The sequence below is a fragment of the Homo sapiens genome, chromosome 11 (assembly GCF_000001405.40).
Source record: "Homo sapiens chromosome 11, GRCh38.p14 Primary Assembly".
In the NCBI taxonomy this organism is placed as follows: Eukaryota; Metazoa; Chordata; class Mammalia; order Primates; family Hominidae; genus Homo; species Homo sapiens.
In genome coordinates, this window is record NC_000011.10 from 106,358,509 (window position 1) to 106,430,597 (window position 72,089).

At 38.0% G+C, this 72,089-nt stretch overlaps 1 long non-coding RNA gene across 1 annotated transcript, besides 2 other annotated features; it reads left to right on the forward strand.

Moving 5' to 3' along the window:
* Window positions 1-8,722: 8,722 nt before the first annotated feature.
* LOC105369474 (uncharacterized) lies at window positions 8,723-50,676 on the forward strand. Its single transcript, XR_947985.1, has 3 exons — window positions 8,723-8,756; window positions 10,682-10,748; window positions 50,635-50,676. It is a non-coding gene; the product is annotated as an uncharacterized LOC105369474 (long non-coding RNA).
* Window positions 10,234-10,528: a silencer, noted in NCBI's record as "tiled region #7280; K562 Repressive non-DNase unmatched - State 24:Quies". NCBI's record gives its function as "represses a minimal TATA promoter and a strong SV40 promoter by Sharpr-MPRA in K562 cells {active_cell/tissue: K562}" and the evidence as "EXISTENCE:reporter gene assay evidence [ECO:0000049][PMID:27701403]".
* Window positions 36,552-37,751: an enhancer, noted in NCBI's record as "P300/CBP strongly-dependent group 1 enhancer chr11:106265787-106266986 (GRCh37/hg19 assembly coordinates)". NCBI's record gives its function as "activates an origin of replication core promoter dependent on BRD2, BRD4, P300/CBP, MED14 and CDK7 cofactors, with strong dependence on P300/CBP, by STARR-seq in HCT116 cells {active_cell/tissue: HCT116}" and the evidence as "EXISTENCE:reporter gene assay evidence [ECO:0000049][PMID:35650434]".
* Window positions 50,677-72,089: the final 21,413 nt, after the last annotated feature.

Below are 72,089 nucleotides of genomic sequence, written 5' to 3' on the forward strand. Positions count from 1 at the left end.
TTGTGAGAGGAAAGATGCACTACATAAGCCAATGCTATGAGGATTGCAGAACTTCCAAAGCAAGGATGGTTGAGGAATTCCCTTTCTTACTTTACACGCTTTAATTATGGAAAACAAGATATAACAAAATTATACGCAGACTTTTTCCTTAGGAAGTTTTTTATACGATGTTTCCTACTTTGTTTAGTGAGGAGTTGTACAATTAGTAACAATCAAATTAATATAAGCAATATTAAAATCAGCTGTTCCCATGAGGGACTAGTGATAAGATATAATTTTGTTGTAATGCAAGCGGCAATGACAATTCATTATATGTAAATTACGGGATGTTTTAAGTTCTATAAAGCTCATGATATTTTATCTTATTTAAAAAAATAAATTTAGAAAATAAGAAATAGGGTTTCACCATGTTGCTCAGGCTGCTCTTGAACTCCTGGGTTCAAGTGATCCTCCCACCTCATCTTCACAAAGTGCTGCGATTACAGGCATGAGCCGCCATATCTGATCAAGTCCATGATATTTTAAATTCTAAAATGGAATTCCAAAATAACTTCTTTCACAACCTACCTATGTACCATGGTTTTACTTTCAGCACCTGAGGGTAGTTTTACATTTGCAGTATCAGATTAGGTAAGACAACAAATAAAAAATTACACCAGAAAGTCCTAAACTACTTTAAGGCAAGTTGAAATGTGGTGACTTTGTTTTTATTAAATTAACTTATAAATGTAAAAATATTTATTAAATTTTATAGAAATTACTGTAAAATGTAAAATTAAATCATGTCTTCACCAAAGAATTATGATGACCATCTTCTTTACCTAGTAGCCATACCCACTCTTTTTCTTTTTCTCTTTACACATCTAATATCGGCATTCTCAGTTGTAGCGGGTAGAGCTGAGTGCTGCCAAAATATGTTGATGTCTTAACCCCTGGTACCTGTGAATGTGACTATTAGGAAGTAGGAACATTACAAATGTAATAAAACTAAATTGAGGTCATACTGGTTTAGGGTGGTCCCTAATACAATGACTTATATCCTTATAATAAGAGAAAAATTTGAACACAGACAGGAACAGGCACTGAAAAAGTCTGTATGAAAACTGAAGCAGAGTTACGCTGCCACAGGTCAAAGGATGCAGAGGATTGCCAGCCACCATCAGAAACCAGATGAGGCAAGGATAGATTTTTTTCAAAGAAATTTTAATTGTCAAATAAAAACTGTGTATATTCAAGATGTACAACATGACAATTTGATAAATATGAAATGATTACACAATCAAACCATTAGTGTATATGTGTGTGTGTATGCATGTGTGTTGTAAGGACACTTAAGATCTACTCTCTTAGCAAGTTTCAAGTAAACAGTACAGTATTGTTTACTATAGTCCTTATGCTGTACACTAGATCCCCAGAACTTATTTATCTTATAGCTGAAAGTTGTACCCTTTACCCAGCATCTCTCCATTTCCCCCCAACTGCAGCCCCTGGCAACCACCACTCTACACTCTATTTCCATGAGTTCATTTTTTTAGAATTCAAATATAAGTGAGATAATATAGTATTTGCCTCTCTATATTTGGGTTATTTCATTTAGCATGATTAGAGAAGGATGGATTCACAAATTAGTAAGGGATAGATTCTTCCTTAGAGTCCTTGGAGGGAGCATGACCCTGCTGACCTCTTGATTTCAGACTTGTAGTCTCCAGTACTATGAGAGAATAAATTTCTGTTGTTTGAAGCGACAAGGTTTGTGGTAATTTATTATGGCAGCCCTAGCAAACTAATACACCAGAGACCTGCCTTCCACATCTTCTCCTTTTTCAAGGTGTCTTTGGCAATCTGTTCCCTTCTTTTGAATTCTTCTTCTATCACAATTGCATAAGTAACTTCCAAATCATGATCTATCTATCCAGCTCCAGCTCTGTATTTCTTACTCTATTCTCAACATCATCACCAAGGTTTCCTATGGGAGCATCACATCCAGTATATGAAGTCCATCATCTTCCTGCTAAACTTGAGTTACCCCTTTCTGGTTGTGGTCCCATCATCCTTTCAGTTACCCAGACTTAAAGTGAAAGGGCCATCCTTGGCTTCTCTGCCATCTTTTGCCCATCCTGTACACCACTGTCCCACGGACGAGGATGGTTTTCAGGTCCCTGTGGACCATAACACACATAACACTCTGTTTTTTAATACCATCTTTACTGGGCTAGCCCAACAGCCCTCTGATGGATTCATTTCTGTTAGTCTGTTGAACATATTATTCACCTTATGCAGTCTTTAAAAATTATGCTGTGCAAAGCTCTGATTGTGTTATTCCATTGCTTAAATGACTTAAACATTTCATCACTGTCTTCCAAATAAAATCAGACTGATGTGAATGTTCTCCCTCCTCAGAAGCCACTTCCTTTTAACCCATTTTCTTCTAAAACCCCTTAGGTACATTATTTATCTAAATCAATGTTGTTTTCTTTCCTTAAGTTTTTATACCTCAATGCTTTTTTTGTAGCTGTTGATCTTATATCTTTCTACCTGTATTGTTCTTTCCTTTATTATCCAAAAGTTAAACTCTGGCCTCTTAATAAAGTTTGAAGATCACCTCCTTTGGTTCTCTTTTTTTTTTTTTTTTTTTGAACCAGTTCCTGGGTTCACACCATTTTCCTGCCTCAGCCTCCCGAGTAGCTGGGTCTACAGGTGCCCACCACCACGCCCTGCTAATTTTTTGTATTTTTAGTAGAGACAGGGTTTCACTGTGTTAGCCAGGATGGTCTCAATCTCCTGACCTCGTGATCCGCCCTCCTCGGCCTCCCAGAGTGCTGGGATTACAGGTGTGAGCCACCGCGCCCAGCCTCCTCTGGTTCTTAATCAACATATTCCTATATGAAGTTTTGTGTACACTTTTTTTTTTTTTTTTTGGTAGTGACAGGTTCTATGTATGCTCTGTCACCTGGGCTGGAGCGCAGTGGCATGTTCATAGTTCTCTATGAACTATGAACTTGAACTCCTGGGCTTGAGCTATGATTTGAACTCCTGGGCTTGAGCAATCCTCCCACCAGCACCTGACCTATGTACTCTTGTGTACTCTTTCAGATTACAAGCTCACTGAGGGGAAAGACATGATTTATCTAACACTGCGCCTAACTTAGTGCCTTGGACAGAGCAGACACTCAATAAAAATCTTTGAATGAATCAGTGCCTATTAAAAATGAAAGCATAATCATTTAAAATCATTGTGGCTCTGATTATTTAACTCTGATTACGTCCTTTCCTCTCTACTGACTCTAAACATTTTTTAAAAATCTGTGTATTTTTGGCAGCACTACCCCCTCACATCCTCCAGATCATATTATCTCCTTGTCCCCAATTATCATGATAGAATAAATTAAGGAAGGCTCCTCAGTTAAAGGATGCTACTGCTTCTTTTAAGACAGCGTGCATGTATTGCGTTTATTAAGTATTCTTGGAAAATTTTGTGTTTATGTCAAATTGTTGGACAACATACAAGTCATGTAAGAGATTTGCTTCCAATGTGTTTTACCTGCTGAATGTGTTTACTTGTATGCAGAACATTCTTGGAGACTAAATTGTCAACTCTTCTACGGTGAAGGGGCTGGTGCTATTTGCATAGCTACAGAGGACAGGGAAAGTGTCTGGCATGTTCCAGGTTTGAAAGAGCCCTTTTGCAGCTGAGCCAGGCTTCCATCCCACTGTCCTTGAGGACATACCACTTGGGAGTAGCTGAGAACAGGGAATGCCAGGTGTTGGCTGGGAGCTACTCAGAGAAAGATGTCCTCACACCTGAATCTTTCCTAAGAACCTCTAGAACTGCTCTGCCTTCTTAAAATCATGTTGGTCATCTCAAAAGTGGTGAAAACTATCTATACACAACTCAGAAACTGAAAGGCCAGATCTCCTGTACTTAACACATTGCGTATAGCTTAATACCAAGAACTAGTGGGTTTTTAATGAAATGCATATTGATCTTATAGTTTATTTTATGTCATTTTTTTTGCTTATTTGACCTTTCTTACTACGAAGAGACACTTTTTTAATAAAGCTAATGCATATTCATTAAGAGAAATACCAAACTGAATAAAATGACTTTTTTTTTTTTTGAGACAGAATTTTGCTCTTGCTGCCCAGGCTGGAGTGCAATGGCGCCTTCTTGGATCACTGCAACCTCCACCTCCCCAGTTCAAGCAATTCTCCTGCCTCAACCTCCCAAGTAGCTGAGATTACAGGCACCCACCGCCATGCCCAGCTAATTTTTGTATTTTTTAAGTAGAGACAGGGTTTCACCATGTTGGCCAGGCTGGTCTTGAACTCCTGACCTCAGGTGATCCGCCCACCTTGGCCTCCCAAAGTGCTAGGATTACAGGCATGCGCCACTGCTCCTGGCCATAAAATGACATTCTTTATGATGCTTCTTCAAAGATGATGCTTCAAGTGTCGAATGACATTAGAAAGGTCAAAATTAAAAGAATAAAATTATTTTAAAGTGAATAATATTTATAGAGAAAAGGCTCACGTTTCCAGAGGCAAAGAAGGGGTGACTTAGGATGACTGTATGTTGCATTAATGTTCACAGAAAACTTTTTGTTGTATATCATGTTTATTTGAGTGTCTCAAAGAGGCTTGTAGTTCAGTGGAAGAAAACAAACACTGGACTTTGTGTCCTGAGAGATTCTCCTCCAGACCACATGATCAGCTTCCAGTGTGATGTTGTCAAAGCATGTCACCTGCATGGGTGGGCCTAGGTTTCATCACCTGTGCTTTGAAGCCAGTTGCAAATCTGAAAATCTGGATACAGATTGAAGGGCAATGGCAGCCCCTCTCTCCCTGAGTGCTCATGATATGCCACAACTTGCGCTAAGCACTTTACATGCATCAGTGCAATCTATTTTCCCAGCAGCCCTCAGCTTCAAGAGGTGCAGCAACCTGCTCCAGTCCATTCAGCTGGTAAGTGACAGAGGCGGAATTTGAATAAATCTGTCTTATTTACCACTACACTATGCTGCAAGGACAATGAGGGAGGCAGTGGAGTTAGGAGGTTTTTTAAAAAAGCCAGGACTCTTTTTCTCTCCTTTTCTCACTAAAATAAAGTATTTCAGAATATATGTTATCCTTGAAAAATTGTATTTCTCAAGGAGTTAACGAGAACTAATATGTGCATGAGACTCCGCAGCAGGAAAATATAGTTGAGTAGGATTCAGGACACCTCATAGCTACTCCTCAATCTTGCATTAGATACCTCGGGCAAATCACATAGCTCCTCCCTGCCTCAGTTTCTTCATTTGCAAAATTGAAATAATACTGTTCTGTTGAGCTAAATGAAACATGCCCACAAAATACAAAAAGTATAAAGTAATTAACAAGGTAAATTATTTCATATAAACTTCCTCAATTACCAACCCAACTTTTCTCCTCCTCACCAAGGGCGGCAAGGAGAAAATGAAGAATTTGCGTCAGTGGTCTTAGCCAGTGGTATGGATATCTGAGCACTTAACTCTAACTTTAGCTGTGCCTCTGATAGACTGATCTCAATGGCACAGGAATCTCTGGAGAGCTTTGAATTTGGATCATAATAATTTGCTGGAATTAGCTGTCTAGGGATAGGATAACCCAATCTTTTGACAGGGAATAATTTGACATTGCTGAATCAGGGCTGGAAATGCCAAAAATGCTGGGAGGTAGGGGATAGGATGTGATGATATTGCTACATTGCAAACATTCATGCAATTTCTCTATTTCTCTTCCTTCTTTGGAGATAATATGTCGTAAGATGATACGCAAAATCTCTTCAATGCAAATAATGGTGTTTTTCAAGTGGACTTGCATTTTATGTTATACATACATAATAGAATCATATTCTTCAACCATGAGAGCTGGAGATAAAGTTAATCTCAATCAAATGCTGCTCTGAATTAACCAGTGAAAAGTAAGACTCAGCTCTAATAGGGGAAAGAGGGATGTTGCAAAACACACCATTTGTACCATTTTCTTCCTTACATTTTATATTTGTTTCCAGGAGCTGCTGTAACAAATTACCACACACTAGATGGTTAAAACAAGAATGTATTCTTTCACAATTCTGGAGGCTAGAAATCCTAAATCAAGGTGTTGGGAGAGCCGTGCATTCTCCAAACCCTCTAGGGATGGATTCTTTCTCATATCTTCCACCTCCTGATGGCCTCACATGTTCCTTTGTTTGTGGCAGCATAACTTTAATCTTTGTCCTATGTTCACATAGCTGTCTTCTCTATGTCTGTATCTTCACATGGCATTTTACTCTATGTGTCTCTGCTCACATTTCCCTCTTCTTACAAGGACACTAGTCATACTGGATTATGGCCCACCCTAAGGACCTTAACTTGTCTTAACTTTGTCTGCAAAGATCCTATTTCCAAATGAGGTTATATTCACTTGTATTTACAGGTACTTGGGGTTAGAACTTCAGCATATTTATTTTGATCCAACCTATACATAGCTTTTTGGAAGTGTTTTGTTTGAGAAGGCATGGGAGAATTTAGGCAAGTTAATGAGGAAAGGAGAGATCATGGAATTTCAAGGTAAAACTCTATTTTTGCCAGATAGTCATATACATTTCTTATGTATCATTTAGCGCCACTCATCTTCTCATAATGCAACAGCAAGAGGGTCTTCAGGCTGGGCACGGTGGCTCCTGCTTGTAATCCCAGCACTTTGGGAGGCTGAGGCAGGCGGATCACCTGAGGTCAGTAGTTTGAGACCAGCTGGCCAACATGGCGAAACCCCATCTCTACTAAAATTACAAAAATTAGCCGGGCATGGTGGTGGGCCCCAGTAATCCCAGCTTCTCAGGAGGCTGAGTCAGGAGAATCGCTCGAACCTGGGAGGCAGATGTTGCAGTGAGCCGAGATCGCACCATTGCACTCCAGCCTGGGTGACACAGCGAGACTCTGTCTCAAAAAAAATAAGAATAAAAATAAAATCTTCTATTCTGCAAAACGTCCAAAGAGAAGATTTGTAGAAAATATTCAGAGGTAGACAGTTTTCTATGAACAAATCACCAGAGCAGTCTAGGAAGAGATTAAGAACAGGAAACTTGGAGTTAGGTAGATCTGGAGTTCAGCACTGCCATATGCTAACTGCCTGACTTTGGCCAACGTAACCACTTTTCCAAGCATCAGTTTACTCATCTGTGAAGGGGATGATAATATTATGTACCTCTTGGGGTTTTTATAAGGTTTACCTGAGATAAAGCATATAAAATCCTTACAATAGTGCAAAAGTACATATATTTAAGCACTAAATATATTGTGCATGATTATTTCTCTGGATCCTCTTCCAGGGTATGGATTTCACCTTCTTAACCTGACCCTATACATGTGTGTTTTGGAATTCATTAAAATAATGACTGAAGTTATAAACAATAATGTTTTGAGCATTTTAAAATATAAACATGGCTGTTAAAATTCATAGGATCCACTTTGGGAGGCTGAAGTGGGAGGATCACCTGAGGTCAGGAGTTTGAGACCAGCCTGGCCAACGTGGTGAAACCCCATCTCTACTAAAAATACAAAAATTAGCCTGGTGTAGTGGCAGGTGCCTGTAATCCCAGCTACTCGGGAGGCTGAGGCAGGAGAATCGCTTGAATCCGGGAGGCGGAGTTTGCCTTGAGACGAGATTGTGCCGCTGTGCTCCAGCCTGGGCAACAAGAGTGAGACTCCATCTCAAAAGAAAAAAAAAATCATCGGATCATAATTTTTATAGGATGTCTCAGTGTTAAAATAGCATATGCTATTAGTTACGTGTGAATTCAAAAAGCAAATAAGATAAACAACTTTTAAAGCTATTTTTTCTTGAATAATTCTTAAATCAACAGTAAAGCAAACAAAAGTAATTTGGCAACAAATATTTCTGTAGAGGTATTATGTCAATTTCTTCTTCTCTATAATTTTGAGAACCAGTGTTATGATTTTCTCAATTTTCACTTTCTTGGGCTGCATTATGTGAATGACAAATACCATTTCACTGTGATCTTTATTGTGTCAAATAAGAAAGACAAGCTTTACAAAATTCCTTTCAAGTAAATGATTTCCAGAGAGAAAAAAATGAGTGAATTCTAAAATTTTAAATTACTTTCCTGTATTGAAAAGGCTAATCTAGTCTAAAGCATAAAATATATTCATTCATAAGGTTTAAAAAACTTATTAGAAAAATATATTCTGACCATATTTTGGTCTAAAGAAAAATTAAATTTGTCAGAAGAGAAACATATAATTCTAGATACATAATTAATAAAGAGAAATTCTTTGTGTATCTATAAGGGACTACAGAGAGGAATTTAAGAAGACAGAACAGACTACCAACTCAAATTATCTAATTCTGTTTGAGCACATTAAGAAGTCATTGGTATTCTCTGCATTCTCTGAAGCCAAAATTGCTTCGAGCTAAAAAAAGAGTCATCTTTCCCATAGTGATGTGTTCTACCAAGTTTCTTCTTGTCGTTTGCTGTCTTTTCACTTGCAATACAGAGATGTTCATAATACAAAGAAAAAGAAAAATTATTTGCTTTTTGGAAAAATCCTTTACTCACTAGTACCCCTTGACATGTCAAATATATTGTATCTTGATTAAGTAAAATACACATTATTGTTTATTTTTTAATTTTTCAACTTTTATTACAGGTTCAGGGGGTGCATGTGCAGGTATATTACAAAGATACATTGTGTGATGCTGAGGTTTGGAGTATGAATGAATCTATCACCCAGGTAATGAGTACAGTACCCAATAGGTAGTTTTTCAGTCCTGCCCCATTACTTGCTCCCTTCTCTTTTGTTCCCCAGTATCTGTTGTTCTCTATGTCCATGTATACTTAATATGTAGCTCCCACTTCAGAGAGTACATGTGGTATTTGGTTTTCTGTTTGTGTGAGTTTGCTTAGAATAATGGCCTCCAGCTGCATCCATGTTGCTTCAAAGAACACGATTCTCTTCCTTTTTGTGACTGCATAGTAGTCCATGGTGTAAATGTATCCATATTTTCTTTATTGAATCCAGAGTTGATGGGCACCTGGGTTGATTCCATATCTGCTATTGTGAATGGTGCTGTGATGAGCATATGGGAGCATGTGTCCTTTTGTTAGAATGACTTATTTTCCTTAAAAATATAATTTCCTGTCATTTCTTTTGATATCTTGGTTTCGGATTATGGAGAGATTTTCCCCACTTAAACCCACTGTTTCTCCTTTGAGAAGAAAGAAAATTTTAAGTAAGGTCATATTACCTTTACAGAAACATACTATTAGGAACAAGTGCAGCCCAAAATGTTTTTGTGCATAGGGAGACATTTCACATGTCCCTCTGTGTTCAGAAGAGAGTAGGTTCTTTCCGTACTCCTAAATCTTCCTCTTTATGGCCGCTAGCCTGCATAATTCATGAAGGCAGGGAATGTATCTATCATGTTTACTAGCACAGTGCCTCACACAAAGTAGAATCTTATATTTTTTAAGACGGAGTCTCACTCAGCCGTCAGGCTGGAGTGCAGTGGCGTGATCTTGGCTCACTGCAACCTCCAACTCCCTGGTTCAAGCAATAGCCCTGCCTCAGCCTCCCGAGTAGCTGGGATTACAGGCATGCACCACCACACCCAGCTAATTTTTGTGTTTTTAGTAGAGACAGGATTTCATCATGTTGTCCAGGATGGTCTTGATCTTTTGACCTCGTGATCTGCCTGCCTTGGCCTCCCAAAGTGCTGGGATTACAGGCATGAGCCAACTCGCCCAGCCACAAAGTAGAATCTTTATACACACACACACACACACACGCACGCACATGCACACACACAGTAAATTACATCTGTTCTTTATTTAGGAAAAGAATGCATGAGCACAGTGAGACTGCCTTAAAAGTAATTTTTGCAGGAGATATTATGCTATAAAAACAGTTGTAATAACAGAGTATCACATTTCTTAATTACCTTCAGTTTACCTGACTTTGTAATCCATGTAGATATTGGTAGTCTGTGACTTGCACCAGGTGAATTATAGTGAGGATAGGAGCCAGTATGTGAAGGACTGTTCCTCATTTTGACGTGAAAGCCAAGGAAAAAGTCAGATCACATTCTTGCACATTAGACTCCCAGGGGCTGTAGTTGTCACACAGCTGAATAATAGAATATGAACTTCCTATTTCTTACCTGCTAATTAGTAAAATTAGATAAGGGACATCCATCCCCTCTGGAGGACCAATGTCCTGTGATAAATAGTGATTTCTTGAGCAACTCCATACTATGCTCTGCAGATAGAATGAAGAAATACATTTTGGAACACTGACAAAATTCTTTTGTGATGTACAGTTCCCTAATTTTCCATTTCACTAAGTACTTCCTTATTCAGTGAATGCCAACACAACACCGTTATAGCATAATACTCGCATAGCAAAGTTGTGACTCCCTGGTGTTTTGATTGGGAAGGCTTAAGTCAGAGTATCTGAGCCTCTTAGAGGATGATCACCAATTTTCACAGAGATATGAGTCACATTTTTCCTTTCCTGGCAAAGCTTCTTTCAGAGGTAGAACACAGTTAAAGAACACAAAGAAAGAACTGGGCTAAATGATTAGCAAATATAATCAATGTAATACACACACACACACAATCACAAATTTTTTTCCAGGTGGTGTTTTTTTTCTGTTTTAGACACCTCCAGAAATCAAGCATCCAATACAACAACAAGCAAATGCTCCAGGCAGTTACCAGATTAAAGGTAAAACCACTGCTATTTTCAATAGATAAAATTATATCAGAATATACTTTTATTAAATAGAAATTCTAACTTAAAATGAAGCAACGTATCTTAAGAATCATCCTACTGGAGAATACCATTTATTTATAGCTCCCTCTAGCTTTCCTACTTAAGGTCTTAAACTGGAAGCTTTTCACAGAGGGAAAAGTTTTTACCTGGGTGAGATGATACCAAATCTTGCTCAAAGACTGTACTGTTTTATGTCTCCATGTTCTCTGAGCCTGTCACTTTAACCATGATACTCAAATCTAATTGGAATTTGAAAACCTGCTGTGAGTTCCTTCGTGATTTTTTTTTCTCTTAAACAGTTATGAAAGAAAGGTGTTGGGATTCTGTCTTCAGATATGTAACATTTTATGGATTTTTTTTTCCAGGTAGCAGTCCTTTGAATTTTCTTTTTCATACAATGCAACTTGTCTTTTAGTATCCACTGGACAGTGGGGTTTGCCAGTTTCCACAGTAAATTATGATTCCTTGAAGCTTTGAATGCTGTTTTCCACATTGGAAAATGGGGGTATATAAAAAGGCTTGAGATTTTTAGAGCTCTTAGAGATATTTCTGTACCATGGACCATTTTGTGGAACCTCTGGAAAGGTTACTTGAGGGGTTAATATTGAGGATGATGACAACTTCTCCTCAACTCAACAGAAAAGCATTAGTAATACTAGAAGGACATTCTCTTGGCTCCAAGAATTTAATGTTCAAACTGGAAATTACTAGAAGTCATATAATTTAATAGAAGAAGATACTGAATCTCAGAGAAGTAAAATGACTTCTCAAAGCTCCACTAGTTAGAAAGTGCAGCCAAGACTGAAACCCAGGCATGCTGACCAATTAAATGTGTTTTTCAGATAATTGCCATAGATAGCAGGATATGGACTCATCCTTTCATCAAATTGATGAGATTATTTATTGTGCTTAATTTGTAATCTCTCCATGAGCTTTGATTGGTCAACTTTAAGGTAATTCTTTGATATTGATTAGTTAGCAGCTAGATTAAAATGTCCAGAAAAGTACCAGTGAGAACTAGGAGGTAAAAAACCCAGAAAAGTCAGAGGCCCTCTTGTCAAGGTCAGTTACAGATGAGGAGATGACAAGGTTCATAGGGCCTACACCTAGATGTTGAATGCTGCATTTTGAGTTTTTTTTTTCATTCTATTATATGTTAACAAATTTCTCTCCGATATGGCTGTACCAAGATTCACTCTCACAAACCAATCCTTATGTGATCATTACATGTCAGACATTGCACTAATTATTTTATGCACATTAGCTCATTTGTTTTCACAATCATCTTACACATTGAAGTGCTGGTATGGTTATCCTTGCTTTAAAGATAAAAAGTTGGAGGCACAGAGAGATCAAGTAACATGTCCGAGGTCCTCCAGCTAGAAAGTGGCAAAGCCAGGGTTTCAACTCAGTCTGATTCTCACATGCACACACTTCATTTACTTCTCAGTACCAGCTACTTCACATCCTCCCCAACATTATTATGACAAGAATTTAAAATTTTTGTGAATATGATGTTTGTTAAATTGTATGTCTTTAAATTTTGCACTATGCTGGTTAATAATGAGGCTGAGTTTTTTTGTTTTTTTTTTTTTTCTGTGTTTTGGCTTCTTATATTTTTGTACTTGTGAGAGTTTTTTTCTATGTATCCTAAATATTCATTTCTTCTTGGTAGTGGGCATTGTAAATAATTTCTACTCAAATGTGGCTTGTTTAATAAACTTGTTTATAGTGATTTTTGTTTTATATAAGTTTCATGTAGTTGAACTTGTCCATTTTTTTTTCCCTGAGTGTTTTGTGCTTTTTGGTCTTATTTAAGTGATTTTTCCCTGTTTCAAGGTTTTGAAGATATTCACTCACCTCTTTTTATGAAAAGTTTTAACCTTTTGGCTTTCACACTTAGGAATTTAATACATATGGGATTAAATTGTATTTATGTTGTGAGGTTAAGAATCCAGTTTTTAATTTATGTATAACCAATTATTACAGCAGGATTTATAAAATAAATGATCATTTCCATGCTGATTTGTAACGCTACTTATATACATATCAGTTCTCCTGCCTATCCTTAGATCAATGATACATTGTCCTCTTATACCTTTATATTAACTCTTGATATCTGTCGGAGTGAGTTCCAACCATGTAGCTCTTTAAAATTGTCTTGGTTATTCTTGCCCATTTGGTTTTCCATTTAAATCTCTGAAACTGTTTATAATTTCCAATAAAACCTGCTGATATTTTGATTGGAATTATATTGAACATGTAGAATAATTTGCAGAAGATTGACATTTTTATGTTACTGCAACTTCCAGATTCCTGTTTTATCTCTCCATTTATCTAGGTCTTTTAAAAAGTATTCCCAAAGAATAGTCTACATTTCTACATGAAAGTCTAATACACCTTTTATTAGTATTATTTTTGTTTGCCTCATATTTCTATTTATACTGTCATTCTATCTTTATAAAATTATATTTTATAATTACATATGATATGTAAGAATTTAGTTGAGTTTTATAAATTCATATTATTGCCTAGTATTTTTGCTAAGCTCTTAATACTCTAATAAGTCTTGGGCCTGGGAGTGGTGGCTCATGCCTGTAATTCTAGCACTATGGGAGGCTGAGGAGAGTGGATAACTTGAGGTCAGGAGTTCAAGACCAGCCTGGCCAACATGGAGAAACCCCATCTCTACTAAAATAAAATACAAAAATTAGCTGGGCTTGATGGTGCACACCTGTAATTCCAGCTACTTGGGAGGCTGAGGCAAGAGAATCACTTGAACCTGGGGGGGTGGAGGTTGCAGTGAGCCGAGATTGTGCCACTGCACTCCAGCCTATCTGACAGAGCGAGACCCTGACTCAAAAAAAAGATAAAACTATAATAAGTTTTTATAGAGTCTCATGAATTGTGAATAATAGCAATTTAATTTTTGCTTTTTAATTTTTTTTTTTGAGACAGGGTCTCACAGTGTTGCCCAGGCCGACCTCAAACTCAGCCTAGGCAACATAGTGAGGCCCTCCCCTTTTTTTTTTTTTGGTTCCTTGCTTATAATAAACTTTAACATGTACAGGATTTATTATCATTGCTTCACCTTGGACATAAAAATTAAGTCAATAGGAACTCGTATAATTTTATTTGCTGTAAGTAAATAATAATCTGCTGTGTTTCAGAAAATGTGTGTATGCATTCAGTATATTAATATATTGAGATATAAAAACTTAACAACATGTTATCAGATCAACAAAATTCCCTTTTAGTCCTAGTTTGTTGAGAATTTTTGTCAAGAATAGTATTGAATTTCCATAAATGCTTTTCTGAGTCTATTGAGATGATCATAGGTTCTCCAGAATTTAATACCAGAATTTTAGTTTCACTTGCTTGTATACTGTCAACATTAGTCTTAAAATAATTATATTGTATTTTTGAGGTTTGGATTTTTGAAAAAAACTGTTCCTTAGCTCATCATTCTAGTTTGTACCTCAAATTTTACTTATAGATTCAATATCCTGTTTCTCTAATTATATCTTTTGGAGGGTTACTCAGAAACAACTGTTAGTATCACTCTTTCTTAGCTTTGGTTGATTTTAAAATGTATTTATTTCTACTCATTTAAAAATATGTTATAGTTTTTCTGCTTTTAAATCAGATTGATAATTACTTTCTCTTTAACACTTTAAAAATATTCCATGATCTTTTGGCTTCTAATATTGCCATTTAGAAAGAAGAATACTATCTCAATTTATTACTCTTTTTTGGAAGTCTGGTTGTTTTTATAAATTTTATGTCAGTGGTGGTGTGCAATGTCAGTCGATGGGTCTAGATATAGATTAGTTCTGTTTTTTCTGGTTGTCATTTTTTGTGCTTCATGAATCTGAGTTCATCAACACCAGAAAACTTGCAATTATTTTTACAAGAAGTGCTGCTCCCAAATTTTCTCTGCTCCATCCTTCTGAAATTATCTTTATTCAAATACTAAGACTTTTATTTCTTGAACTCCTGACCTCAAGGAATCCAACTGCCTTAGCTTCCCAAAGTGCCGGGATTACAGGCATGATCCACTGCACCCGGCCCTAGGACTTTTATTTCTGTTAACTGTGTCAGTCTAAACCTCTGGCATATTTTCCTCCTCTTTGTGTTTCTGTTTTTCCTCTGTTTAGGTATTTTGTCATACATTTTCTATATCACCATTTAGTTATTTTTAAAATATGTCAATTCTTTTTCCATTAAGACCTTATTTTATATCTTCAATCAATAAGCATGCTTGTTTTATATCTGTATCCAGTGATTCCATTATCTGAAGTACATAAGAGTATCTATACCTGGTCTATGTGGGGTCAGTTGTCATTTGTTCATTTAATTTATAATTTATTTTATTTTCAACTAGTCCAAAGAGGCTTTATTCATGTGAATCCTGTAGGTCAGACTTGAGTCTTATTCTTCAGAGAAGGTTTACACTGGGTTCTGCTGGATTCTCTTATTATCAATTCTTTCATTCCATTGACTAAAATGTTTATACTGAGAACCTGTTATGTACAAGGCACTTTTCCAGTTGATTGAGATATATAAGCAAATATAAAAGACAAAATTCCTGCCCTCCTTGAGCTCACAATCTAGTGGGGTGGAGGGTATTAGGTAAGTTCTAGTGAGGGTGGATAATAAGTAAGTTTTTTTTTTTTTTATTTAGAAGGTGATAAGTCTTTTGGACAACAGCAAAAAGTGAATGAGGATTAGGAGATTAGAAGGAGTGGATAGGTTGCAATTTTAAATTGAGTGGTGAGAGAAGACTTCATTGAGAAGCTGACATTTTAGCAAAGGTTTTATTGGGCAAGGAAATTTTCAGTACACATATACAGAAAAGAAATTCAAGACAGAGAAGAGAATGAGAAGAGAGAGAAGAGAACAAATATGGCTGGTATTTTCGAGCAATAGGCAAGAAGACAGCATGGATGCTGTCTAAGTGAGGAAAAATAAAGATAAATTACTAAGTGAGGAAAGATAAAGTCAGAGAAGTAACAAGTTTCTTTTGATTAATTTATTGGTTTGGGGATTCCTAGATCCCATAGGTAATATAAATGCATATGTTAAAATTGGGTAAGAACAGGCCTACAATTTTAATTCTCAAGAGAGGCCTATATATGCTTTTTATGACCAACTGCACTGTTTAAACAGACAGGCTTCTCATACCTCAACTATTGGTGGTGGATGAATTTTCTTTTCCACCTTTTCATGAAGTTATAACGCTTCAAGGGTTGAGAAACTTTTCAGGCATATCAGTTCCAACTCCCCACATTGCTCAAAACCAAGGCCGATTTTTCTGTCCCTAAGTGGCCATTGAAACCTAAAAATCTTTGGTTTCTGAGGCTGAGAGACTCGATAACCCCAGTGTTATTTCACACTTCCCACTCTTTCAGTTTCTTCTTTGTTTCCGATCCCTGAGGACTTCTCTTACTTTCTTGACAACTGAAACGTGCATTTAAAATACTGCCTGTAATAGTTTATTTAACATTTTCCAGGTGCCTTTTAGGCAGTTCAGTTTTCACATTTTTGAAAACAGAAGTCCAAAACACTTTCTATATACAGGTGGGGAGACAGAGGTAAAGGATATATTTTTCCTGCCTGAAGGAACTCACATATTAGAAGTAGATATAGAAACACATGATTATGTTTAAGTATAATCACCACTCTGATAAAAGCTAGTAAAAACTGCCATGAAAACAGAATGTAGATAGGTATTCATTTGAGTGCGCTGAAATGGAGAAGGCATCACTAATGATGCAATAGATGATGTGAGCCTGGAAGAATTGATAGTAGGCTGCCATGTGGAGGGAGAAAGCTTTTGTGTTCAAAGGCTTAGAGGAGAGTAATGAGGCTTGTGGGGCCAAACGGTGGTGCCTTGGGAAAGATGGAGGTGTGGGAATATTATGTACTTAAGGAGGTAAAAAGATGATTAAGAGGATGAACTTAAAGGAAATTTTCTTATTTAAAATTTTATCTCAGCTGGGCATGGTGGCTCACACCTGTAATCCCAGCACTTTGGGAGGCCGAGGTGGGCAGATCACCTGAGGTTGGGGGTTCAAGACCAACCTGACCAACATGGAGAAACCCCATCTCTACTAAAAATACAAAATCAGCCGGGCATGGTGGCACATGCCTGTAATCCCAGCTACTGCAGAGGCTGAGGCAGGAGAATGGCTTGAACCCGAGAGGCGGAGGTTGCTGTGAGCTGAGATCGTGCCATTGCACTCTAGCCTGGGCAACAAGAGTGATACTTCATCTCAAAAAAATAAAAATAAAAATTTTTATCTCAAGCCCTCCGTGAGTGCCAGGTACAAAGTTAGGGTTTAAAGGAAGCCAGTGTTCTTTATAGAGTGAGGTTTGTACACATGGGCCAGTACCTATGAGATTTTCCCACAACAATCAATTTAAACTATTACTGAAAAAGACTTCCTGAGCTCCCCTACCAGAGTTTTAAGACTTGTTTTCTATAAAAGTCCTGTTGATAAACAAATTCTCTCTAGGATGACCATCTTAATTTGCCCAGGACTAAGGGAGGGCCCAGAACACAGAACTTTGAGTTTTAAAACTGGTGGATGTCCTGGACAAACAGGGAAGAGATGGGCACTTTAGATATCCCCCTAGAATTTAAACCTCTACAAGAGCAGAAGAATGTTTAAAATGTTACTTGGCTTGTGGTAGATGATTAGCAAATATTTAATGCAAGAATTATACATGAATGAATATTTTTGCCATACAAGAAGGTATCCAGCTACCTCAACACATCCAGTTGACATTTAATAGGCATATCCAATTTTACATATCCAAAGTTGACTGTGAGAGGCCCCATCAAACCTTCACCAAAGGGAAAAATAGACACGTTTTCAGCTCTGGTGTCTGGAACAGTACTTAGGCCATTGTTTCTAGTGGAACAGGGTCAATGTAATGGAAACGAAAGACAAATAGGACCTTCACACTCAGAGAAAGTTATGATGAGCAACACTGGAGCAAAATTCCCCGTAGACTAGGCACATTATTTAGAGAATAGGCTATCCCTCTTAAAGAATTTATGATGAAGGCTCCTGCTAGTTTCCTGGTGACCAAAATGAGGCATACATCCACATCTTCTGGTTTTTCTATTTTTTGGAAAATTTTATGGCTAATGAAAATAGAAACTATTGCAAAATGTATTGTCTTCCTCTGAAATGTAAAGATTTAAGGATTGTTGTGCACTTTTCTCTTTCCAGACAACTTGCATTTCTACAGCCTTATATTAAGTGCTTTGGGGATATGAGCATATCTGAGTAGAATAGAGTGAAGCAGAGATGGAGGGGATCTTGCCTATGCATAGTGTACATTTCCTGGGCTGTTTAGAAGAGGAGGTGTTATTTGAAGGGAGATGTTTCAAAACAGGGAGTTGGGCTTTTGAAATAAGGCATGGTAAACATGAGAGATACACATTTGATCCCACAGTGTATTTCAAAGACATTTTATAAAGGTGCAAAAGAGTCAAGAGAAACATGAAAAAGGGAAACAGGATTCATTCTGGCCTCCTGTTATGCTGCCTAATGCTGAAGAGACCTCTTTTCCCAGCTCTGCCATTGTTTTCATTTTGGAAGTATTGATATCGACACTAACAGCATTGCCAACTGGGACATTTTCCTGCCTCTTAAAAGAGGGGCCAATTCATTTGAATGGTATTCTTAACTTTGATTTCTATAAATAGGATTCTGGAATAGTCAAAACAAATATATATTTTTTAATATTAAGTGGGAAATGTAGCATGGTTATTCCAAACTCACCTAACCTGCATTCAGGGATCAATCCGAAAGTTCCTATTTCTGCATCATAATATTGTTTTTCAGATTGATGCTGAACATTAGGAAAGGAAGATTTATTGGCACAATTTTTTTTTAAATTTTTTTTGAGATGGAGTCTCGCTCTGTTGCCAGGCTGGAGTGCAGTGGCACGATCTTGGCTCACTGCAACCTCCACCTCCTGGGTTCAAGAGATTCTCCTGCCTCAGCCTCCCGAATAGCAGGGACTACAGGCACATGCCCCCACACCCAGCTAATTTTTGTACTTTTAGTAGAGACAGGTTTCACCATGTTGGCCAGGATGGTCTCAATCTCTTGACCTCGTGATCCATCTGCCCTGGCCTCCCAAAGTGCTGGGATTACAAGCATGAGCCACCGCACCTGGCCTTTTGGCACAATTTAAAACCTTCTCAAGTCATTTAAAGAGATCAAACAAATCATTTTCTCATTTTTTCCCAAAACTTCTATTTTTATCATAAAACAAGGGAGATATCCATTTTTTAAAAGAAGTTAGAAATATATAACACATAAAAATTATAAGTTCTATAGCATGCTACATTCCAGAAATAACCCTATACTTACCCAACAATAAAAAAGAGTTGTGTTGCAAAATCCCTTGTGAGATAGCAAAGGAAAAGAGATCTAGTCAGAACTAAAATGGAAATAGTGTTTAATCAAATGCAGATAGTGAAGGGATAAATTCAATCTATAAACTATAACAGGGTAGCATGACAGACTAGGTTTTAATCCTATCACACAGGAAAAAGGTACATGCTAGGCTGGAAATTACTGCAGTTACCTACACTGATGATTTACAGGATGGTTGAGAAAAAAGTAATGAAACCAATTTCTCTCTCACTTGCACTGGAGGTTTTTTCGGGTCTTTGAGTGTAGAGAATGGTAGAAGATTACAGCAGAGCAATCTAATACTAAAAAACTCCATATAGATATTTAAAAATCTAATAAAAATAATCAGAGCAGGGTAGGGAGAGGAGAAAGAAGCTAAACATTTGGGAAGTCCTGTTCATAAAACTCTTCTCTATAAGAATTTCTTAAAGCCATCTATATGTTCCGTGTAGCAACATCTGCCCCTCCACCCCTTCATTTAACAGAGTGTGCAGCATTCAGTTTGAAAAGATAACATGGTTGATGCTTCCTCGCCCCCAGCATTCATCATTATTCTCTCTGTAGGTCTGAGCTGGGAGGATCTTCTTTTTCTTATTTGGCCGATCTTATGTTTCCTAAAAAGACTTCAGTATATTGGATGAAAATCTCTGTCTTCTCTTTTCTAAGCTTTTTATATTTATCTATGTGAATATGTAATATTTTTGTAATATAATATATACGTATTGTATTTATGTTAGTTCTTTTTGAAAATAATTCTCTGCCAGGTAGAAATTAAGGAGTACTGCCTATGTAAAATGAGCCTGGGTTGGAAAGAAAACAGGTGGCTGCAGTCAGATAATCATCCTACCGTTTCTGTCTTTATCAACCCCACCCTCAGGTACCTATCTCTGGCTCCTAATTCTTTCATTGGTCCTCCTTCTGTTGCAGAACACTGAAACCTTACCTGCAGCTTCCTAGTGGTCTCTCTGGTCTGTTCCCCCTGTATATGACTGCTTTTCCTAGCATTGATTCCCCTTCTCATTTCTGATACCTATTCCTCTAAAGACCTTGGCTCTGTGCATCTGCCTTGTTACTGCTTTATCTCTCCTTTCCTGTCCTCCTCCTCCTCACCCTCACTCAATCACGGGAAACCCCTTCCAGTCTGGCATTCTCTTTTCAGTTACGGCAATTGTCTCCTCCCAGTGAGAGTCTTCTGCAGGCTTTGCCTTTTCTTTGATAAGAGGAGAAGTACAGAATCATAGAGACAACTGTTGTTTGATTGCATCATCCTGTAGATTATTTGTTCAAAGAGGGTCTTGCCTGCTGATTTATGTAAATTAATCCATAAAGGGAAAACACTGCTTAAACCAAGAGCCCCTGAGTCACTAGAAGGGGTGAAAAATCCATTTCTTTCTACCAATCCTAAATTTACCAACTTTCCCAATTAGTCTCATATCACACATATCAAAATTTGCTTACGAGAAATTGCCACCAAGTTTGAATATGATTGGGTAGTTAGAGGAGCATTGATAACCTGCCTGTAGTTCTTTATGTTATAAATTCCACTAAAGTCTAGTTATGATTGAATGTTGGACTCCAAGTGACTCCTGGCTTGCTTAAGTAACCAAAACCATAACTTACCAGCGCCCCATGCTGTCAGTTAAAGAAGGAAGGCTCTCTTTCAAGATGGTTGTCCCTGGGAAATTGGTAGCTCCTCTGCTCACCTCACTGGGGACTTTATGTCACCATTTGCTTAGGAAGCTGTTCAAGATCTCTCTAAGTGTTACACAGAGACCCCCCCTTCCCCCCACTCCCACTTTCTGCCTCACAGGTTTCTAACGTACAGTGGCCAAGTGAGATCAAAAGAGCAGATGAGGTGTGGTTATTTTGTGGCTTTTTTTTTTATTGTTTTGCTATTTTCTATGTAGAGGCAAAGACTAAAGAATTTTTACCTCTTACATTTTGATGGTGTATTTCTTTGGATCACACCTGTCTAACCCATCTTGAGAGACTTTATTAAGGTGTGATTTAGCAATAATAGGAATTGAGGAAATTTGAAACTTAAAATATAATAACTACCTGTCATGACTGGTTAAAAATATGACAGTGATGCCACAGTGCAGATACTTCCCAGTAATCAGAACATTTCTTTCTTAACTTCTGCAGTCTAATTTAAGTCAGCCTCCACAGCAGTTGCTTCACCCTATCTTCCTCATATCAGATCATTCCATCTGAAACTCTGAGACTCTAAAGCAGCCTTAGGCCTCCCAGGTCAAGGCGTGTTGCCATTATAAGATCACTCAAGCACCATCCATTACCACTCACTTGCTCACATGCAATTTTAAGGAAGCAGACTTGTAGCTAATTAGAAAAAATAGCTGTTCAATTCATTAAAAACTATCTTATGCTTAGAGAGAGGAAAATACACTTTAAAAATGTGACATGTGAAAATCTATTTTTCAAACAGAGAAATACTTTGTGAAAGTTGTTATGAATGTTTAAATACAGGACTAAATCACCTTTTTTTTCAGAGTAAAATTTTTTTTTTGACAGTTTCTGGTGGTCGGAATCCCCCGTTATGCTAATTTTATTTCAATTGCCCAGTCAAGGATGAGGAGGGAAAGAGCAGTGCTCTGACTCCAGCCAGGCTTCGGAACTCTGGGCTTGGAATTGAATTGGGTCAGAAATGGCAGCTCACTCTAGGGAGTGGTACTAAGGGAAGGACTAAATGGGGTATCCAGAGTAGAAGTGAGTAAAATCTAGAGCAAAATAGTTAAGTCAAACAAACAATCAGTCTAAAGGTTGATGGAGAAAGGCAAACCCTGGTCAAAAATGTGGTTGAAGACAGTGGGATAGAACAAGTGGGTTTTGGTGAGTAGATGTTGGGCAGAGAGGGGCTGGCTCCACTTTTAAGGGTATCTGTGGCCACTTGGGAGATGAGGGAGCTCTAAGTGTCTTGGGAGGATTAACCTTTCTTTTATTTTGACTGAAAGCTTGAGATATGTGTAAGAGTAGAGTATACAATAGGAGGTGAATTCCAGCTTCCAGTCATACCTGGAATGCTCGGTACCATCCCATAACTGCCCTTGACATGGAGAGTCAACGAAAGCTGGCCAAGAGACTCATAGCCAAGATCAGCATTGGGAAAAATGTACAGTGATGGAAGTTTTCTTAGAGTTATTCTTCCAGTCTCCTCTTTATTCCCAGACAGTGTGTCACTTGGTGGGGAGGAGGCATCCATAGGCAACTTCTCATCTTTTAAGCTAATGGGTCTCAAAATGTGGTCCCAGGAACTCTGGGGGATTCCTTAACCCTTTTCAGGAAGTTCACAAGGTGAAAACTACTTCCTAGTAATACTAAAATGCTTTTTGCCTTTTTTTCTTTTCATTTTCTCATGAGTGTACAGTGGAGTTTCCAGTATTAGATGGTAACAGACTGAATGCAGAAACAGACTGGAGAACCTAGCTGTTTTCTATTAAGCCATTTTTATTTGAAAATATGTAAATTAATGTCCTTCTTGTCATTATTGTGTCAGTCTTGTACAGTTAGTTATTTATAAAGATACATTATTTTTGTGAATATATTATGTGTTTATTCTTAGTTTTAAATAAATTTTTAAAAATTCAGTTTTAATTTCTGATGTAGTTTACCACGTAAGCAAAAGCTTTGGAGGTCCTCAATAATTTCTATGAGTATAAAGTGGTCCTGAGTCCAAAAAGCTCGGGAACATTGTTTTAGGTCTATGCCTTTCCACTGTCCCTGTTCTTGAAGCAGGCGAAGCTGGCATCTGATTCTGAGATATGATGCTGAGAGCTCCATGCAGGCTCCTCTTATAACCTCTCCCCATTAGTCTATCACTGGTGCCTGACTTATCACTACTTGCAATTTCTTTATTTGGATTAAGTGATAGACAATGCAGAGCACTCTAAAAGATAAGTTTATTAAACTTTATCAGCAGTTAGCATCCTTTCAATATTGAACACCCATATAATAACACATTATTTAGTAGTTCCCAAACTTTAGAGCACATGAGAATAGATAAGTTGTTTACTGGAGATTACTCAGGCATTACTTGTTTTCTGGAATCAATTTTTGGAGAGTTTGGCTCAGGAATCTGCCTTTTCACAGAGTCTTCAGGTTATTTCTAAGTAGGCAGTTGGAGGGCCAAAGTTTTTAATATAATGTTGTGTTTATCTTGCTCACTGCATCTACAGCACTCCATCTACAGCAAAGTATATGACATATAATAATGAGATTTAAATAAATATCTGCTGAATGAAGGAATTAGGTAGTACCACTTCAGGTGCCCAGATTGAAGAATCTTGACAACTGTCTGGTGAGTCAGACTTCAGGAGGAATGTGAGGATATGGAAATGCGGAATCCACGACAGCCTGAGGGCATTGTGAGCCTCAGGAAAGAAAGAGAAGGAGGATAGGGAACAGAGAAAGAAGAAATAGAACCAACATTAGTGGCTGTGCCCTAGTATAGCTCTGGCATTATGCTAATAGTTTACATATGTCACCTAATCTTAATTCTCATGACAACCTTGAAAGGGGAGTATTGTTACGTCCACTTGGCTGTCACAGATATTCTCTACCCACCCCACCTCACCCCATGTTTCTGGGCTATACCTGAAATACATAGAATGGATATTTGACTATAGCAAATAAAATTTTTTACTAATTCTTCTTCACCCATTCTCTTCATCTGTAAAACAAGGTGGAAGTTGAGAACCAAGTGGATAAATCTTGAAATGTCTCCCAAACATCCAATCTTCCATTTTCCCTGAACTTACGTGCTGGCTTTCTGATTGCTTTGCCTTTCTCTGGATTACCACCATGTCCACATTCTGGACCAGGGAAGGGCAAAAGAGTGAGGAAGTCCAAGGCAAGCAACTTTATTTTAAAAAGCGGTGCAGAAATTGCACTATTCACTTAGGAGATGTGCCATCTAGGTACATAGGATTGTCCTCTTTAATCTGTCAATGTAGTTAAATTAATTAATATACTTTCTAGTGTAGAATCAATCTTGCATTCCTATGATGAGCTCAAATTAATCATGACGCATCATTTTTTATATAGTTCTAAATTTAGCTTGCTAATATTTTGTTAGAACTCTTGCATTTATGTACATGAGTGAGTGGTCTATACTTTTCTGTTTCCATTTTGCCTGTAGCTAATTTTGGTATTAAGTTACACCCGTATCATAAAATGTGCAGTAGAATATTTCCCTTTTCTTATCTCAGAAAAGATTTGTGTAAGTGGGATTTTTTTTTCTTTAAAATTTGGTACAACTCAGTGGTAAATCCTTTTGGGTAGTTTTTAAATGACTTATTTTCTTTAATGTTATAACAATTTGTGTTTTTCTATTTAATATTGAGTCAGTTTTGGAAATTTGTATTTTTCTAAGAATATGTCCATTTTACGTGTTCTCAAATTAATGGCATAGAGACATAGTATTAACTTATTTTTTAAAATCTCTATTATACTCTTAAAATTTTTAGTATTGTTTATATATGCCATTTCTGTCTCTTTTCCCCTTTCTCTTTCATAATCTGTTTTGCCTAAGGTTTGTCAGTTTTATTAATGTTTTCAACACATAAGCTTTGCTTTTCTTGATCCTCTTTATTTTGCCATAGTTCCTCTTTTCCCATTAATTATTGCCCTTCTCATCTTTATTTTATTTTTTTCTATTTTTTGGTTGACATTTTTCTAACTTCTCAAGTTGTATGCTTATTTACTGACATTCACGTTTCCTCCTATTCTAATAAAAACATATAAAGGTTACAGATTTCCTTTAATGTTGATTTAGCTACAGTTCAAAAGTTTTGATATAAAGCTTTTTATTATCTTTCAGTTCTAAGTATTTTATAATTTCTTTTGTGATTTTTCTCTTGGCCTTTGAGTCATTCGGTTGTGTTTGGAATTTCCAAATTATGAAGTTTGAAAATATTTTTTCTTGTTATTAATGTATACCTCAGTTAGACTAAAAGTAGATTTTGGGGTGCATGACACTAGATTTTTGAAATCTTTGCAGATTGGTTTTGGCCCAAAGTTTCACTTTCTCATTTCTTGATTTTTTTTTAATGTTTCTGTTTCTTTTGGAAATGTTTATCTTGAGAAATAAGAGCATCACTTAAAACTCCTGAGAAACATTTAAGTGCCTGAGCTGTGCAAATAATCTCCCCCAGTATTAAATATTGTGTCTCCCTTCTTTCTTCTTCATGACTCCGCAGTAGCTAGCTAGCTGTGACACACTGAGATTTAAGCAATGCTCTTTTATCATCTTGTCACGACAATATGCTGAAGCACAGCCCCTCTAATACATCTTATCACCTGATTGATTTCCACTCACGTACTTTAGGGCAGCTATTCCTGTCTATGCTGCTCAATCTTTGGTCACCCCTATAAAATTTAAATCCTTCTGATATTGTTTCTTTCTCTCCCATCCTAATCTGATTCCCCTACCAATTCTTACCACGATGCCCTTTTGAATCTCAGGATTCTCTTTAAACCTAAATGGTAAACCTTTTCAGGATCCTCTTGCTAATCTTCTCATTCATTTGAAACTGAAAAAAGAGAAGCTGGGGTCTGGCAACTAGAAGACTGCTGCTTTTCTCTTTATAGGCTTCTCCCTCTCAACTCATTCTGTTGAATGCTCCCTTGTTGAAAGAGCTGTTTAAATTGACAGTCTTCACTTCTTTACCTCCCATTCCCTTTTTAACCCATTGTAGCAGAGCTTCACTTCTTATTGTTTCTGCAGAGACACAGGGAGTATTCCTGCCTGTGACCCAAAAAACACCATCCATCCACAAATGACCAAATTGTGCAACACAGAAATGTGGTCCTCTTGTATTTGTGCCCAGTTCCTGGTTTAGTCTTCAATCTTCGGCTCCATCTCTGAAGACTGAGATAAAATCTGTCTTTTGCCAACTCACGTAGGATTTATGTGCAGTTTATTCAAACATGCTTGGTTTCCAGAGATTTCTGTGAATCAAATCTATTCTCCACAAGGCATACAGCATAATCTTTCTTAAATGTAAATCTAATTATGTCTTCCCATTACTTAAAACTTTGCAAAGGCTCCCTAAGGCTCCTAAAGTAAATTTAAAAATTCGTTAAGAATGGTTTACAAGCCCCTGAACCATCTAGTCAAGGCTTTTGTACTTAGATTCATGCTGTTTCTCCATTTCTGCTATACTACCTACAGTTCAGTTCAGGGCTTTTCTTATTATTATTTGTGCTTCTCAAAAATAACTATAGAATATGCTGGGAATGTAACCTCCTGAGACAGGGAGGGCTGGCTAGAACTGTTCAGTCCAACCTTAGAAAGAAGATATCTCTCAATGCACTATCCCAGCTATTCACATGATCAGAGGCTATTAAACCCAAAGCAGACCCCTTTCTGGTGTGATACAAGTGATATCAGCTGTGATACAAGTGGGGCATATGTCATCAAGACTTCATTTGCTCTGGGCAGCTTTTCTGAGCCTTGGGGGTCTAGCATGCAATGGATTCTAGGCTTCTATTTTCCCTTGTCTATCTGTAAGTAATAAATTTGCTTTATGTAATTTGTGTTAGGTGTTCTATCTCATCAGAATCAGACAAGTTGGTAACCAGTGACCCTGCTTTGCAATATCTATATCCATTTTAGATTATTTGAGATAGAATTTCCAGGCTTTTACATCATTGGTTTCCATATTTGATATTCTAGAATATATCCTTGTGCTTCTTTATTTTATTTATTTATTTATTTATTTTTTGAGACGGAGTCTTGCTCTGTTGCCCAGGCTGGAATGCAGTGGCGCGATTTTGGCTCACTGCAAGCTCCGCCTCCCGGGTTCACACCATTCTCCTGCCTCAGCCTCCTGAGTAGATGGGACTACAGGTGCCTGCCACCATGCCCGGCTAATTTTTTTTTTTTGTATTTTTAGTGGAGACGGGTTTTCACCATGTTAGCCAGGATGGTCTCAATCTCCTGACCTCGTGATCCGCCCGCCTCGGCCTCCCAAAGTTCTGGGATTACAGGCGTGAGCCACCGCACCATGAGTTCTTTAAGCTGCTGTCTGAAGATTATTTCCTTTCATATTGGAATTGGAGTGTTTTAAACCTTTATTGCTTGGAGCCACGTGGAACTTCTTGTGTCACAGTAAGAGAAAAGCCCACATTTGGCCTTTCATTTTATCACAAAAAATCCAAAAAGAAGAGCATAAAAACTGGCTTACCCCATTGTTAGCTCCCTTCCTTTCCTTCTCATTCAAATAAGGGGGCCTGGGCCTTCCTCCCTCTGTCCATGCCTGTCACTTTGGTTCCTGTGAGACAAGTTCTTGTGAGACAATTCTGTTAAATTGTGTTTAGTCTAAAGCTGTCTCCATACACATTTTTAGTTTGATCTGAAGATTTCTCCTTACATAGTGAATTGTAACCTAACTGGATGTGTAAACAGACAACAACCTACTCTTGTACCAATCACTGAGTTTCAGCCAATCAGAGGTGGCAAACTGTTCAAACTGTGTTCAAACAAGGCAAACATTGAGCTATAACTAATCCGGTTGTTGCTGTATTTCACTTCTACTTTCTGTATGTTACCTTCCTTTTTCTGTTTGTAAATCCTTTCTGATCATGCTGACCACCTCCAGGGTTGCCCTGAACCAATTTTTGTCTGGGAGTGGGGGAGGCTGCCTGATTCATGATTCATTCTTTGCTCAATTAAATTCTGTTAAATTTAATTTGTCTGAATTTTAAACAAAAAGAAATCCTCTTATTCCTCTACCCTTTGATTCTATGTCCTTTCTTTGTAAGAAAGAGTTTAACAATCAATGGTCCATGGAACAGTTGTTGACCGGAAAAGAATGGCTTATGGGTATGCAGAGATGTGATTTGTCTTCATTCCCCATGGTGGGTAGGCATGGCCTGGGGTTTTCAGTCTGTTTACTCTGCTGCTTCCTACAGAAAGTATTACTTTGTATATGTTTTCTGAGAAACGTTGTGGAGCAATGCTTAGTGGACAGTACTTATATGGCAAGAGATTTAGGAGATCCTGATTGGTATTTCCACTTTAGCAACTCTGCAACATTACAGTAGGACACCAGATGTTCTATTTTTATGAAAATCCTAAATATCAGCAGGAAGAAATGCTAAAGGTGTCTTTAAGACTAAAGGCTAAGCCCTAGTACACTGGGTTTAGAATCACACATAAGGATCAAGAATGAGCAAGTGGTAAAATAAACACTGTCTTTAATTTACTGAGTAGACAGGGAACTTAACCCAAATTTAATTAAGTAAAGGTATTTGGGCTCTGTTTCAGGGCAATAGTTTAGACCACTAGAAGGGGTCTTATTTAGTCAGATACTTGGTGATAATGTTACAGCTTAATGGGTTCTTCTTGTCTGCTGCATAGAAAAGCCAATACGTGAGGCGGCAGTGTTTCAGTAGAGAGTTTAATTACTGCAAGACAGCAAGTGAAAGGACAGGAGATATTTCACAAATCCACCTCCCTGAGAACTTAGAGGCTAGGGTTTTTAAGGCTAATTTGTCAGACAGGGAACTAGGGAATGGGTGCTGCTGAGTGGTTGGGATTGAAATCTTAGGGGTGTTGAAAGACCGCTTTTCTTTTTTTTCTTTTTTATTTTTTTTATGATTATACTTTAAGTTCTAGGGTACATGTGCACAATGTGCAGGTTTGTTACATGTATATACATGTGCCATGTTGGTGTGCTGCACCCATTGACTCGTCATTTACATTAGGTATATTTCCTAATGCTATCCCTCTCCCCTCCCCCCACCCCATGACAGGCCCTGGTGTGTGATGTTCTCCGTCCTGTGTCCATGTGTTCTTATTGTTCAATTCCCACCTATGAGTGAGAACATGTGGTATTTGGTTTTCTGTCCTTGCGATAGTTTGCTCAGAATGATGGTTTCCAGCTTCATCCGTGTCCCTACAAAGGACATGAACTCATCCTTTTTTATGGCTGCGTAGTATTCAATGGTGTATATGTGCCACATTTTCTTGATCCAGTCTATCATTGATGGGCGTTTGGGTTGGTTCCAAGTCTTGATATTGTGAATAGTGCCACAATGAACATACATGTGCATGTGTCTTTATAGCAGCATGATTTATAATCCTTTGGGTATATACCCAGTAATGGGACAGCTGGGTCAAATGGTATTTCTAGTTCTAGATCCTTGAGGAATCACCACACTGTCTTCCACAATGGTTGAAATAGTTTACAGTCCCACCAACAGTGTAAAAGTGTTCCTATTTCTCCACATCCTCTCCAGCACCTGTTGTTTCCTGACCTTTTTAATGATCGCCATTCTAACTGGTGTGAGATGGTATCTCATTGTGGTTTTGATTTGCATTTCTCTGATGGCCAGTGATGATGAGCATTTTTTCATGTGTCTGTTGGCTGCATAAATGTCTTCTTTTGCTAAGTGTATGTTCATATCCTTTGCCCACTTTTTGATGGGGTTGTTTGTTTTTTTCTTGTAAATTTGTTTGAGTTCATTGTAGATTCTGGATATTAGCCCTTTGTCAGATGAGTAGGTTGTGAAAATTTTCTCCCATTTTGTAGGTTGCCTGTTCACTCTGATGGCAGTTTCTTTTGCTGTGCAGAAGCTCTTTAGTTTAATTAGATCCCATTTGTCAATTTTGGCTTTTGTTGCCATTGCTTTTGGTGTTTTAGACATGAAGTCCTTGCCCATGCCTGTGTCCTGAATGGTAACGCCTAGGTTTTCTTCTAGGGTTTTTATGGTTTTAGATCTAACATTTAAGTCTTTAATCCATCTTGAATTGATTTTTGTATAAGGTGTAAGGAAGGGATCCAGTTTCAGCTTTCTACATATGGCTAGCCAGTTTTCCCAGCACCATTTATTAAATAGGGAATCCTTTCCCCATTTCTTGTTTTTGTCAAGTTTGTCAAAGATCAGATAGTTGTAGATGTGGTGGTATTATTTCTGAGGACTCTGTTGTGTTCCATTGGTCTATATCTCTGTTTTGGTACCAGTACCATGCTGTTTTGGTTGCTGTCTCCTTGTAGTATAGTTTGAAGTCAGGTAGCATGATGCCTCCAGCTTTGTTCTTTTGGCTTAGGATTATCTTGGCAATGCGGGCTCTTTTTTGGTTCCATATGAACTTCAAAGTAGTTTTTTCCAATTCTGTGAAGAAAGTCACTGGTAGCTTGATGGGGATTGCACTGAATCTATAAATTACCTTGGGCAGTATGGCCATTTTCACAATATTGATTCTTCCTATCCATGAGCGTGGAATGTTCTTCCATTTGTTTGTGTCCTTTTTTATTTTGCTGAGCAGTGGTTTGTAGTTCTCCTAGAAGAGGTCCTTCACATCCCTTGTAAGTTGGATTCCTAGGTATTTTAGTCTCTTTGAAGCAATTGTGAATGGGAGTTCACTCATGATTTGGCTCTCTGTTTGGAAAGACCACTTGTCAAAGTGGTCTGCTGAATCTGTTTCTGGGTGAGGGGCCACAGGACTGGTTAAGTCAGTTCCCTCATATGAGTCATGGGTGTGGGTTGAGTCAGTCAGTCAATGGAATGCAAAAGTCTGAAAAATATCTCAAAGACAAATCTTAGGTTTTACAATAGTGATGTTATTTACAGGAGCAATCTGGGACATTACCAATCTTGTGACCTCTGGCTATGTGACACTTGAGCAGTAACAGATTATGAAAAACCAAGATACCAAGATAGGGAACAATGCCTGTTTATTATTTAACTATGTCTACATCTTAGCAGAATTAAGGTCCCTCCCATAATCCTCAAGTTCTGGCCTTTCATAAGTCTTGCAAAGGCAGTTTCTGTCCCCAGAGGGGCATCAGTTTTGGCTAGGAACTATTATCATCCTTGCTTAAAAAAAAACTATAAATTAAATTCTTCCCACAGTTAGCTTGGCCTACACCCAGAAATAAGGGCAGGTAGCTTGTGACGTTAGAAGCAAGATGGAGTCAGTTTATTTTAGATTTCTCACACTATAATAATTTTTGCAAAGGTGGTCTCAATAATAACATAAATATTCTGTACCTCAGTTCTGGGGAATTTTATCTTAAACCATGTGAAAAAATGCTGCAAGGAAACTTATAGAATCAGGAGAGTCAGATCGTCTTTGGGAAATCACATTAAAACCCTACAATGCTAGTGGGGAAGATATGCTGTTTCACTTTGGTGCAGGGTTTCTCAGCCTCAACACTTCTGACATTTTTGGTCAGATTATTGTTGACCTGCGCAGTGTAAGATGTTGAGCAACATCACTAGCCTGCCCACTGGATGCCAGTAGCATCCCCTCCTCTATTTGTAACATCCAAAAATGTCTCCTGTGAGGACAAAGTTACCCCCATTGAGAACCAGAGCTTTAGAGCAGTTGGTGGCAACGTTGGCATGCTTGGGGAAGTGCTGTCAGTGGTGGCAGGTGCAGTAGCCAGGGATGATTGAGATGACCATGTAGCTGAAGTGATACTGGCAATATCTACAGCATCAGGAGCAACTTACATGGCACTTAGGGAAATGTGTGACCCAAAAAAACAAAACAAAACAAAAACGCTGACGGGGCAAGGAGGGGATACCCAATAACTCTACTAGGTAAGGTTCTGGAATCAAAACCTATTGCCTTGATTGACAGCTCTTGGCCCCTTTCTAGCAGTACAGTTCAGGGGTGTGATGATCATATACTTCTAGCATCACTCATTTATTGACTATTGCATATGTAGGATACCAAATTATGCCACCCCCAAATATGCCTGTTTGGCATAAGGATTATTTTGAGGTATAGCATACCCAGGAGAAGTTCTGAAAACAGAATAGATGTTACCCTTTTGTAAGGGAAATTTACATTTATAAAGGAAATTTCCATATGTAAGGGTGTTTCCCTTTTTGTACCAAAAAGAGAAAGATGACTAAATCACAAGGAACTCTTATCAAGGAGAAGACTTAAATTTCCATAACAAGCCTTATTCTTGTTTACCCTACTTTTCCTGGTCACCTTCCCATAACTGGCCCCCCCCACCCCTTCTTTCTTTGTTTCAGTGGATGATAGTATTTAGCCAATATTCTAAGACATCTATTTGAAATTGAGTTATTTCTCTAACTCCCATATATATATGAAGTACACATGTTAATAAACTTCTGTTGTTTTTCTCTGGATAATCTCTTTTGTTACAAGGATCTGTTCCAGCTAATAACTTAGAAGGGTGGAGAGAAAATTATTTTTCCTCCCTTACAGATACCACTGTAGTACAGTCACTGTGTTAGTGATTGAGGCAGAAATCAACAAATAAGGTCATTGCACCTAATATAGACCTGCAAACAAATAATTATAATAGTACATTAGCAACCGACATCAAGATGACACGTGTAAGTTATGATAATGGAGCAGGTGTCATACCCCGATGTGCCTGAGGAAATCAGTGAAGGGTTTGCAAAAACATTAATGCTTAACCTGAAACTTGATGGAAAAAAAGCCAATAATTTAGCAAGTAGATTTACAAAACATGGAAAGGGCACTCAAAATAGAGGGAAAAATGTATAAATAGCACACAAAAGTGGCAGAACAACCTATCTTCTTAGGTCAAAATATAGTTAATACAGTTATAGTACAAGATGGTCGCTTTTGTGAGAGATATTGAATAAGGTACAGGGTTAGATGGGTAAGACGGTTACCTCTCCAACTATTGCTCAAGCTTTTAATGTTTCTGTCTTCATGGAAATCTGTGGTCTGCTGGTAAGAAATGTGCATATAGGCTCAATGCTCCTTGGCTAATAGAATACCAGATACTTGTTTTATGTGGCTGTGAAATGGGTGGGAAACAGAGGGAAAAGGCAGTAAAGCCAAGATTCTGCTGTGACTTCAGTCACTGGGAATGTCATTGTATTCTGAACTTGCCACCTGATTCATACACAATGACAACGGGAGAGTGAGGGGCAAAAGACCAAGACAAACCCATCTTCACAGAGAAAAAGCCATATGAACATACATGCCCTTACCACATGTCAGGGTTCCATTTTTCTCTGTAGTAGTTGCTTTCTAACCAGTGCTTTTTTTATTACCATGTGATTATTATTAATGATTTTATTACTGTTACTCTTTCTTTAATGAGGAACTGGCGCTCATGTCTTATAAAACTTCAGTGTACTTTGCCAACATTATTTTTTTTCCTAGACAGTCCTTCTCTCTTTTTTTACTCTGCATTGGTATGTTAATTCTTTCCCAATGAGTCAGTAAGGACGGAAATATTGAATTAGTTGAAAAGACATATTTACATAGCTCTGAAGAAAAGTACCAGTATCCTAGATTAGCACAAAGCTTTAAAAAATTTATAAAGCCACTGCTTTCATCTACCCTGAGAGGAAAATTACAATGGATTTTCTGACAATAGAGTAGGAAAATAGTCTGCATACAATAAAGTCCTACAGCCATCCAAATCACTGCCATAGCTATTCAACTATCCCATAAGGTCCTCATAACTCCTGTGGAAACAGGAACAGAAAAACAAGAGGAACCAACAAGGCAGGGATTGTTAGTGACCTACTGTGCTGGCTGAGAAGAGATTTGTGCATATTTGGTTCTGACTGTCTTTATCCTGCCCTTCATTATGTTCTCCTGCAACAGTTAGAAAGGAAAGTATTCCAATACTCTGATTCTGATATTGAATATAATTCAGGTTAGATTTTTGTCACAAAATTGTATTTTAAATATTTATAAACCTCAGCTTAATTTTCAAATCAGTTTCTCCACAAACTATTTACTTACAAAATGTACAAAGAATGAAGGCTTACGTGAATAAAAATTAGAAATGAAGAGAAAAATCCTCATCATGTTAAAAACTAATTCGGTTTACTAATGGTTAGCATGTTTCCATGTCAACCTTAGGTACTTTTAGGCAATTTTCACAATGAAATTTTCTATTACAATATCTATCTTAGAAGAATTTTTACAATAGAATTGATTCATTGTAATATTGTGCCTCCAAGTATATTTCTATATTTGTTCAGAAGAGTTTTGAAGGCTCTGTCACAGGGTTGATTTTTTTTCTTCTTACAGTGTACTTGCTAATATTGAATAAATGAGATTTATTTTATTACCTTCAAATGGTTTTTTTTTTTCCTTTTAGAGAGTGTTGAGGGCAATATGTTAAAATATGTTTAAAAAGATTTCAGGTTTTGACACAAATTATAAAATGTAAATTCAAACTGTAGAGGTGAATTCCCTTCTACCCTCTGAAAGTTCACTGAAATGAGCTGACAGTAGACAGGTTAATAGAAGAAAAGGCATACAAGTCTATTAATGTGCATGGGGGAAAAATCACAGGACAGTATTGTCCTCTAACACAATCAGATTCAGGGACTTATATACCCCTCTTCATAGGGAAGAGAGAAATGAAGGTGTAGCCATTTTAGAGGGGTAGTAAATGATTTTTAGGGGAAATGCCCAAAAGAGCAGGCAACAGTTTGTAAGTGATTCCTTCTGGAAACTGAATGAGCCCCAAGAACGGACAAAGAACTGAGACAAAGTTCCTCTAAGCTCTGGGGAGGTAGTGACAAATTTTGGGAAGGTAAGGGGTGGAACTTCACTGTGAACAGACGTTGTCTTATTATGTAGATAATATCTCCCAGATAATTCCTTGGAGATGCTCCTAGAAGTATAGATGAAGTCTGTGCATTGTGACAAGTTTTGATCTTTTCTCCAAAAGTAAACCTTTCCTGGTTATTTGATGTGATTCCTAGGAATGAGGTTGTATTAATTTGTTCTTGCACTGTTGTAAAGAAATACCAGAGACTGGGTAATTTAAAAAGAAAAGAAGTTTAATTGCCTCACAGTTCTGTAGGCTGAATAGGAAGCACAGTGGCTCCTGCTCAACTTCTGGGGAGGCCTCAGGAAACTTACAATTATGGTGGAAGGCAAAGGGGAAGCCAGCATTTCACATGGCTGGAGCAGACAGAACAGAGAGATTGGGTAGGTGCCACACACTTTTAAACAAGGTCTCATAAGAACTCACTATCACTTTGTCAGCACCAAAGGGGATGGTGTTAAACCATGAGAAACCGCCCCCATGCTCCAGTCACCTCCCACCAGGCTCCACCTTCAACACTGGAGATTGTAATTCAACATGAGATCTGGGTGAGGACACAAATCCAAACCATATCAGAGGTTTCAAGACAATTTCATTTCTTTTGGAAGAAGTTTCCTTCCTCAGTCAGATAAGAGAACTTCCAGAGAGAGCCCTTCCCTGTGCGTGGTTGGGGGTGAAAGGAAAGGTTAGAAAGCCTTTGGTTTTGAGGTCGCTTCTGTCTTGCAATTTTCTTTAACTTAAAAGTGTTCAGAGTTCCAAAGCACTGTACTTTGGGGTATTGTTCTTTGAGCCCCAACAAAAGTTTTTGCTGTCCCCTTCTTGCACTCCCTGAGATGTTCTTATTACATGTGAGTGCTAGGTTTCTGGGATTTTCTTGCCGTTATAATTCTTTTAAATTAGGCTTTCCCCTAGGAAATGGACACATTCTCCTCGTCTATGAGAAGCCAGAGGCGTGTGCGCTGCTTTAAATTCCCTCCCGAGGGCTCCACAGTGAGGCAGTTGCATAGGTTGCTATACTTATTGTGAATACTGCAGGCTGTGTCTGAAGCAGAATGGACATGATGGCACCACTGTGTTTTGAAGAGGGACCTGTTCACATTGGCCCACATCCTGCAACACCCTGCCCTGCTCGTGGCACTGACCCCCTTTCCCTACCTGGGCAGGCACTGACAAGGAGATGGTTCAGAATTCCTGTTGATGAATCCCCAGCACCTGGTGTAGAATTAAAAAAAACACTTTTCATATGTGTGGCTATTTACTCCATTTGAGAGCAGAAACATTTATCCTTCTGTAACAAGATAGTAAATAGAAAGTTTCAACTGGACCATCCTCATACAATAGCTATGGAATTTCAAAATGAGGTGCCAGGCTATGATGTAGATTTTCAAACAATTGTTTGAGAATTGGTTTACAACTCTAGGAACTTTCATATTCAAGAGGGAGATTAAAAGGTTGAGAGAACAGAGATTAAAAGAATACCTTGGAAGGTGATTTATCAGGTCAAAGAACTAAGGGGAGTAGAGGGAGCACTGCCACTTAGTTCATTCTTGGTGATGTGACAGGCATGCATCAGGGCCATTGGAAAAGCTTGATGAATGTTCCCTGTAGTTGGCAATACAGAGGGTTGGTGTCAGTTTCCTGCTTGCCCACAGCAGCTGAGTAAAGGTGCTGCACCTGCAAAGTAACTGAATTTTCCTGAGATTGTGGTTCAAAGTCACGTATATCCCAGAGAGCAGAGTTGGGAGCAGCAGCAGAAAGTTTAGTCCAGGGTCTGTTTAAAAGGCATTTTTTGCACTTTGGGAGGCCAAGGCAGGTGGATCACCTAAGGTCGGGAGTTTGAGACCAGCCTGACCAACATGGAGAGAAACCCTGTCTCTACTAAAAATACAAAAATTAGCCAGGTGTGGTGGCGGGTGCCTGTAATCCCAGCTACTCAGGAGGCTGAGGCAGGAGAATAGCTTGAACCCACGAGGCAGAGGTTGCAGTGAGCTGAGATCGTGCCATTGCACTCCAGCCTGGGCAACAAGAGTGAAACTCCATCTCAAAAGGGCATTTCTTATGCAATGTGGCTGCCAAGGCAAGGGGGTCTCAGAAGTAAAAGGAATGGATTTTCTTCCAAAGGTGTTGCTGAGTGGATAGAAGAGCAACCAGCTGAAGGAGAAGGAGAGACCCTAGCCAGATCAAAGGAATCAGAAAGCCCCAGCAGCTAAGACTCTTGGAATGTACTCTTGGACAGTCATGGCTAGAAATGAGAAAGAGAGAAGGAGTCCACCTTGCATTTGAAGGCAGATGTTTGTCTGTGGCTGGTGTGGGCTGAAGCGGCTTCCTTTTGAAAGAAGGTTGAAGTATCGCTTGTCTTGTATAGGATATAATAAATTCCTCTTCAAAGGTTTTAGCCTGTAAATTGTTAAGTACAATGAGTTCTGAGATCCTCTCCAAAGAACCAATGCATCAGTATGTTCAGATTCTCTGTTTTTTGTCCTTCATTTTAAAGTTTAACTTCCTCTGTTCTCTTTGTTTCTTTGCCCCTAGTTTCAGTAAACACCCCCCTCCTAGCCTCTATCACCTGATCTGTCCTGAGTCACCCCTGGTCACCTGCTGTGACGTGAGTCATCCTGAGTCACCTGTTCTGTAACCATCCTTCCCGCCAAACTATTCACACCACCACTCCGGCTCGTACCCCTGCTCTCTTTAAAATAGCCAATTGGAATTAGCTTAGACTGTGTGGTCCAACCCTAGCCAATAGGCGAACGACACAGCAGTAGGAGCTACCCACATCTGGGATAAAAACCCCTTACCCTCCCTTGTTCAGGTGTGCTCTCGCCATTGCTCCATCCATGAAATGCACTCTTCTATACAAGTAAATTGCCTTGCTGAGAAAATTTTTGCTGAAGTGCTATTTCTTTTGCGGCACCGAAAGTTTATTTCTAACACTTGGTATGAAGACTTAATTTCTGAATTAAAGGTATGTTCTGTGATTAAAGTGTGATAATGACTTTACTTACATAAGTGACATCATCATTGGATGGCACGGGTTTCCATCTGAAGTACAGGGGAAAGAACTACTACTCAGCAGGCTTAAAAGGAGAATGGAGGCAAAATAAATGTACTTGGGCAGTTTTACCCCAGCAATCCACTAGAATTTTTTATATTTTTCTAAAACATCTAGGATTCTCTTCCTTGTGTTTAATGTCTCAAGGAGGCGGGGACATGGCTTTCTAGGCTTTTTGAGACCCAGCACTAAGCAAAACAGAATCATAAGTATATAAAGCAAAGCCCATAAACCATCCTCAATAAGCAGTGCCTGCTTTCAAGTGCAGAAGGCCCAGGAAGGTCGTAAGGTAGATCCAGAATCAGTCGTTATTGGTCAGCAGGCCTTTGAGGAAGAACAATAGGGACTGTGAATCTCTGAAAAATGCTTTCCCCTGCAAGATGGCATTGCACTCAGACAAGTTGCTGGTCTCTTTCCTTCCCCTCCCCTCCTCTCCTCTTACATTACCTTCCTTTCCTCCTTTTTCTTTTTTCTTCCCTATTTATTGTCCAAATGGGCATAGCCATGGCTAGAAGTTGAAGGTAAGGTACAAAATGATGGTGAACTAATCACTTTAAAATTCACAGGGTGACTATAGTCAATAATAACTGTACATTTTAAAATAAAGAGTGTCATTGGATTTAAAAATAAAGAGTGTCATTTAAAATAACTTAAAGAGTGTGTGCAATTCAGTGGATAAATTCTTGATGAGATGGATAACCCATTCTTCATGATGTATTTTTTTCACATTGCATGCCTGTATTGAAACATCTTATGTACCTCCTAAATGTATACACCCACTATGTACTCACGGAAATTAAAGAAAACAACAAAACTTCTTTTCAAGAAGCTTAAAGACTTGTGCACTTTTTTGCCATGCATATGACAGAAGCTTCATTTTCAATTTTAATTATTAAAAATTCTTATATTTTGTGGCAGAAGATTCGTGGACCTTGTCTCCAACTAGAGGAGCTCTAGCGTACTGAAGGACACTGAGAGGTAATTTCTCCTAAAGGTGCAGCCACCCTGAGTTTGCATGGCAAAAGCTTCAGGTGCCCCCCACCCCACATCAGGATACTGGATGGAGCTGCTGTCATTGTGGGAGGCTGTATAAAGGGCGGTTAAAGTTTTAGGTATCAAGAGTTTTATTACATGTGTCAAATCCTGGCTCCACAGCATGCTTCTATAATTTATATAAACACTTTGTGCGTCAGTTTCCTAATCTGCCAAATGGACATGATCATAGAACCTCTAAATGATTGTTAAGAGGTTTAAATGAAAAATGTACTTAGAATGTTCTGACATATGGCACCCCAAAAATATTCTTTTATTAATTTGTGACATGTTCTCTTTCAACCAGGAGAGGTAAAAAGGAGGAACTGCCTGCTGAATTTTGACAACATTTAACCCTTAGGTTAAATGGGGATTTCTAAACTTGCCTGGGGGTCTTCCAAGGCACTGACACAAGGGGAATTCTGGTGCCCGTCTAAAGTATGATCTTCTTAAACTCAGCTTAGAAATAATTTGTTGCATTTTTCTTTTGCAAGAAGGCTAATCTGCTACTCCGGATATTACTTCCACGGGATGGTAATGAGGCTTTCTGGGAAGTAGTAGTTAATAGCTTTAGGTGTCTTTTGTTTCCTTTGTAACTGTTAGGGTGCAGACGCTGATTGATGGATGTCAGCAAGAGAGACTGCAGGTAAGAACAATTGGGGCCGCTGTAAGGTTTCAGAGTAAAAGAGAGATGAAGGTTTAGATCTAGCCACATCTGTTTGAATTCACTCAGAGAAGCCAGACTGGAGCTGCTCCAGGGCAGAGATTTACAATTCTGTCATCTCCTTGCAGTGCCCAGCAGGCTGGCCGCTCAATAAATATTTGCAATATAACATAAATGGTAAATTTGGAAAAGAAGACAAAATGAGGCGGAGGCGGGAGACAGAGTAGGAAGATTTCAGGTCGTGGGGAGAGAAAAAAGTAAAGGGAAGCCACATATGATGGGAAAGATATTCATGTGGAAGATATTGGGATGCTGACTACTACTGCTGAGGTCAGTAGGCAGGGTAGAACAACTCAGGGCTCTATGGAGGAAGAATGGGATGGGAAGTGATGGGAAGGAGAAGACAAAGAGCAGGAGGAAAACAATTCCATTTGAGGGTAAGAGCATTTCTCTGGAGCAGGAAAGAGCAATAAAGTCCACGCAAAGATCAGTGGAGCTGCCCTGAAAGTGGCAGCATGTGACAGGCACAGTGCTCACCCTGGACGGCTGCAGTGGAGCATGCAAAGGGAAGCACGAGAGGAGGAGAGTCAGAGAAACAAGAATGGGGAGAATGTTCATCGTCAGTCTTTATATGTTTATTTTGTAATATCAGTGAGAGTTAGTAGATTATTTTCCTTCTTTCTTCTTTTTCTTCCCCCCTTCCTTCCTTTCTTTCTCTCTCTTCTCCTTCCTTCCTTTCTTTTAGGAGGTTTGTAAGATTCATTTTAAATATACAGCATAGAAATATCACCTTGTCTAGTAACCTATGAGCTCATGAGGCCATGTGTGTGGAATGACTTTAATGAGGATACTGCAAAAGTAAAGAATGATTATTAAGCCAGGACCAAGGCTGGGAACCTCCTCATCTCTTGCCAACTCTCAGAAGGGGTGTCTTGGGTGAAGTCCATGTGACCAAAAGGAAAGTCAAATGTAAAGTGATTTTTTTAGTTCCCGCTGCATAAACTACTTTTTAGAGTGAAATTGTAAAACACAAAGCTGAACTCCAAAAAGGCCTCTGGCTGCAATATTAGCAGTGTGATGGTTTATGGAAATACTTTAGGGCGGCTGCATTCTGGCCCGCTGCCTGAATCCAAGCATCTCCCCCTGGGTCTCTGACTAAGCCTGACTAAACTAATTTACTCTGAGTGCGAGGCACACTATTCACATCAAAAGAATGTACTTAAGTAGATATAGTGCAACCTTCCCCTGTGGTTGGTTTTGCTTTGCTCTATACTGAAGCTTGGCTGCCATCTGGAAAGATGTCCTAACTTCACTGTTGAGCCAATAAAGCTGGAATAATGTGAAATGGCATAAGCTTTTAAGTCAGGCCACTGGAGAGTGAGAGGCTGCCATGGGAGGGGGAGGGTGTAGTAGTAGGTGAGTGGCAGTGGAAGGCTAGAAATGCATCCAGGCCAGGCCCTTAACTGAATTCCACAAATGGGATGGCTCCTGCGTAGAATAGTGTGATGGTTATGGCAATAAACTTTTGAGTTAGCAAGACACAGGTTGGAATCCCTGGCTTGGCCCTTTAGTAATTTGGCCAAGTTATTTAACTTCTCTGAACCAATTTCCTCATAAATAAAATGAGGAAAATAATACCGACCTCACTAGGTTTTCCTAAGGTTTAAATAAAATTCATATGTAAAGCATTTAGCTCAGAGTGGTTTTCAACTCTGACTGCACATTGGAATTCAGTAGTGCTGTGATTTGAACATGACCCCAAAGTTTATGCGTTGAAACTTAATCCCCAACGCAACAGTGTTAAGAGGTCGGACCTTTCTGAGGTGGTTAAGTCATGTGGGCTCCATCCTCATGAATGAATTAACACCATTATCTTGGGAATGGGTTAACTTCAGCCCCCTGCCCTGCTCTCTCTCATACACATGCTCTCTTGTCCTTCTGCCTTCCACCATGGGATGATGCAATAAGAAGACCCTCACCAGATTTAAGCCCCTTCATCTTGGACTTCCCAGCCTCTAGTATTATAAGAAATAAATTTCCGTTCTTTATAAACTACGCAGTCTCATATATTCTGTTACAGAAGCACGAAGCAGATGAAGGCAAGTAGGGAGGGTCTAAAACTATCCTCATGCCGCTGCAGTTCAGACAAATTCAATCAGAATCGCCAGGACTGGCGCCTGGTAATTGTATGCGAGGACCACTCACAGGTGATTCTGATGCACCACGAATGTTGAGACTATTGTGAACTACCTAGTTTGCACTCATGAAAGAACAGCTGCTACAGGAGAAAGGTTTCAATGACAAACTGCTGGAAAAATACTTACCATAGCACATAGCATATACTAAATACTTGGAAACAGGTAGCTATTTTTGCTTACCCTAATTTTATTAAGCCATAGTATAATAGTTAGTAGGTGAGCTTAACTATAGGCACTAGAGAACACATATGAAGTATGAGTTTTACTCTGAGGAGTGTTAAGTGTGATAAGAGAAAGCATATCAAACCTTAATGAAACTGGATTAAGGGAATATGTTTTTTTTTAAAGTGCGGTGTCAAATTGCTGTCAAAATAAGTCAACATTCATAATTTCTTACCAAGTTAACTCTTAGTGGAGAGGCAGGAGAGCAGAGTGGCTAGCAGTGTGATCTTTGAGGCTGACTGTCCATGTTCCAACTCTAACTCAGTCACTTACTAGGTGGGTGGACTATTTAACATCTCTGTGCCTCAATGTCCTCATTGATAAAAATGGAGATAATAATGGTACCTGCATCAAGAATGTTGTGAGGAGTAAATAAGTTAATATAAGTAAAGCACTCTCTGCAAAACCTGGCACTTAGTGATTAATACTAGCATCAGCTAGTAGTAGTAAAATACATTCAGTAACACTTAAAATCCTAATTTTACTATTTTAAGTGTATTTAAATTTTTTAAAGATCTGAGTGTCAAAAGTGATCAAATTCTAAAGTAATATGCATTTTTGTATGTCATAGAATCACTTGAAAGTTTTGTTAAAAATTAGAATTCCTAGTGACTCTGATGCACACAAAACTAGGAGAGTCGTCAGTTGGTGAATCCTAACCACAGGGTCACAGGGTCTGCTTCAGTGGGTGGCACTGAGCAGTACAGGACATGATTATTGTATCAGGAGAGCAGCTTCGAAGGAGGTCACGTGCCCTCAAATTTCCCCAAACATAAGAAAACCCTTTAGAAAACAACGTAGAACCTCCAAGATTATGTGAAATCCTCTATGTAAATTGAGAAACACAAGCTACAATTCCATTCAGCAGCAGTGCATGTATCATAAATATTTTAAGCAAGAAAAAACTACTACAAAAATTTGCCAAAAATTCACTGAAATCATGTTTCAATCCTACCAATTGTGAAGAGGCCTATCCTACGTAGTCTAAGTTATGTTATCCTTCTTTGCCAAAAATGAGTCATGCTGCAACTTTCTAATACAGAAATTACTCTTCCCTTTATAGATGACATGATCAATACTTATTAATCTCATAATAGTCAATACAGAAGTTTACTCTTATAACTTTCATTGAAATTTCTGATATATCATTTTGTCTTGTTTTAATGTTATGTCATCTTTGTCAAAACTATTTTATAATTTTACATTTGTAATCTCATATATAGTATTGCCAAATGTTTATCATTTTACAGATTTTCAATCTTGTACTCAATATTTTATTACCAGATGTTGATTTTTTTTTTTTAATTCTGAAGGTCACAGGCTTTTTATTGAATTGCTTGAAAAAGATAAGCACCAGCATTCACTCCTTATCTCTGTAGTTCTCTTTGCCCTTCCTTCTCCTGAACCCTGGAAGGTGGTGTTCTTTCTCTATTCCAATTTGATTTAAAACTTATTAATTTTGTTTTTGTTGAATCTTACGATTCCTGAAAAGGTAGCAACTTAACATGAATTTTTCTCTTAAAAATTATATGTTTGCTCTGAACTGTGGATTAAAAAATGGCTCCACTAGTAGTATATTGTTCAGTAAAACTACAGATACTCAAAATCACAATTAGCCATTTTTTTAAACAAATAGGTACTTTTTCACCTCCTTAAACTCTGAATAATACCCACTAGTTTTAGAGGGAAAATGTATTTAAATATAGATAAACAAGTCTGAGTTCAGTTTAGGAAAGACTGCTGTTTTTCACAGGCGCAAATGTAGGTGTTAAATGGTGCTATAGGTTCATAAATCCCAAAACCATCAGAATGGAGTAGTCATCAACTTCAGATAAACGATCATACAAATGATGGAGTATTAGGTCAGATTATCTTTCACCTGCATTTTTGCAGTTGGTAATATCAGTCAGAAATGGATTGAGGATTTCATATCAAAGCCCTTTACTTGAGGGGGCACTGCTGGAGTAGGCTAGTTATAGCAAATGTTATGCAATAACTTAACCAGAATAGGTCCGGTGAGGACCATCTCTAATGGGCTGTGTGTAGATGGTCTGCCCACTCTGGTAATTGGGTTTTCATGGCTGCAATACCTCTTCCAAACAATACCTGAAAAAATGCCTATCCCAACACTCTAAAGGAATATTCAGGAAAGAATGTTATGAGTATGACTAACTTCATTTTGTTCATTTGGCTGTATAGTAAATAGTAAATTATAAAATGTACAACTCAATAAATAAAGTGATACTACATATTCTGGATTATGTGGTGAAGATTTTGTTTTTTTCATTTGGTATAATAAAACAATTTGGAGAAGCTAAGGGAAATTTCTAAATGTGTTATATTTTTCTTTTAAAATCAGCTCTAAGTCATAATTTACATACAAAATATGCCCCCATTTTAAGAGTACAATGCAATAAGTTTTAAGAAATATATATACCGTAACCAACACCCAAATAGTTTCTAATTGCCTCTTTTCCGTCAACCCCCTCCCACTCTCAGCCCTACGCAACCACTGCTTTACTTTTTTCACCATAGATTTGCTTAATATTTTGTAAGCACTTGCTTAGACTTTTTACAAATAGGATTGCCTAGTATGCATTTATTTGTATTTGGCTTCCTTTGCTCAGCATAATGCTTTTGAGATTCATCCATATTGTAGTCTTTATCAGTATTTGATTCATTTTAATTGCTGACAGTTATTCAATTGTTTGAATATACCACATTTTGCTTGTCCATTTATGTGGTGTTGATGAACATTTGGATTTTTTTTACTAGGTTTTAGCTAATATGAATAAATGTTATTATAAGTCTTTATGTGGACACATTTAAAAATTTATAAGCATTTATTTTGGAATAATTTTAGATGTGCAGAAAAGTTGCAATGATGGTACAGATTGTTTCTGCACACTCTTAACCTACTTTCCCCTAATGTTAACATTTTCCATAGTCATGGTACATTTGTTAAAACTAAGAAATTATCCTTGGGACAGCACTATTAAGACTTTATTCAGATTTTACAGATTTTTCAACTAATGTCGTTTTTCTGTTCCAGGATCCAATGTAAGATACCACATTGCACTTAGTTGCCATGTCTTCTTTAATCTCCTTCAAGCTATGACAGTTTCTCCATCTTTTCTGTTTTTTATGACCTTGACAGTTTTGGAGAGTACTGGTCAGATATTGTGTAGGACGTCTCTCAATTAGGGGACATTGTTTGATGTTTTCTCATGATTAGACTGGGGTTTTGGGTTTTTGTGAAGAATGCCAGAGAGGTGGAGCACCTTCTCCTAGCATCATATTAGGGGTACATAATATCAGTATGATTTATCACTGGTGAGGTTAATCTTGATCACTTGATGTTATGGTTTAGATATGAGCTGTTTGACCTCACTGAATCTCACGCTGAAATGTGATCCCCAGTGTTGGAGGTGGTGCCTAGTAGGAGGTATTTGGGTCATGGGGGTGGATTCCTTACGAATGGCTTGGCGCTGTCCTCCAGGTAATGAGTTCGTTCCATTGGGTTGGTGCAAAAGGAATTGCTATTTTTGCCATTGAAAGTAATGGCAAAAATATCTAGTATTTAATTTTTTTTTTTTGAGTCAGAGCCTTGCTCTTGTCGCCCAGGCTGGAATGCAGTGGCGCGATCTCAGCTCACTGCAACCTCCACCTCCCGGGTTCAAGCGATTCTCCTGCCTCAGCCTCCCAAGTAGCTGGGATTACAGGTGCCCACCACCATGCCTGGCTAATTTTTGTATTTTTAGTAGAGATGGGGTTTCACCATGTTGGCCAGGCTGGTCTCGAACTCCTGACCTCATGATCCGCCGGCCTCGGCTTCCCAAATTGCTGGGATTACAGGCGTGAGCCACCACGCCCAGCCAATATCTAGTATTTAATATGTAGTATCTAATATTTAGCAATATCTCTATTAGTTCCCATGAGAGTTCCCCAGAGAACTAGTTGTGAAACAAGCCTGATGCCTCCTCCTCTCTCTTTGCTTCTTTTGCCATGCGATCTGCACATGCCAACTCCCCTCATTTCACCATGAGTGGTACCTTCCTGAGGCCCTCACAAGAAGCAGATGCTGCTGCCATGCATCATTTATAGCCTACAGAACCATGAGCCAAATTAATCTCTTTTCTTTTCTTTTGTTTCTGTTTTGTTTGAGACCGAGTCTCACTCGGTCACCCAGGCTGGAGTGCAGTGGCGTGATCTCATCTCACTGCAACCTCCACCTCCCAGGTTCAAGTGTCTGTCACCCAGGCTGGAGTGCAGTGGTGTGATCTCATCTCACTGCAACCTCCACCTCCCAAGTTCAAGTGATCCTTCTGCCTCAGCTTCCCGAGTAGCTGGGATTACAGGCATCCATCACCACACCTGGATAATTTTTGTATTTTTAGTAAAGGTGAGGTTTCACCATTTTGGCCAGCCTGGTCTCGAACTCCTGATCTCAGGTGATCCACTCGCCTCAGTCTCCCAAAGTACTGGGATTACAGGCGTGAGCCACCACGCCTGGCCAAATAAACTTCTTTGCTTTACAAATTACCCTGCCTCAGGTATTCCTTTATAGCAACACAAAAGACTAACACACTTAGCGTTCTGCCAGATTTCTCTACTGAACTGTTACTATGTTCTCCCTCGTGTGCTTCCGATAGGCTTCATTTGGCTAAAGGGCCTGGGAATTCCTTTCTGGGGAGTCTAGTGGAGAACCTGTTTTCTTGCCTTTTGCAGTTTCTAGAGGCTGTTTGCATTTCTTGGCTCATGGTCCCCATCCGTCTTCAATGGTGGTAGTCGCCAGCTGAGTCTTTATCACATTGCATCCCTCTGACACTGACTCTCCTGCCTCCCTTTTCCATGTATACAGACCCTTGTGTCTGTATACACAGACACATCTACTCAGAAAATCCAAGATAATTTTCTCATCTTAAATTCAGCTGATTCTCTATCTTAATTCCATTTCCAATGTTAATTCCCCTTTGCCATGTAATGTAACATACTCACCACTCTTGGGGAATAGGTTATGCACATCTATGGGAGGCCATCATTTTGCCTCCCACAAGGTTATAGTCCAGTATTCCAGTACATTATAATCCAATACATTATTTTGTTGCTCAAATTATTCCAGCTTTGCCTCTTTCAGGTTGGCTCCTGTATCTTCAAGACGTATCCTCATCTTTTTTTTTTCTTTGATTGATTCCTTATTTCTGGCATGACAAGATGTTCCAGGTTTATCTTATATTTTTCCTGTCCCAGTCATTTCTTGAAGGAGTCCGAGTTTCTTTTATTGGAGAATAATATTTAGAAACCACAATCTGGGTGCTGGGTGTGCTTATTACTACTGAGAGGTTACTACTTCTAAACCCTCTCATTGGACAGAGCTGAGAAATATATGTATGTATAGTAACCAACGTGTACACACATATCTATAATTATTTCTGCTTTTAGCTATTTGTGTATATACATTAAGATAAAATTGCATTCATGTTGATTTCTCCAACTCAAATCCAGTAAAACAGGGTTTGTTCAAGCCTTATCCCCTTGCTTATTGTAACCTCTTTCTCTGACACTGAGAAATCTGGCTCTCATGATGTAATTTATTTCTTTATTTTTTTAATCTTAATATATATGTAAGGTGGTTTCAGAATCACTAACCCAGACTTCTATGAGAAACCAATTTATCAACTTGCATAGTGTGGCTTCAGTGTCACGGACCCAGGCCTCCGTGAGAAAAAAATTTGTCAACTAGAATAGTGTTTATTATAGTACTTTTTGTCTTTAGCTATATAATTTCCAGTCAAAATATCATTTCCAAGGTTACTTAGGTCAGATCTTCTTCCGTACCCAACCCTTAGTGAGGTCATATCATGCCATTGTAATTCAGTTAGAGTTTTTTTTCATTATCTGCATTCCATCCCCTGCCTTCTTGGCTGATTTTAAAGAATTTTCATATAGTAATATTTAGTTTTTAAAATGTAAAATTCTATGGGTTGTGACAAATTTATTTATCAAGATATTTATCAGATATTTATCAAGCCAGGATCATATAGAAGAGTTCTATCACCATAAAAATTCCCTCACAATAGTTTATCACTCTTTCCTTTTTCCAACCCTTGACAACCACTGATTGATTTTTCCGTTTTTTATAGTTTTTCCTTTTTAATCATGTCATATAAATGAAGTAATACAACAGGTTGCCTTTGAATCTAGCTTCTTTCACTTATGAAAATACACTTAAGATCCATCTGTTTTGTTGCATGAATCAATAGCTCATTCCTTTTTATATTCCTGAGTAATAGTTCATTATATCTCTTAACCTTAGTTTGTCCATCTATTCACTTATTAAAGGATTTCTACATTGTTTCCAGTTTAAGGTGATTATGGCTAAAGCTACTATAAACATCTGAATACGTGTGTGTGTGTGTGTGTGTGTGTGTGTGTGTGTGTGTGTGTGTGTATTTAGGTTTTCAATTCATTTGGGTAAATATCTAGAAGCCTAATTGCTGGGTTGTATGTTAATTCTATGTTTAACTTTATAAAAACTGCCAAAGTGCCTGTACCATTTTGCATATAACAACAATGAATGAGCATTCGTGATGCCTCACATCCTTGTTAGCATTTGGTATTGTCAGTGTTTAAGGCATTCATTTAATAATTTTAATCGGTGTTTAGTGGTGGTATCTCGTTTTGGCTTTAATTTGCATTTTTCTAATGAGAACTGATGTTGAGCATCCTTTCCTGTGCTTCCTTTTCCATTGCCATATCATCTGTGGTGAAGTCTGTTTACGTCTTTTGCCCACTTTTTAGTTGTGTTGTCTGTTTTCTTACTGTCGAGTTGTAAGTTACAAATCTTTTGTCACATGTATGACTTGCAGATATTTCTCCCAGTTTGTGGCTTTTCATTTTCTTAATGGTGTCATTGGCAGAACAAATGTTCTATTAACCAGGTCTAATTGATGAATTTTGTCTTTGTTGATCATGCTTTTGGTGTCATATCTAAAAATTCATAGCCACACTGAACATCCCACAGATTTTCTGCTGTTTTCTTTTATAAGTTTTATAATTTAAGTTTTACATTTAGGTTTATGATCCATTTAAGTAATTATTATAAAATATGTGACAAGGTTTATTTAATTTTTTGCAGGTGGTTGTCCAGCCATTCCAACACTTTGTTGAAAGGACTATCATTTTTCCATTATATTGCCTTCAATCCTTTGTCAAAAATCAGTTGACTATATTTGTATGGTTCTATTTCTGTACTATCTTATTTTGTTCCCTTCATCTGTATATTTACTTTTTTTGCTAATATCACACTGTTTTGATTAAAGTATCTTTATCATAAGTCTTGAAATTGGATGGTGTAACTTCAATTTTGTTTTTTTTTTCAGCATTATTTTTGCTACTAGATTTTCTTTGCTATGCCATGTAAATTTTAGAATCAGCTTGTTGATATCTACAACTTCTTCCTGGAAATTTTATTGGAATTGTATTGAATCTATAGAAAATTTAGAGTTTATCTCAGGTTCTGGCCTTAGTTACTGAAGTAAGAGATAAGGAGTAGGTTTGAAGGGTAGAGAGGAAATGGGATCATTTAGTCAGGTTAAACTAATGGTCTCTGTGGTATATCTAAGAAGAAAGATGAACAGCAGAAAGTTGAATATGTGATGATGTTTTATTCTGGTCTTTCCTTTTCAACTCACAATAATGGCCACTCAGTCAATGAAAGGTATCTATTCCGAAGGCATATTTTGCTTTTGGAAATGTAATTATATAAGGTAGAGTAATATAGGGGCTTATGGATGCAAGGCAGTCGATTGCTCAGTAATACTTTTCTCTCTCTACTGCTAGTTGAGGCTACCTTTCCCCTTTATCTCGCACCTAGCTATCATGTTTCTCTGGGAATGATCCTCTCAGTCTTAACATGGCCTGATCAACCTTCTCTGAACCCAGATCATGGAAGACCCAGAAGTAAGACACCTCCTTACTTAAGCCCAGATCTCAGGCCATTCTTGGGCAGTTTCTCCCTCAGTCCTCACCCCCCTTATCCTGATTGAGATTAATCTCACCTTACCTTTCACTTTTCTAGGAAGACTTTATCCAAAAAAATGTGTCGCCAAAGACTGAACGTATTTATGTTCTCCTTAATGGAGTTAGGATGACTTTGCAAAGATGCACACGTAATCATGCCACCCTCCTGATTAAAAACCTTTTAATGGCCCCCATTTCCCACTAGATGAAGGCCAGATTTCTCAACATTATGTGCAAGACTATTTGTGAGAGTCCTCTTGCTTTCCCCTCCAGGGTCATCTGTCATTAATAACACTGTGATCTAGTAAAATAAATTTTCCCTCACTTCTCAAGATTGTAGTAAGTGCTATTCCTAAGGGCTCCCATAGTCTCTGTGCTTGCCCCATTGGAGCACATTTCTCAATTGTGATTTTCTGTTTATTTGTCTGTATCTCCTCTGCACTGCATGTTCCCTATGGGTAGAGGCAGTGCCTTGTTCTCCGATACATCCTCCAGGAGGAGTCGCAGTGCCTGGAAGGTAAGTACTTTTTGAGTTAAAAACAAAAGAATGATCCAATTAATGCACGAATAAAGGCATCACTGTATTTATTTTCAAAAGGTGCCTAATATTTATAGTGATTTTTTATTATTATCCATGTCTTTGGATTTTTCAGGATGTTGCCAGTTCAAAAGTGCAGAAGCCATACACACAGAGAAACTGTAAGTTAAAATGCATTTTGATAGAACGAGACAACATTTTCAGTGCTTTCATTATATTACCTGACACAAAAAGAGAGTAATAATAGATCACCTGGCCACTTACATAATGAACCTGAGTTCTTCTTGTCAGAATGACCTTGTAGGACTATATAGAGTGATATTGCAACCATAACAGCAATTGAAGAAAGATCCAAAGCCCAGAACTCATAATAAATAGATGAGTCATAAACTGGAAGCAGGCATGTGTGGCACCCATATTTAAAAGGAGCACAGAAATGAATTAAATAAGTAAAAATGAGATCTGGTAAATTGCCTGTCAGATAGCTGAGATCACTATAGCAAGCAAAATCTTAGAATCATTATGACAATGCTGAGTATATACAGGTTGAGACACAACACAAGTAATGCTAATTCCTTATATTTAATTAGAAATATTCTTATGTGAACTGAAAATTTATAGTTGCTTTAGGTTTCAAGGCCCAAAGGTATATAAGTACAGTTTTCTCAAAAGGCACAGTAGTCTCTACCCTTAAATGCATAATCAGATAGACAAACTCATATATGACACCTTTGAAAATACTTGACTATATAATTGCAAAATTCCTATCTGTCGTAGTGGAATGGAAAGAGTGAAGCTTTGAGGTCACTAAAGGATAGTTGTAAAACCTGGTTTTACTGCATGCTAGCTGTGTGATATTTCATGAGGGAATTTCACAACTACTCTTGGTTTTCTTATCTGCAAAATGGGAGAAAGTAGATCTACGTTAATGATCTTCTAAGACAATGCTTAGAAGCAAGTGCTAGACACATTTTCTGATCCAGAACAAGATGCCACAAAAGAATCACAGCTGTTGCAACCACTTCTAATTTTCTTTCTCTACTTGTTAGAAAGCAGAAATGTATTCTAACAGCAAAGTTTCCTCTGAACACATTTGCATGGATAATAAGAAAATGACATCAAGTAGGGAAATTGAGTTAATTATTGAGTTAAAAACTGAGTTGAAATTAAGTTTAAGGCCTAATTCCTGTTACAGCTTCATCTATTTTCCTTTCTTTCTATTGCCTAGTCTTTTATATATACTGAGTACATGAGCTAGCCCAGGTGTTCAAACTACCCAGGGCATTTTCATTATATAATGAGGACTAAAATAAATCCTTAGATGTTCAGCCTTATTTGAAAAAAGTGCTGTAGGTTCCTGATTCCTGCTATTAATAATTTTTTAGTTTAATGGTTTGAGTTCTCTGAAATGTAAAATGTGAAACCAGTTGAAGCTACTGTTAGTTATTAACATTTTGGTTCAAATCAGTTCCCAATTCTTTTTTGAGGGCTAATTTTAAGAGAAAAATACCTGAGGGCTCTGGTTGAGAAGTAAGGGCCATCCTCTTGGACAGAAACTGGCAGTACTGATGGCCAACAGCCCACTGTGATTACTGAGGATCGAGGCTGGTTCTACTAATGGTAGAATCTAGCACTGTGATGGATCCATCCACTTGTGGCTATATTTTTATCCCATTTCAGTAAGACACAGGCAAAAGTTGGCAAACACTTTTGGATTTGTAAACTATGTTAGTATGTCACAGAAAAAAGGATAAAGCTGCCAATTTTCACAGTTTTCTATCAGGTTTTCTCATGTTACTATAGGTTTTTTTTTTTTTTTAGAATGATTGGCAACAGACAGATATATTTCCCTATTTTGCTCTTGTCTGATCCATTTTTCAGGTAGATGTACATGTAAGTAATTACAATCTATATTTTATCATGTAACTTTGAGAGTATTGCATGTGTTAGGAGTTCAGATTTGAATCAAAGTCTCCAGCACCTGGGCTTTGCACTTGAGTGATGTGTTCCATTTTTTAATAGCACTTTATTGTCTACTTATGTTGTTTAGTTGTCAGAGGTGACATCCACATTTTCAAATCTCTAAATCTTCTTTTACCTGTGGTGAAATTAAGTGCAATCATGTGGCACATTATTAATGCCACTGGTTATCTTATTATATTAGATAAAAGGGATTGCATTTTCTATGTATTGTAAATCTCCTAACATTCAATCATATATACATTTTAGTAAGGTACCAGTGATATGTCACATATACGATATATCACTCAGTCTTGCTGGTTATAGGTATTGAGAGCAAGATTGTCAATCCTGGAGAAAATGGAGTGTGTTATACAGGAATTACCAATGCTATTGTTTTCTAATTGGCTCAATATCTGAGAAAGGATAAATATAAAGATGCCATGAACAATTTTTAAAAACGCATGCTAACACCTCAAATCAAGCTATACAAGTAATTAACCAGGGAATAATTGGTATGTTTGTAGTCCTTGATTTGCTGTTTTATTTTCAGTCGGTCAGTTTTCACATAAAACTTAGATATTAATATGTTTAATTCTGCAGAAAAATTAGTGATTAATATTTCCTATATTATATCACAGAAGAATGAGAAATTTGTCATTTTCAAGCCTGTACATAGTTTTCTATTCTTCTCCTTTTTCCCTCTCCCTGCAACACACACCCACATCACACCCATTGCTTCCCAACACATACCCCACAACCCCCACTCACCTCAAGAATGGAGTCTCAGATGCCTCTTCAGGATGTTTGGAGATTTGGGTGAACACAGATGTCTCCAGAATTGCATAGGACACACTGTTTTGGTTGACTTTTCAAATCAGTAGGGAGAGGGGGGCAATCTCACTTTTCTGACCTATAGATTCTTGATCCTTTTTGGGAAGAATAAATGACATCCCCAGGGCACAGATTGTGGGTACCTATTTCATGCTAACAGGAAATTCCTCAGTTACCTTATATTATTATTATTATTATTTTTGAGACAGTCTTGCTCTGTCACCCAGGCTGGAGTGCAGTGGCATAATCTTGGCTCACTGCAACCTCCGCCTCTCGGGTTCAAGCAGTTCTCCCACCTCAGCCCCCAAATAGCTGAGATTATAGGCACACGCCACAATGACTAGCAAATTTTTGTATTTTTAGTAGAGATGGGGACTCCTCATGTTGCCCAGGCTGGTCTTGAACTCCTGAGCTCAGGTAGTCTGCCTGCCTTGGCCTCCCGAAGTGCTGGTATTACAGGTGTGAGCCACCGCACCCGGCCAGGTCACCTTATATTCTAGGCATTGTGTTTTGCGGAAAAGAAATGAAGATTCAGAAATTTATTTATCCAAAGTTATCACTTATCCATTTTCAACCAACATTTATTCAGCACCTATATTTATCCAGGCAGATAATGACAGATCTGAGATTCAAACACAGCTAAACTCATTCCATAACATTTTCTATTAGCTGACCAAATGTAAAATGTACCTCTTTTGAAGTGCTTTTCTAAAATTATGTATTCATTTATTATGGAATATAGCATATGCTGTCTTATCATTGTTGAAACATTTGTATTTTGTCCTCTTGTAGGTAATACATTTTTTGAGGGAAAGTCCTTCTCTTACTCTTACTTATCTATATCTCTCTCCCTACTTGGAGGCTTCTAGAATGTCTTTTTTCTTTTTAAATAGAAAGAAACATAATTAACAACATGCCATGTGGTTCCAACATCTAAATACCTGTTTATATATTTCTTCTCTTAGTAACAGGATCATCACTGTTAGAGAAAACCAAAGAGGGTTTTCTCTATCTCCAAATCTCTTTTGAATTCATCCCTTTCCTAGCCAGTCCCTTCCTTCATCGTTTGTCATCTGGACTAGTACAATGGTCCAGAGGTGTCTCAATGCATGAAGCCTCTCTCTCCTGTTTAATCTTTCCTGGCAGAACCATCGTCATCAGCCTTTTCACAGACTGTCCCACCACCACAATTGTGGCTTCATCACTACTCCCACCCACCTGCCATGTATCTCAGTCACACCAAGTTGTTCCCTTTCCTTGAATGTGCCATGTTCTTTCTTGGCTCTGTATGTTGTCTCTCATTCTTTTGTTTTCCAGGTAAACTCTTTTCTGTTTATTTATTTATATATCCTGGAGAACCTTCTCTTTCTTCAAGTCTCAAGTCAAATGCCATTGCTTCATAGACACTCCCATAGATGCTCACCCTGATCCACATTCTCAGACAGTGTCTTCAATGCTTTCTTCTCTTTTCATATTTCTATGATGTCTTAACAAAGTACCACAGACTACATGGCTTAATCAACAGAAACTTATTTTCTCACAGTTCTGGAGGCTGAAAGTGCAAGATCAAGTTTCCAGTGGGGTTCAGTTTCTGGTGAGGGCTCCCCCTGACTTGCAGGTGGCTGCTTTGTCCTCACATGCACATGTCTTTTCAGTTTAGGGCCCCATCCTTGTAACCTCATTAACCTTAATTAGCTCCTAAAGACCTCATCTCCAAACCCAGTCATATGAATGGGTGGGGGGACGGAGGGAGTTACACAATTGCACAGCAATTTGAATATATTTTATTTAAGCATTATTCATGTTGAATACTTTTGCTTGTCTCTTGGTGTCATTAAAAAATGAACATTTAAAGCAGAAGGGCAGTGTTTGATTATGTTTGCCCTCTTTATTACAGAGCTGTCACACAGAGGGTGAACAAGGATTGTCAGGATGTGACTATGGAAGCCAGGAACTTGAATGACATGTGATTTATATGATGTATTTATTTCTCCCCCACTACCATTCCTTGAGTATACTGTTTTTTCCACCTTCAATCTGAAGAATTATAGAAATAAAAAAAGTCAAGATAATCATTAATGAAAAGGGTCATTAGAATGATACCAAATTTCAACTTCCAATGGCACATGGACACTGTAGAGATCAATGTGATCTGAAATTTTACTAACAGTTTTTAATTACTGTCTCTCTTTAAAATGATCTGATTGTATTTTCCTGAAAACAATAATCATCTAGAAGCATTGCAATATCCATATTGTTACCCCCACCTTTTATCCATATTGATTAAGCTATCTATCCTGAGATTAAATTTACAAAATAGATTTAACAAGTTTTGGTGATGTAATATAGCCTCCCAATTATGCAACTGTTACTCCTAATATTACCTAAGAAAGATGTTTGAATGGAACCACTGAATTAAAGTCTTGGAAGAATTTTATTTAGTCTAGGGCTGATTGCATTTTAATTTTTGTAAACATTTGCTAGTTGTCAATACTCACTTTTACTTCTTGAAAGACTTAATATACATTCTGGGACCCTAAAGCTAGACAAAGGAATAAAATATTACGGAAAACTCTGTCCTCGTTTAAAAGTATTATTGTTCATATTTGATTATGGTGTTTGACCACATAACCCTGTAACATACAAGGGCCCCTGGCCATCAGCATTTGGTTAGATCCTTGCCAATACTCCATAGAATAACCCATTTCACCGAAGATCATTGAGTGACTAGGTGCCATGTAAGGAGCAAGACTGGGAACACAAAGACAAAGAGAGCATTTTCAGATTATGAGACTGACGTGCTGCCCACTGCGCTGAGAGGGGCTCTAAAGAAAGCATTTTCTTAAGGAGCCTGGTACCTACAGTGGGAGACAGATATGTAAACAAATCACAAGAGAGTAAGGCATCTCTTTGCCAGTCTGAAAGCAGGTCAGTAGCTCAAGAGAGGACAGAAGTAAACTCTAGCTAGAGAGGAGAAAAAATGCACCTTATTTGGTGAAGGACAAAGCAGTGTGATTCAGGACTAGAAAAAGAAAGTATAAAATGAGAATATGGTGAGAACAGATCCTCAAAAGAATGACATAATCCCAGTACATTGCTGGATAAATTTGGGAAGGGAAATCGTAGAGGAGTTTGCAAAGATAAGGAGGCATAGAGAAGCACAATTATATAAAATGAAGTCAGATATGGGAACCACTGAAATGAGGGCTAGGTTTTAGGAGAGAAATATATGTATATAGCTATATGTATATATGTATATATGTATGTTCTGGAAAGGAGCAACTGTGCTACTGAAACACAGCTTTTATTCTAAGCGCACAGAGATCCATAGCAGTGTTTCTGCAGGGATAGATGAAGGCCAATTATTCTGGTGACTTGGAGAGTCCCAAGGTTCATCCTTAGCAGAAGAGGTTTTAGCAGATAAAGATTTACAAACTAAAAACATTGTCATAATCCTAGATAATAACAAACACAGGAAGTTAATATTTCCTTCACATCTCAAATAAGTAAGAGCTTTCACTCCTAATAAGGAACGTACCTGCCCATGGTGTTATTCAGAAGGCCCCCCATTCCTTTGAAATGCACATCTTTTCAAAGTTCAGACAAGGGAAGCTGAGATTGTTTTTAATTCTTCCCTAAGTAGTGGAACTTTGCAACTCACGCCCTTCTCCACTTAGCTCATTGCCATATGTGCCCTTGGTAATTAAATCATTTCACAATTTGACTTTTCCTTGAATGTAAAATTAGAAAACCACAATTTTAACAAAGTTATCCTCACCTTCTAAATCAGAAAGATGTGATCAAGTGAATTATTGTAGATTGGAAATGTTAGGGCCAGTCCTCCCTGTAGAGGGAGCTGAATGTGGACATAATCGGAGCTCCTTGTGACCTGCTTTCAGAGGTGTAGAAAGTACACAGCTGCGTGCCGTACTGCATAGGTCTCAGGTGATGCTTGTGAGCAGGAGCACTGTGGGGGACAGACGGGATCTGAGCCAGCCAAGTGACAGCACCGGAAGAACTCTCCAGGTCTATTATCACCTGGACTATTTAACTCTGTGTGCTTAAAATAAGCAGGTCCACAAAGATATCAGACCCAGAAGTCAGGGAGGGGTATGAAGCAAAAGAGAGGGAGATTCTTCTGCTTCTAGGCAGGTTAGTCCAGTAACTGAATAAAATATTCTTAAGCTCTTATGTGTCAGGTATTATATTAGGCAACAGGAGGAAAACGACAAATATGACAAGAGTTTCTACTCTCAAGCATCTTATGTTGAGTCCTCCTATGGACTACATAGATGAGAAACCAAAAAATTACATAGCTGTTTAAAAGGCAAAATACAGGACTCCAGGAGATCAACTGAGACTCTTAATTGAGGCTTTGGTTCATGAGAGAAGCTTTCCTAAAGATAATGGCATCTAAGACAAGACTTAAGTCATGAGGTACAGTTAGTCAGAAAAAGTTGGAAAGAGGGTCCCAAGCAAGTCAAAGACAAAGAGGGAAAGAGACTTACTGCAAATAGACCAAGGTGGCTACAGCCCAGAGTGGATGTGAAGGTCAAGCCTGGGTTTTCCAGTTTCTTGCATGTGTTGCTTTTCTCTTTAAAGAAAGCTAGGAAGGGCCGGGCACAGTGGCTCATGCCTGTAATCTCAGTACTTTGGGAGGCTGAGGTGGGCGGATCACGAGGTGAAGAAATCAAGACCAGCGTGGCCAATATGGTGAAACCACATCTCTACTAAAAATACAAAAATTAGATGGCTGTGGTGGTGGGTGCCTGTAGTCCCAGCTACTCGGGAGGCTGACCAGGAGAATCGCTTGAACCAATGAGGCGGAGATTGCAGTGAGCCGAGATCGCGCCACTGCACTCCAGCCTGGGCGACAGAGCGAGACTGTCTCAAAAAAAAGCTAGGAAGGCCTGCGGTATGCATAAATCAGAATGCTTTGAACAGGTCAGGCTGACACACAGAAAGGTAGCATACTTGTTCTAAGACAAACTCTTTAAAAGAAAGTGAGCCTCACAAGTCAAGGAGACCAAAAAAAGTCAACTCTGAAGACCAGGATAGTGAATGGGAAATGGAGGAAAAATCAGTAACCTAAAGGATAGAGGGTGAGAGTGGGAATAGGTGAGGAACAACAGCAAAGGGTTTGGTGAGATTCCTGCAATCATTGCCTTCATATGTTTAGCTTATGGGATGACAGTTTTAGACCCTGTATGTGTGCCAAGCTGCCTAATGATTGAGAGCGATGTTTTGGGGCTTTTTATTTTTCATGGAGACAGTATTTTGTGAAAAGGCTTTTGTTTTGTGCATGTAAGAGAAGACATCTATTTCCTTGGAAGGAGAAATGTTTTTAAAGGATCCACTGCATGTCTTCATATGCTTTTTTATTTTAACCTTTAAATAAAATGCCAAGATAAATGGGAAGAAATCTGCATGTATAGGTTATCCTTAAATCACTTTTTGCACGCACAGAGGAATTTATTATTTCTTTTATAAAATGGTTCCAACCACCACACTGTTTTACATGCTGGAGATAGGTGAAACTTATACCTTAGTGTATAAGAAAGATGTGTACAAAATTAATAATTTTGTTTACATATTTATATATTAAACTGTTATAAAAAATGACATAGGACAATGGGATGGATGCTGAGGGGTAGCTATGAGTAAGGTGATGCAGCCAGCCACTTACGGATCTAGAGGAAGTGTTCCAGGCACTGAGAATGGTGAATGCAAGTGGCCTAGGCAGGGAACAAGTTTGAGAAGTATCAGGGCTTTGCTTTTCAAAAGGCCAGGAGAATTGTAGAAGAGGCAGAGGGGAGAGAGATCATGGAGAATCTCATAGGCCATGGGGTTTTATTCTAGGAGTAGTGGAAAATTACTGAAAGCTTTTAAGCAAGGTTTGCTATGATATGATTTGTGCTTGTATGTGTTGCAAAATAAGCTTATGCAGGAAAAGTGGAAGCTGGAAACAAGCTAGCTATCCATTACAGTTGTTGGGTTGAGAGATGATGATGGTCTTAACGAGTTGCAGTCTTACAGTAGAGTTGGTAAATCCTGACTTCACTCTTTATAAGATGCCAGAGGCTGGGGAAATTACCTACTTTCTTTAAGTCTCTAATTCTTCCCCTATAGCATAACATACAATACTGTGCCCCTCCCCTGCCCCCCCGCCGTAGAGATGTGGTGACTGTTAAATAAATAAGGTATGTTAAAGTTCTAGAACAGTGTCTGGCAAACAGCAGACTTTAATCTGCATTCATTCCTCCCCCAAGCAGGCATTCTCATTTACCTTCTCACAGAATTTGCAGGTTTGTCATGGAGAAAATGCCTCCTGATGTGGAGTTGTAGTCAAGAGGACACTAAGAAGAGCCTTGATAACTGTGGACCTTCTCCCCAAGATTTCCAGACACTTGGCTCCTCTAGCCGTTTACTAAGAACATTTTCATGAATAAATGAAATAAGAAGCTATGATTCAAGAAGAAATCAGAAGTTCTGAGAGTATAATTGGAGTTCATTCAAATACCTAATTTAAAAAGTGGAAACACTGTGGCCTAGAGTAGTTTTGATAGCATACCAGGAAACAAGCAACTAGTTAATCCTGTCCGGGCACAGTGGCTCACGCCTGTAATGCCAGCACTTTGAGAGGCCGAGGTGGGTGGATCACATAAGGTCAGGAGTTCAAGACCAGCCTAGCCACATGGTGAAAGCCCATCTCTACTAAAAATACAAAAATTAGCCTGGCATGGTGGTAGGCACCTGTAATCCCAGATAATCGGGAGGCTGAGGTCGGATAATTGCTTGAACCTGGGAGGTGGAGGTTGCATGAGCTGAGATCGTGCCACTGCACTCCAGCCTGGGTGATACAGTGCAAATCAGTCTCAATAAATAAATAAATAAATAAGTTGGTCCAGATCCTACACACACAAAAAATACACTGTTAGAGACTAGTACAACTCAGTAAATTTTTATTAAGGTGCTACATATGCTTAGTAGTGCGCTAAATAGTAATTCAAAAGATCAGAGAATGGATTTCAGGGCTTCCTCCTATTTCCCTCCAGCCAAATGCCAAGCTGTTCACTTACTCTTAAAGTATTCCTTCATAGACACTAAATCTGTAATGGCATTTCCAGACCACAAATACTTCTCCACTGATTGCCACTCACCAGCCCTAGACAACCACCTGGTCATCACTGTGGGTGCTGTCACATGCTCCACTCTGTTCCATCTGGTCTCAACTAGAATAAGCACTGCAAAAACACCAAATGATGGGCAGTATCTAACATAATTTCTAGAGTGTCTTCTTAAAATAAAGATATTTGGACTAACAGTGAGGTTTTTAAGCATTTTAATTTTAGCATTTTGTTCAAGATTGGTTTGGGAGGAATGTGATCTCCGGGGGACATCCTTGCCTTGACCCAGAATCAACTTGGCATTTGACCTAAAATGAACTCAGCCTCCCACCAGGGTAGTTACTCCTGTGGACACATTTTCATCAAACAACTTATTTGTTTGAAAATTCCTGTGATTTGGAAGTTAACATCCTGCTTGTCCAGGAGGACCTTGATTTAGTGGTAAGGGGGATTGGCTGCCCACCCATTCTCACTCCAGTAGCATATGTTGGAGGGACCATTGCTGCTGGGAGTGAGTATAACATGGCAACTGGTTGAGATTTTCTCCATACTCTACATCTCAGAAAATCTCAAACAAACAGTGCCCATTAGAAACAAGTTATTGAGCACACATATGTAGGCTGGACATTAGACTTTATTCAGAAACCAATCAGTAAGTGTCAAAGTAGTGTTTACTTGTAACAACTTGGTGGCATAAGCATTCACTATGCATCATGCTTTTAAAGCCTCCCAGCTGAGATGGATGGGATGGTTAGAGTGGCTGGGGTCTTGCTTCTTTCCTTATAGTTTCATCATCGAGTAGGGAAGCCAGGAATTATTCACCCAGCATCCATGATTTTTTCCCTTAACACAGATGCTCTACACCAGGGAGAAGCATTTTCTTTTTGTGAATAATGTACATATATATGCAAGCTGTTTTGGGTTTTTTTTCCATAGGTTAGTAGATTATTTCTATGAATATGGAAACACAACTCCAGCACAGCTGGCAAGTCTTGCCAGTGTCATACCTTTGCAACTCATCAGACTGTGAGGTTGAAGGAAACATGCTTTTGAACCACGGTATTGAATCTATTTCTCCAATAACATTCGCTGGATGATAGTAAACCTATTAATGAGAAAATGGATCCAGAAATGAAATTCTGCACACCTCCCTCCCAAAAAAAACTCTCTTGGAAGGATTCTGTGTTTCCCTTAGTGAACCTTGTCAAAGAAAAACTCTTGGCTGTATTCTTTGTAAACTGGTCCAACAAACAGGAAGAGAAATAAAAAGTACAATGTCAGCACTTTCAGCTTTACGCATTATGTCTTGATTTCCTTGGTACTCCTAGGACAAAAGAACCAGTTTCCTAACTTGTTGAAATTCTTCTACTTTATTATTCCCAGTGTTGGCCAGCATTTCTGGCATTTCATTGCCTTCAGACTGTTGAAGCTAAACAGTAACCTCTTCAGAAAATGAGGTCCTTTTGCTTGAAGATCTCTTTTGGTGCTTCAGGATATTTTTGCAAGTCACTTCCTGGCTATTTTTAAATCTATGGTTTCCAAACTCAACCTCCCCAGAGAAGCACACAATGTCTTTGGCATGCATCCTCATCAAGGTATTAGTAAATACAAAACGATGTTAGGTGTAGATAAAGTAGGAATTTGCATACTTGGAGTGATTTAAGGGCATCATCACCTATCAGTATCTTTATATAATTTTTGTCTTGGTGACTGATATTTCCACCATTCGAGAAGTATTATTTCTGTTGGAGTAGTCTACCTTTTTGTATGGATTAGTTCATCATATATTAAATAATCCAACCAGTCTTGATAAAATGGAATACAAAAAAAAACAAGGTGGAAAGTGTGAAGAGTTTAAAATTAAAAATGGTATAACTAGGCTCTCTATTCAGTAGTGTCACCAACTGGCTGGGTGACTTTTTATGAGTAAGTGCTGAACCCTCTGGCCATCTACAAAATCAAGGCTGTCAACAAGGAGAGTGTTAAGGTTCTCATTGGTGTGATGAGAATGTGCATGAGATGAGCCAGAAGCAGGGCTCACTGACAGGACATGGCCTGTTAGCAGTTTTGATGGGTGTTTTGGAACTCAGGGTCCACAACTGATTACTGCACCCTGAAGAAAGAGGCTCTAATGAAGAGAAAAGTAGCAGTGAAGGAAAGACATGAAAGGTAATGGGAAATTTTGTGTTGTCCAATTCAGCAACTGTTTATTGAGCATCTACTGTGTGTGAAACACTGTGCTAAGTAATAGGGATACAAAGATGAACCTGAGAGAGTCCCTGCATCAAAGAGATCAAAGAGAACCTTACAAAAATGCATAGTAACAAAATATTATTGCCGCACATGAAGCCAGTTCTATGTTCCCCATGCTGTACGAGCCTGGAGGAGGAATCACCAGAAGATGCCTGCAGAAGAAGACAACTGGACTAAGGCTAGCAGATGAAGTGGAAGTTATCAAGAACAACAGGGAGTGAAAGAATATACCAGAAGAGCATTCTGTGGAGAGGAAAGAGCCAAAGCCAAGTTATGAAGATGGGAAAAGCACACTGTATGTGAGAAGCAGCCTTCTGACAATAAACTTTTGGTTTAGCAGATTAGCTCCTGGGCACAAGACACCATGGTTTTGAGGGTAGGAAGGAGAAGAAAAAAATATTCTTTTAAAAAATTTTCTCAGTTCTTGTGGGTGTCATCATGTATGTGTCTGCTATTTTACTTCCCAGGCCTCAAAGTCATTAACTCCTAATTTCCAGTATATAGATGGAAGAGTTAGTCACATATTAAAGTCTTCAAATCCTTTTATCCAATTTATAGATGGTATTGTTCATCTGAAGAATTAGGACATACTTTTAAATCCTTGGTTTGCCTCTGAATTCCTATACAGTGAAGCCAGAGACAAGATTTATCTGAGATAGAAACCAGGGATCATTTCCCTGGTTTCAATACTCTACTTGTCACTACACAAATATCAGTTTAATTCACACTTAAATATTTAATAGCCTCTAATCATATTAAAAGCATTTAAATTTGTAGCTGAACTTTCATTTCACCTCTACTGCACAGAGAAATTAAAAAGTCAGTTTCCAGATGGCTGCATCATTCAGTGTGTGCTCTCAGAGGTGGCCTGGTTCATCTGGAATTCAGAGTCTGTTGAATGTGCTGGGAGATATCAGATTTCAATGCCCCAGGTATTCCTGAATCCCATAGCTCAGCCGTGCAGGGATTAGCTAGCCAATCTGTTTCTATTTCAGAAATTCACTGGGTGCCCAGCACTGTACTAGACACAAGTGAGACCAAATAATAATATTATCTCTAGTACATAATATTTTTCTTGTTACAGGGGAGGTAAGCCAGCCTTGTTCACATTAATTAGTCAAAAATTGGGAAAAATAGTTTTGGTGAACTGCTGTGTAATATCACTTAGTTTTGTTTTGTTTGTTTTTGTTTGTTTTTTTTTTTTGAGATGGAGTCTTGCTCTGTCGCCAGACTGGAGTGTATTGGCGTGATCTCGGCTCAGTGCAACCTCTGCCTCCTGGGTTCCAGCGATTCTTGTGCCTCAGCCTCCCAAGTAGCTGGGATTACAAGCATGCGCCCCTACACCCAGCTAATTTTTGTATTTTTAGTAGAGACGGGGTTTCACCATGTTGGCCAGGATGGTCTCGATCCCCTGACCTCATGATCCACCTGTCTCAGCCTCAAAGTCCTGGGATTACAGGCGTGAGCCACTGCACCCAGCCTATCACTTAGTTTTTTAAAGTGAGTATCTTTCACTGGCTGGTAAGAAGCCCATGACAAACAGAAAAATGAAATAGGTCAGCTATAAACTGTTTTGCACACTGAATCTGAGCCAAGTGGAGTCTGCAGGTATCAGGAAGTAATGAGTTTTCCTGGTTGAGAAGGAGGTCAGCCTTTAGATGTTGGTGGAAGGGATGGACTACAAAAGGCACCTTTGGCATCCCCTGACACCACTATCTCTTAAGTTCCGTTAAAGATGTCTGCTATTAAAAATTTCCAAAATGAATTATTTGGGACCATTCACTGAATCATATATTTAATAAATATTTTTTAGTACACTCTTAAAAATGCCACAGGCTGAAAATGCCAACATGATAGACATAATATTTAGCATCAAGAATCTTACATTCTAGTAGGCGTGGAAGACAAATACACAGTAAGCCCAGTACAGTGTGAAAAGCACTACAATAAACACACAGTACCCGGTGTGATAACGCAGAGGGGAATGTCTCCTAAACCTGCCTAGTCAGTCACAGATGCTGATCACCTTACAGGTGATATGATGCTTAATCTGCGAATAATTAAGCAGAGAAAGGTTTTCTAGGCTGAGAAGTGAGTGGGTCGAGACGTACTCTGGAAGTTTTAGTTTAGAATGGCTGAGATGTAGGTATTTGGGGGCGTAGCAAAGATGAGGATGGAAACCAAGTAGGAAGGGGCCATGTCATGATGACAGAACTAAAACCCTTTTGAGAAGCAAATTTTGGGAGAAGAAATAAACATGAATCAATTACCTTCCACTTATACTTTGCACCAAATCAGCAAATATATTGACTTCTGTTAAATGAATGACACACAGGATAGTTATGTTTCTGTGTAGCCTTCAAGAAACTACAAGACGTTGGTTACAAGGATTTGGTAAGGCTTGCATACTCAGGGTGCCAACTGAAGACACTGGGCCCCTTTGGTCTAAGATGAAATGCGTTTCAATAATAATACTTCCTTTATTATTGAAAGCATTTATTTATTGTGCAAGCATTTTAGAAAATGACACTAATTCCCCTGATAGGAAAGTTTCTATTGGTAAATCACTCCTCCACTTATTCATTAATTTAACATAAATTCTTTTAATGTCCAGTCTATCCTGGGCTCCAAGATGTAAGATGTAGGGCTTTGGGAACCTTATCCCAAATCACTGAAAACATATGGCAGAGCTCCTGACTGGGCTCCCTGCTCTGTCATCTCACTTTCTCCCTCTTCAGCATTTTATCCAGGTCCCAACTCCCTAGTTACTGCTGGCAACTCTAAGGAACTTTGCCCTTCTCTATGCCCTGGGTTATACAGAACAAAAATTAAAAGGTAAATAATATATAGCTTTTTCATTCAAGAAGTTCATTTCCTAGGAAAAAGAATAAATGTACAAAATGAAATCCTGCTACAAAATGATTAGAGCTATAAAAATGTACAGGATGAATTAGAAGGCAGGTAGAGACAATGGAGGCAGTGAGACTGGCCAGCAGGCTGCTGAACTAGTCAGGAGGGAAGGGGGGAGGGAAGAGGTGAAGGTGGATAGAACAGGGAAGACTTCAGATTTTGGAGTTGTCCTGCTATGTAGATTGTGGCCATGACTCAATGCTTATTAATGCATGGATCACATTTGCCTTCTGGTGACTTCTTTGGCCCAATGCCAGAATGTTAAATCACAAGGGGTAGAAATCAGCAGCAGAGTTTTCAGTGTTTTCCTCCAAATATTGTCGAGCCAGGAGGTCTCGGTTTACAGAGGAACTGGGGAAGTTACTAGGACTCACTGATGGAAAACACAAAGATCAGATCGGGAGTCAACTGTAGTTCCAGTTTGATAAACTGAACATCTCACAGCCACACAGTTGTGATTTTTTTTTTATTATTTTTTTTTTGTATAGTGCAATTTTGAGCAACTCTGTTACTCAGTTGATGGGAGGAGGAAGACTCATTACCCTGGGGAATTTACTCTTTCTTATTTTACCTTCTCAAAATCAAAATTATAAAGTGGGAATTAATGCAACACAACGCAACACACCATATGCAACACAATGGAACCAGGCCTCCGCCATTTGCTAAACGTTCTCTGCCACATAACACCTAAGTCACAGCTTGCCAGTGCTGGATGGTGTAGTTTTTTGTTCCATCTTAGTTGTGCAGCATTTTTTTTTCTTTTCTGGTATTTAACAGTTCCACTAAAGTACTACCTGAGTGGGAAGAGAAATCTTTGAATTTCACCAGCTTGTAACTCATACACCTATATTCATTTTAGTCCTGGCAAGAGCAATTGGTTAATCCTTAGCACAGGCTGTAACAGGAAGGTGATCTATTTGTTCATCAAGTGCACTATTGTTTTCATCAATGGATTGTCATTTTTAAAATTAAACCCTTAACAGTATAATATCGTACCCTTTCTTCTCTGCTAGTTTTCTCTTCTCGGTTTTTCACATATTTTAATATAACAGAATCGGAAATATGCTGAAATATACGTGATTGTGCTTTCAATGCTACTGCATAGGAGTATTTCTGAGCTTGTCATAAAATGTCGTAAATGACACAGGCACTACCAAGAAGCATTTAAATTCATTTACATATAATGAAAAGTTTTTTTTCATAAATCATGCTTTCCCAAGTAAATTTCCTGATGAATCATCAAGCTTTTGTATCATAATTCAAGTACTGACCCTCTGCTATGAGGGCAGCTTGCAGCAAAATTGTATTGGGATTAAAAATTTCGTTTTTCTACCATCTTTTGATAGAGCTTTTATTGATAATCTTACTGTTATTAAAATGAATAGCTAGTATAATTATTATGTATTTCTAAATTCCTTAGAGTCAATAAAAATTACCTCTTTTTTTTGCACTATGACAATGTCAAGTATTCCTGGGTTTTTATACAATTTCATAAAATCTCTTCATTATGTATTGTTTTGCAGTATATGAAAATTGTTATTAGTCAGCTGCCAATTGCTTCCATCTAAAAATAAATAAAACAAAAAATTGAGGAGAATCACGCAACAATGGCATATAGAATTTAGCAATGGGAAGAATATGGGTGCCTGTTACTCAGCAAAAAACAGGCTGGAGGGTTGAAGCAGATAATATGGAAAATAAGTAAACAACCTGATTAGATTCCTCTCACATTTTTATGATAGCTTTGCTTTTAGTAAGATAATTTTTCTGTTTGTGTTTTCTTGATGTATTTTTGTTGGGGAAGAAATTGCTAGCATCTTTATTCATGTTGGAATATCCTGGAGTGAAATTCAATGTCACTAGTTTGGTTTTTCATATTTTGACTAGATGTCAGTTCACTAGTTGGAAGGTTCTGTGTCTGCCGTATTTGATCACTTGACATTTCTGAAGGCTTTGCTTATGTAGTGTAGGAGTCATGAATTGAAAATTGGAATACCATGCATGAAAACCGCCTTAGTAAACATTTACAGTTTATCTTGTTCCAGCACTTTAAGAAAAATAAATAACTTTATATGGTCTATGAAAAAACAATTTAAAACCTTTGAGTATTTAAAGTACATTTATTTATTGCCTACTTAATCATGGTATTCTTTCGTGTCTTAGGCTGGGTTCCCTGGAAATAGACTTGAGATGCCGATGCATATGCAAGTAATATATTGGTATTTGTGCTAAGAGCAAAAATTATGAGGGATTGAGGGAAGCTGGAGTGGGTATAAGAAGTTGAATTCTGGTGCAATGACAAAACAGAGGCTGTTTGCACAAGGAGCTCTGAAGCTGGCATAGATCTTCAGAGTTTCCCAAACTGGGCTGTGGTTCTTCCACTTCAACCAGTCATTGAATGTAGGCTGCTACGGTGGATGGGATGTCATCATGAGCAACATAGCTCCCTTTGGTTGATGGCAATTCCTAGGGAGAAACAAAAGTGTGAACTGCCAGGAGCCAATACTCCTGGCAGCTGGGGGAATATGTACCTTTGTCCTGAAGGGAATATCTGGGCAGCACACCACAATATGGAGAACACCCACTGAAAACCCTGGACATGGTATTACTGCTTTTGGAGAATTTCTATTAAAGCTTATAGACATTTGACCTGAAACCATTTAAGTAAGAAATGGTATAGCATTGCATATTTCAAAATTCATGGTTTAAAAAAATACAGTCTGTTAAAAACTCCACTGAATTGATGTGGCTTGAAGTTCTGGGTCTTGCTTTCTTCTTGACTCACCTCAGTGTATTAGTCATGGCTGCCTCTACCTTGAAAAATGCTTGAGGCACTGAAAAAGTTAGGATATGTTTACTTCTGAACAAAATGGAGGCTAACATTATTTTCTGAAAAAATGCTATGGTATAGATATTATTGGTATAAAATAATTTAATAATAATCCTGGTAAAAATCTAAGAGTGAGTTTGAGAAATCAGTTTTTAACTCACAAATTTTATTTGTCCAGAGCAACAGGTATATTTCTGGTCGTTTAACCAACATTTATTAAATATCTACCATATGTCAGAAACTATGGAGGAATCACAAATGATTTCTTATTCTTGAAGAGTTTATAAACTATTTGTGAGAATGACAGATTTATGTCATCAATATTGGTTACCCACAGAAAGATGGGATTCTGCCATATTTAGATACAATCACTATGATAGTTCAGAGAGGGGATAGATAAGACAGTTTATTTTGAATCAGTAAGAAAATATTTGTGGAAAATATGGCCTTCGATAGATGGAGGAGAACTGGATATTTGGAGTCTGGAAAAGATCAGTATTTCTAGATTTAGGAGAGAATTTGAAAACATAAAGATAGAGGTATGAGATTTCCAGATCAGCTGGAGCTAAGGATAATTAAGTAAGTAAGTGTTAGACATGGCAAAGAATGCCAGCTAACTGAGGATCTTGAATGCTGGGCTAAGGATTCAAAGTTTTTAATAGACAAGTGGAAATTATTGAGGAGTTTTGACTCTAAGACTGAATAGATTTCTCTTGAATTAACTCTAAATAGTTTTGTTTCTCTATTTCTATTTTCTGAAACACAGAGCTCTTAATTTCAAACCATTCAACTAGCATTTGTTGTTCACTTATTATATCCTTAGTTTCTCAAAATCAGTTTCTAGTATACTCTATGCGACTATTTAAAAAAATAAAAGAAACACATTTCCAATTTAAATGCCTTCTGAACAATTTTATTAAAAAAATGCTGCTGGCACTTGAAGCTCAATATGTCCTAAACTACTCATAATTTACATCACACTAGCAAACACACACACACACACACAAACAAACACACACCACAAGCCTCCCATCCTGCTGGCTCTCATCACAATTAATTATATAATGAGGAAAAATGTGGTGTTAAGTAAGTCTACCAGTAAACATTTCCACAGTCTAGACAGATTTTTTTAGTGTGTGTAGATGGTGTGGGAGTGGGAAGTTCGATTGTCTGCTTTTTCTTCATTCTGAGAAAACATTAAAATAGGCTTTTTAGTTTGGCCAACACAAGTCAAAGAAGATCAAAATTATTCTGCACAATAAAGTAAGAGGTTGTCTTCTTTAGATGAAATATTATTATTTCAAATATTTCAAAATATGATTTTAACAATTTTTTTTTCTGCAGGAGACAGGTTCTTTGAGAATTTGATACAGTGAGCACATTGTATAGGTGATTAATAAATATTTGTGGAATGAATGAATGAACATGCCATTAGGGTTGTATAATTAGTTGTCAGCATTTTGTAGTTGCGGAAAGTGTGACATAGAAAGATTAAATAACTTTCCCAAGAGCATTCCGTTAGGAAGTGTCAGGTCCATGCTCTTGACATATTGCAATATTGCTTCTGGTAACATGGCAGGAAGGGATCAACAGAGCTGCTATAAGCAGGAGTCCTAATCTGAACGTGAGAGGCAAAAGGGTATTGGATTTTCTGCAGTTAGACTCCATGGGAGCTTGAGATATTTTAATTGACTATTAACTGAACGGATGATGCTAGAAGAATGGAACACTTGATCACCCAAGGCAAGAATCTTCATGTCAGACTTGACATTTTGTTCACCTCTCATATTCAGTCATTTGTCAGGCTGATCCATTCTTTACTGGTCTTTTCAAATCTATCTTCTTCCTTCTAGTTTCATAATCATTGCTATAAAGTTAATGCACTGAGATGATTTTAACAGCATTCTAAATTATCTATCTCCAGATTCATCTAAATCCTAAACACTTCTCTCAGAATAATCTCTCATTTGTAGAATCCTCTAGTTTTTTCCAGACACACATTCTTACTCTTGTATTTTTCCCCCATTTACTAGGTTTTAAAAAGATGTTTCTTTTCAAAATTTAAATTACACTTTCCTTTTCTTGCTCCTTAAAAGAGGAAGAAGCTTTTATTTCTAAGCAATTTTTCTATCTCTGTCTTTATCATCAATATTGCCATCTATTTTAAACTTCAGGTAAATGAAAATCCTTAAATTAAGACATGTTTCTGCGAAATCACGTATCTATAATTTCTCATTTCTATATATTTTGTGTCTTTTACTCTCCCTCTAGGTTTTATCGTATTAGATTTAGTCGATTATTTAAGGTGGCTAACATGTTTGATAATCTTAATTCTGTTATGCAACATTGTTACTATCCCAGTCAACTCTGAGTTATTTGATGAGCATTCTGCTTATATATCCATTCAAATTATCTAAAAATATCAACCCAAGATTCTGGGAAGATAGACTAGGAACTGGAGATATAGCCAATATATGTACAGCACAAAAGTGAGGCTGGTTAGAAAAGGCCATGGGGCCAATTCTTTTCTTCTCCCTTCTCTCACCATTTGCCATTTCCACCATAAACAGTCTCTGCTCCTCTTTTCTCATCTCATCTGTAGGTGGAGATTATCGTAGTACTCACTTTATAGGTATTATAAAATTTAAATGAGATAATGCAGGCGAATAATGCATGTTAACTATTATTATAATTAAGCTTACTACAAATTAGCAAAAACAACAGTCTGGCATGCATGAAAATCCTGATTATGGCAGGAGGGATTTATGCCAAACAGCTCATGAGAGTTCAGTTTTGTTTTATTATAATATGATTTTTATACCACCTACACATCCAACAGAAATTATTTCCTCTCTAGTTTGCAAAAGATGCAAAGTCAAAGATCACAAAAAAGAAAGTGGCCAAAAGCTATTTGCAAAGCTCTGTTACCTGAATTTACAGTCTTTTTTTTTTTTTTTTTTTTTTTTTTTAAGGAATCTAGCTAGTTTGGCAAATCATCTATACAACATTTGTTTGAGGTCACTGTTATGTTTTCATTTCAGCATTAGCCTACTTCATGGACTATTTATGTCATTATTGTAGTTTGGAATTTTGATTAAAGATATGTCATTATTGTAGTTTGGAATTTTGATTAAAGATGCAAAAAAAAAAAATGTGACTGCAATGTGAGTAACACCTTTAGTTTAAAATCGGATTTAGCTCCCTTCCTTTATTCATCAGGGTGAAGAAATTACCTTGTTACTCAAATACTAATAAGAGCACTTAGTAATTTATCTGTTATTCAAGTTATTATGGAAAAAATATCTATAAAAAGGCTAACGTAACATTTAGGAGATTAGAGTTTTTAAAGTTCCCGTGTTAATATCATATTCATGTCATTATTTTAAACTGGAATTCAAGCTCCAGATTTATGGGTTATATAGATACGCAGAATTAGAGTGGACAATTAATTTCTTCCTCTCTCTCTTGCTCATTCTATGTAGCAGCTAAAATTAACTCAGGGTCTTTTGTATACTATGTTGTAATTTATTTTAACAGCATCTTAACAAATTGATAGGTTTAGTAACCAAGTTACATATACACACAGAGGAAAATATGTACTCTGAATAAAAGTTTCTATTTATTGCCCATGTATCTAATACTATATAAATATATACA